The sequence below is a fragment of the Nuphar pumila genome, chromosome 5, assembly GCF_984573655.1.
Source record: "Nuphar pumila chromosome 5, dmNupPumi1.hap1.1, whole genome shotgun sequence".
NCBI lineage: Eukaryota > Viridiplantae > Streptophyta > Magnoliopsida > Nymphaeales > Nymphaeaceae > Nuphar > Nuphar pumila.
Genome location: NC_143253.1, coordinates 2,748,606 through 2,820,694, shown reverse-complemented (window position 1 = coordinate 2,820,694; position 72,089 = coordinate 2,748,606). Strand labels below are relative to the sequence as shown.

The 72,089-nt window shown below is 37.5% G+C and overlaps 3 protein-coding genes, 1 non-coding gene and 1 pseudogene across 6 annotated transcripts in view; 3 read left to right on the top strand and 2 right to left on the bottom strand.

Moving 5' to 3' along the window:
- Nucleotides 1-988, top strand: part of LOC149836476 (uncharacterized) — an 11,962-nt gene extending 10,974 nt beyond the window's left edge. The window contains exon 5 of the mRNA XM_090005374.1: nt 263-988. Coding sequence (XP_089861500.1) covers nt 263-728 — 466 coding nt within the window. The 3' untranslated portion in view covers nt 729-988. The remainder of the gene's footprint in view (nt 1-262) is intronic.
- A 26,237-nt stretch (nt 989-27,225) lies between these two features.
- On the bottom strand, nt 27,226-35,091 carry LOC149836475 (transcription factor TGA2.3-like). Its single transcript, XM_090007001.1, has 12 exons — nt 34,791-35,091; nt 34,463-34,635; nt 33,609-33,709; nt 33,161-33,234; nt 32,850-33,047; nt 32,622-32,699; nt 32,491-32,550; nt 29,962-30,039; nt 29,543-29,594; nt 28,610-28,881; nt 28,049-28,297; nt 27,226-27,633 (listed from the first exon to the last, which is right to left on the bottom strand). The coding sequence occupies exons 2-12, from the start codon at nt 34,501-34,503 to the stop codon at nt 27,487-27,489; spliced, it is 1,350 nt and encodes a 449-aa protein (XP_089863127.1). The 5' UTR covers nt 34,504-34,635; nt 34,791-35,091; the 3' UTR covers nt 27,226-27,486.
- Nucleotides 35,092-48,690: 13,599 nt separating this feature from the next.
- Nucleotides 48,691-53,591, top strand: LOC149836474 (zinc finger CCCH domain-containing protein 31-like). 3 transcript variants are annotated; one of them, XM_090005373.1, is made up of 4 exons: nt 48,691-48,973; nt 51,189-51,258; nt 51,745-52,240; nt 53,139-53,591. In XM_090005373.1, the coding sequence occupies exons 1-4, from the start codon at nt 48,904-48,906 to the stop codon at nt 53,148-53,150; spliced, it is 648 nt and encodes a 215-aa protein (XP_089861499.1). In that variant the 5' UTR covers nt 48,691-48,903; the 3' UTR covers nt 53,151-53,591. The 3 variants fall into 3 exon arrangements, with proteins under 3 accessions (XP_089861499.1, XP_089861498.1, XP_089861497.1); XM_090005372.1 differs by having other exon boundaries at nt 53,136-53,591; XM_090005371.1 differs by having other exon boundaries at nt 53,126-53,591.
- Nucleotides 53,592-56,108: 2,517 nt separating this feature from the next.
- On the bottom strand, nt 56,109-59,410 carry LOC149836473 (calcium-dependent protein kinase 17-like; annotated as a pseudogene).
- A 2,072-nt stretch (nt 59,411-61,482) lies between these two features.
- On the top strand, nt 61,483-61,555 carry TRNAA-CGC (transfer RNA alanine (anticodon CGC)). Its single transcript has one exon. It is a non-coding gene; the product is annotated as a tRNA-Ala (tRNA).
- Nucleotides 61,556-72,089: the final 10,534 nt, after the last annotated feature.

The following is a 72,089-nucleotide window of genomic DNA, read 5'->3' as shown; positions in this document are numbered from 1 at the left end:
TTTTTGGGAAATCCACTTTTGTTGTATGGATGGCATTAGATTGGGGCTTGATCTTAAGATGGTAATACACTTCACACCGAGCTTCTATTCGGAATGCTTGTGATTTGTGAGGCTAACATAATTGATGGTCCTGCTGGATGCCTTTCGAGTAATACTGCTATGCATTCAATGGGTTGTACCCATGATTTTAGCATTCGGGAGAGACAATTTGATCCAAATCTTTGCTTGAAATTGAATGGAACTGCTTGGGTCTTATGAACAGGTGGATCAATCTAAGGATTCCATTCCATGAAGTGTTTGGTGATGTCCGCTGTAACCTCAAGGAGGCAGTCCAGCTGGCTGGGTTAACTTGGGAAGGCCGTGCACACTGCGGCCTGGATGATGCTAGGAACACTGCCAAGTTGCTTGCCAATCTCATGGGGAGAGGGTTCAGGTTCTCAATAACAGACTCCCTGATGTGGCAAGCACCTGAACATTCCCTGCAATGGCAGTCCCCTGAGCACTCAAGCCTGGGCTACCAGAAGATGAGACAAACACCAGCTATCTTTCCGTTCCATCCTTCTGTTGACTTTGGCAAGGAGAAGCGCAAGTACTGCTACTGTGGTGTGAAGACCACTAAGCGCATCATCAGGAAGCCCGGACCGAAGCAAGGGAGTTTCTTCTTTGGGTGCGGGAACTGGACTGCTGCAAGAGGTGCTGCCTGTCCATACTTTGAGTGGGCTTCCTGAATATGATTAGTGGTGATTCTCTACATGTAAAAATTGCCTAGGAAGGGAAATCAGTCATGCAATAATTTAAGTGTAAGTGCTGCAGGATGCTTAGATTCCCTGCTTAAGCTATGGTAGGCTTGGTTTTCCTAGAGACTTCAGCTTCTAACCTGTAACTGACTTCTATTGACAGTTGAAGGTTAACAAACATGCTTAGACATTATATATTTATCTCAACTATGTGAGATTGGTACTTGTTATAATACTTCAATTGGACTCAAGTTTGTGTTTGCTCATTTACACGTGCACACACATATTTTTATATATGTGCATGGAATCAACTCGACAGCTAAACTAAGGGCAAATATGCAATTGTTAGAATATATATATATATATATATATATATATATATATATATATATATATATATATATATATATATATTCTTATTTACACAGTCTAAGGGTATTATGGTCTTTTGACCATTGTATAGGTGTAGCCTCTTGAGGAGTCAAGGGCATTCTTGTCATTGACAATTATAACATCTATATAATTGTTGGGAGCTCCCAATGGCTAGATTTCTAGCTGTTGGCCAACAACTATATCTTGGAGCTCCTCACTCTCTCCTGTGCATAAATATGGGTCTTTGACCCCTTTGTATTTAATGCATTTGGTATGCATTTTCAAGTGAATAAACATAATTTTTATATCGTTGTGTGTTCTTTTAAGCCCTTAGTGGCTATTGTGCTTTGCGTTCTTTGTGAGATTTATATTGGTCTTTTGTTTGAGGTGTGTGAAGAACACTTGATTTCATTACATGGTATCAGAGCTATTGTTTTTTTATCGTGATAGAAGCAAGCTCGTGTGGATGTGAGATCATTGACTCATATTGCCCAAAAGAATTCTGCTTTCATTCTCTTGTTTTTCGTTTTTATTTTTTTATCTTTCTCTCTTTTTCTCTTATACCTACGGAGGATGAACAAGAAGTGATCACCATCGTACCTTTGAGGCTTAATGACTCAAACTATGTGATGTGGGCATCTATGGTAAAACACAAGATTTGGGAAGAGGGCCTATGTGGTTTGGTGGATGTATTCGAGAAGGAACCAAACCTCGTTCTCACCAAGATTGAAAACAACAAAGAAATTGTACTTCAAGGAGACCAGATGAATAAAGTGACTATGAAAAAAGATAGGAGTGAAAGATGGATCATTCCAAAATCATGGGATGACTCATTAATAGATAAAGAAATGTTCTAGCTTTAAAAAAGTTTGAATTTGCTAGTGATGCTTGAAAATACCTCCAAGATATGTATTCTTTAAGAGATATACCTCATATATGTAATTTTAAAAAAAAAAGATCCATGTCACAAGAAGATATGAGCATAAGAGAATATTGCAATGCTCTATCTCTCTTTTGGGATGAATTGACTCTCTTAGAGCCTAAGTGGCATTGCTCACTTGACATTGAACTCTGAGAAAAATAAATCAACTCGAAACATTTGTATCATTTCATAAATGGGCTTAGGCCCTAATTTGAAGAAACTAAATTGATCCTTCTTCATAGAAGATGTGCTCCTTCCATAGTAGAAACTTTAGAAGAACTAATTATGAAAGAAAATAAATTAAAAAAAACTTTATCTATCAAAGAAAAAAATTAGTGCTTTCTATGTCAAGACCCGAAAATCATACAAAAGCATATAGGTCTCCTCACTTTGGAAAATGCCGAAATGACTATGAAAATAGTCCAAGTGAGTATGAGAAGAACTCAAATGATTATGAATGAATTTCTAGTGATTGAATACAAGAGTAGTAAGATAATATGCTACTTTTGTAAAGAATCAGACCACATCAAGTCATTTTTCTCAAAAAGGAGAAATGAAAAGAAGGTGACCTTTATGGGAGCATCAAGCGAAAAGAGTGGCGTAGATGAAGGTTCCAGGAATGTATTATTTGCTTAACTTATGAAAATCCTTCAACCACTAATCAAAGGTCAACCTTCCTCTCTTCCCGATATGGTCGTATCAACGTGTGTAGGCCCTGGTAAGAACTTTTGGATTCTTGATTTTAGTGCCTCTTTGTATATGACTCCAAATGAGTCCATACTATCCAAATATTTAATTAACTCAAATGATTCTTATGTTTCAACTGCCGATGAAACTTCTTTAAAAATTAAAAGTTTGGGTATTTTTTAAATATTTCTAAAAACAATAAAATTTTTTATGTTCCAAACATTTGAGTAGTACCCAAACTTAACTTAAATATCTTATCGGTTTCTCAAATTACCAACCATGTGAGGTTACATTTTTATCTAATGATTGCTTGGTAGAGAATCTTCAATCCAAGATGCTGATTGGGCGAGGTCATAGAGGAGGAGACCTCTACTACATGGACAACTTGGAACTATCAAATCAAATTTTTTATAGTTTTGTTGAAAATAAAAGTATTGAACATTGGCATAAGAGATTAGGACGTCCAAGTATGTCAAAAATGTATTTTTTCTTGAAAATTTTAATAAAAATGATGACTTATGAAGATTGCATACTTGAAAAAATACAATCTCCACCTTTTGAAAATAACCAATTTATATCTAAAAAACCTTTTGAGTTAATACATTCATATGTATGAGGACCGACGCTGATTATGTCCAAAGGAGGAGTTTCCTATTATGTAATTTTTTTATGATTATAGTAAGCACAGATGAATTTACTTTCTTAGACTCAAATCCGAAGTATTTGAATGTTTTCAAAAATTTTATAGTTATATTAAAAATCAATTCAAAACATCCATTAAAATATTTTGATCCAATTCCTGAGAAGAAATTTTGTCAAAAGATTTCAAAAGCTTTCTTGATCAACAAGGTATTACTCGTAAAAAATCTTGCCCTTGCACCCCACAATAAAATGGGTTAGCTGAAAGAAAGCATCGGCATATTATTAAAATCACTAGGACTCTTTTAACATCCAAAAAGGTTTTGGGCCGAAGCCGCTCTTATAACAATTTACTTAATCAATAGAATGCCTTTCACTATTCTGGGAAACATTTCTCCTATTGAAAAACTATTTAAAATTCCTTCCGATTATTCAAGATTAATAATCTTTAGGTATAAATATTTTGTTCTTTCAAACAAAAATGATAAACTTTTCCCTAAAGCCATTCATTGTGTTTTCTTAGGCTATGCCAAAAACAAAAAAGAATTTAGGTGTTATGATATTGAAAATGACAAGCTTTACGTCTCAAGAAATGTAACTTTTCTTGAAAATGAAAATGGTTTAAAAAATTAAGTCTAAAAAACCATGTGAGTACTCTTTTTTGTTCGATCTAATGAATGGGCATAATAATAATATTGATAAAAGTAATAATGTTGATATAAATGAAAGTAGTGATATTTATGATATGCATGAGAGTGTCGATGGTAACATTCATGATGATCATGAAGGTGATATGCCTATTGTTGAACCTCACAAAGATCTTCAAACATATTCTCATCATACACAAGGCCAACCATCATGCGCATTGGAAAGATATACCCAAAGTCAAGACTTAGATCAATATAGTCTTAGAAGATCTACAAGGATATCTCAAGCACCTAAAGGGTTTATATCTTATGAGTCGTTTGAACCCCATTATATAACTTATCTTATGGTCATACATTCTTACGTCGAGTCCTCTTACTATAATGAGGCAAAAAATCATCATAAATGAATTGAGGACATAAATAATGAATTAAAAGCCTTAGAAAAGGCCAAAACTTGAAAAATTCAATGATTACATATAAGAAAGAAAACCATAGGATGTAGATGAATTTTATAAAGTTAAAATCAAAAGTGATGAAATACTAGAAAGGTATAAAACTAGGCTATTTGCTAAATGGTATAGTCAAGAATATGAGATATAGTATGAAGAAATCTTTCTCAAGTAGCTAGGATGATCACAGTTTGAACTCTCGTCACCATAGCATCTATTAAAAAAACTAGTTTAGCTTTCAAATGAATATCAAAAATGCATTTTTAAATCGAACCCTTAATGAAGAAGTCTATATGAAACCTCCACCCAAGTAGGTTTTGCATATGAAAAAGTTCTTCGATTATGAAAAGCCTTGTGTGGTTTAAAGCAAGCTCCTAAAGCTTGGTATGATCGATTTTGTTATGTAATGGTTCAACTCGGTTTTAGATCTTGTTATACTGATACTACTTTGTTTGTTAAGTCTTCTGATGTAGATATAGTTATCTTACTCTTCTATATGGATGACATGATTATCATATGATGTGATAAATATAGAGTTAGTCATATCAAGGATGTTCTAAAAAAGAACTTTGATATGACAGATCTTGGTTTTATTCGATATTTTCTTTGGATAAAAGTTGCTTACTCACCTAAGAGTACTTTTTATCTAAAACTAAATATGCAGCCGAGATAGTTGAAAAGTCGGGCCTTACAAATGAAAAGAGGGTGGACACGCCCGAGGTCATCAATGTTAAGATGAAAATAGATGATGGAGAACCTCTGAAAGATCTCACTCCATATCGCCAAATGATTGGTGCCTTATCTTACATTTTTATTACTCGTCCTGATATTGTTCATGTTATTAATATTGTTAGTCAATTCCAACACTCGTATAATACATATGAGTGTTTGATGCAGTGCACGTCGGAGGAGGAGTGAAGACAGATGCCCACCGTGAATTGGTGTGGCTCAACTTTTATTAATCTCAACAAGTTTCAATATTCAGGGAAAAAAAACACAACTAACAAGGAAATAAAATGGTAAACAGAATGCAGGTAACCAAGAATAATCAAGAGCAAAAAAAGAATGACGGCTGAAAACTTTTTCTATCCCCATGCAACCCTAGGAGAGGGCCTTTTAAAGGCTATTACTGGACTCGGGTCGCGGGTCCAGGCTTGGACCCAAACCGTGATCCGGGTCAACTTCCATCTGTTGCTGGCTCTGTGATGTGCGAACTCCACCACGTCTGGAGTAGGTGCGCAGGTGTACCTCCCTACGTCGCGGCTCCGTACCTGCAAGGGGGTCATACACGTGAAGTCGGTCATCTGCTCTTTGTGGCGGATCGGGTGACACGATGGGTCCAATCGGGTCCTGCCCTGCATCAGTGTTGTAATGCAAATAGTTATATATGTTAAAAATACTATTAATCATGGTTTATTTTTGTCATCCTCATTTTCATTAGATGTTATTGCATATACTGACTCTGATTGGGGAGGAGATGTAAATGATCATCGCTCAACCACTGTTTTTTGTGTTTACGTAAGTGATTCATTGATATCTTCGATGTGCAAAACACAACAAAAGGTGTCCTTATTCTTCAAATATTGTGTCATGGCCACTACAACTTCCGAATTAGTGTGGTTGTGACAGTTACTCGAACATTTGAGAGTTTTTATATCCGCCTTCAAAGTTATGATATGATAACAAGAGCGACATTTATATCACAAACAATCATACATTTCATTAGCGAACAAAGCATATCGAAATCGATTGTCATTATATTTGTGAAGAGTTCCTGAAGAAGACTGTCACTTTACCATATGTGTTATCTGAGTATCAATTGACCGACTTCTTCACTAAGGCACTACCATCTTCCATATTTCAGTTTTTTCTTGGCAAACTCTTGGTTGTTGTTCCGTAAGTTTGAGGGAGGTTGTTAGTATATATATATATATATATATATATATATATATATATATATATATATATATATATATATATATATATATATATATATATATATATATATATAGTCTATCGGTATTTTGATTTTTTGACCATTGTATAAGTGTTGCTTCTTAGGGAGTCTTTTTTGCTTTTATTTTTCTCTTTTTGTGTACATTGTTGTATTGTCAAGGGCATTCTTGTCTTTGACAATTACAATAATATAGTTGTTGAGAGCTCCCAACGGCTAGATTTCTAGCTGATAGGGAGCCCTCAACAAATATATCTTGGAGCTTCACTCCCCCTTGTGTATAAATATGGGTCTTTGACCCCTTGTATTTAATGCATTTGGTATGCATTTTTAAGTGAATAAACATAATTTTTATACTGTTGTATGTTCTTCTAAGCTCCTAAGTGGCTGTTGTGTTTTGCCCTCTTTGTGGGATTTGTATTGGCCTTCTGTTTGAGGTGTGTGAAGAACACTTTATTTCATTATAAAATGCCCTGTGATTCTTGGATTTTCTCAGCTTCCCATGATTGCAAATCACAATTCGGGCACTTTCTCATGTTAACTGAAACATGATAAAGTGTTAGTTGTGATTCTGATTTGAGAATGCTTCTCCCTTTATTCCTGTGGAAGCGGGTGACAAGGCCAACTTTGTGACCAACAACATCCCACCTGTGATATAGCTTTTAGATTCTCTCCTGTGATTGCTCATCCCACCTGTGATCAAATCTGACGTGCTCTAGTTAACTAACCGCGCATATTGAGAGAAGATATTTGCATACGTACTTGTAGTGTATATCAATGATATATGGGATGTTGCAACTTGTGACTGTTATTGGTGTTCAGGCCCTCTTATGAAAAGTAGCGTTGGAAAAACATTCTTCTGGCATTATGAGAGGGAATTTTGGTTGTATGGAGTTGCATACTATTTGGTGTATTTGCAGTTGATGGAAAATGACAAGAAACTTATGTTGATGTACTTTTAGTTTAGAGCATTTAGATTTGCAAGTGATGCTGCAGCTATTAGTGGTGTATTTGAGAATTTATTTCATATATTTATTGTTTTAATATTAATTTTTTTTTTAAGAAGGGATAATGCATTAGCATGTTGGAAAAATTAAGTGTTACAAGGCAGCAACAAGCGATGAGATATCACTTGCTGTAACCGAAAAACAGAGAATAAAAGCAGATACAGTCTGATGATTTCGAATAGACTGCTGCAGAATCCAGCCACTGCAGAGAGAGAGAAAATGAAGCTTCCTATCAGTTCAGCTGAAGACAAAAAAAGCCCTAGGGACCGAGTGAAGCTATAGGGCACTATCAAAGAATACCCTGCAATCCCCAATCCATCTCAAGTCCTGCTTGGGCCATTTGCAACACTTTGTCAGCAACTACTCATCTTAGATTGGCAATGAAGTAGCAGACCTATTTACCCCTAGCCAATCAGCTTGGATGTTAGGCCGTTTACTAAGATCTTTCAATTCCCACTTAAGCTGCTAAAGAATGACTTCCAGATCCATTGCCATTCCCTTGAAAATCTGTTGGTTCCACTCAAGCCAAATAAGTGTTCAAGCCATCAATATCCAAGCACGCCATACAAAAAAGCCACTGAGAACCATTTGAGTGCATGTGATGTGCAATCAACACCTCACGCAGGAATGAGATGCTATCCCAATATGTAAAAATATCATGCCAAGTTCGATGTAGTAGGGTGCGAATGAAGATACATCTCCAAAATAAGTGATGAGTGGACTCTTCCTCGTACAAACGTAACAAACACCAACTAGCAAGATGAAAACCTTGCCTCTTAAGTCTAAAGTCGGTGTTGACGTTGTTGAGAACCAACCAGCTCATAAGGGAGCCATGATAAAGATGGTGAGCCAAAAAAACAATATAATGACGACGCCCAAAATAGTCCATTACTAGCGAGAGGCCACATCCTCTCTGCGAAATATGATAGTTTTGTAGCAAAGCCATAAGTTCAGTCTACCTTTGAAAAACCAAATATGCCAAGTTTCTTCTTAGGACTATATCCCACACCTCCTCTCTACTCAACCAAAATTCACATTCCTTTTCATATTTTGCTTGGGTTGCGGCATATAGGTTAGGAAAATTGTCTCTTAGCTTCACTTTCCTGCACCAAACGTCTTGCCAAAACAACGTTCTCAAGTCATTACCAACTTTGACTCGGGCCACCAAATTAAAATGGTTTAAAGACGCTACCCAACCTTTCCAAATCTTGGATCCCTTTTCTCATTTGTAATTTTCATGCCAACTTTATGACCAACTCGTCAAATCATATTTTTCAGAGAATATTAAACCAAGTAGTCCTTTTATAGAAATCCTCCATAGCCATTTAGCAAGGAGAACAATATTGAATCTCCCAAAATTATGAATTCCCAAGCCCCCATTTCTAAGAGGCCGAGAAATGAAGGACTAATTAAGAGGTGCTTTAGAGTTTTCCTCAATAGATCCTTTCCCAAAAAAAATCTTTGAAACAATGCATTTATGTGATTTTCAACTTTCTTAGGGATCTTGAAAACTTGTAGGAAGTGCAATGCTATGAAAGAGATATTGAACTGAATAAGGTTGATCCTTCCCACTCTATAGAGTAATTGAGAAGCACAAGATTGAAGCTTTTGGCAAATCTTGTCCTCAACTACACTCCAATGAAATTCCCTAAAAACCCTAAATGAAGAAGTAAACTGAGATATTTCGTAGGTAAAGTTTTAGAATCATAATTAAAAATAGATGAAGCCAATCTTTGTGAGACAATGAAGTGGTCATTAAGCACTAAAATTTGACACTTTTCTTCGTTCATATGAAGGCCGAATATTTCAAAAAAGCATTTTAGGACCACTCAAAGTGCCCACAAGTTTTTTTCGAAGCTTCACAAAACATAAGCAAGTCATTTGCAAAGAATAAGTGAGATATAGAGATCGATGCTGACACTTTGCACTCCTTGAAGGCTCCTCCCTCCTCCGCATGAGAAAGCATCACGGAAAGTGCCTTCATAGTCATGATAAAAATGAGAGGTGAAAAAGGGTCTCCTTGCCGCAACTCCCTTTTTTGTTTGAAAAGTCACCTCTTTCTCCATTTAGGGAAACCACTATCTAAGATGTGGAGAGTAACCCCTATCATTTGTAAGCAAGATAGAAAAAGCCTCCAATCTAATGAATTAAAAGCTTTTTCGAGATCGGTTTTAAGAATAAAAGATGGTGTACCTTGGGCCTTTATGGAATAGATTGGCTCATGTGCAATGACACACGCAACATGAATCTAATGAATGCACTTTAGCTATCGGAAATGAGATGTCCAATGACGCCCTTATTCTTTTTGCCAAAAAAATTTAGATGATTTTGTAAGTGGAGTTTAGTAAAGAAATAGGTCTAAACTGTCTAATATCATCGGCATGCGTATCTTTCAAAATAAGAATAATGGTAGAACGACCCATGACATTCGGAATTAGCCATTTGAATGAAACTCCACCATTATTTGAAGATCATCTTTAATAAATTTCCAAACATGCTTGAACTATTCGATAGGGAATCCATCAATACCCAAAGACTTGCTATTTGAAAGAGACCAAATAGCATTCTTGACCTCCTCCAAGTTAAAAGTGAAAGAGATGCATATCTTTCTCTCTTCGTTAATGGATTTGAAGCTCATACTAGAGATATCATAATCCACCTCCACCACCTTAGCGAACCATTTCTTGAAAAAATCGGTGGCACTTGAAAGGATAAGGGCCCCCTCTCTTCTAGTCTCATCAATCACCAATGATAGAATACCATTCACCTTTCGCCTTATAGAGGCATATAGGTGGAAGAAATGAGTGTTTATCTCTTCTGATTTGAGCCAATGGGCTTTTGGTCTTTGCTTCCATCTAATACACTCTCGCGCCCTCCATTCTCTAATACGCCCTACAAGTTTTTGTCTTTCAGTTTTTGAATTGGAAACCATTTCTATGTCACTAACTTCCTCTTCTCGCCTTTGAAGCACCTTTAATTGCTCCTCCCAATCATTTAGATCTTTAAATTGCACCAAGCATTTTGTTTTACTCCATTCTATAAGCTTACTACAAACAAACCCAAGCTTATCATGATTTCTTTTTGCAGCTCATCCACTACCATAAGAAGCCGAGTGCCATCATTCTCCCACAAGAGACAAAATCTGGCTCTCTTGACCACCAATTTTTCATTCAAGCTTTTTTGTCGTTTACCTTTCTCTCACCATGAAAGCTATATAGAAGAGTGATCTTATACCGAGATAGGATCTGCCCACACACACATTGTGTAATCTTTGGAGCATGTGTAGTGACAAAAAGTCTATCAAGCTTCCTCATTACCGGAGGGACCCTCTTGTTTGACAAAGTAAAATGTGCTCCTTGTCTTGGAAGTTTTGATAATTGTGCTACATCCGAGAATGTCGCAAACCTCTACATATTTCTAGAATATATTTGAGATCGATTGGAATCTTCCAAACTAAGAATAGAGTTAAAATCACCTCTGATACACCAATTGGATGACAACGAATGCCCAAAATCTTCTTTAATTTTATGTAATTCAGCCTAAAAATCTTTTTTAAGGATACTATTACATGGACCATAAACCATAGTGAGGAGAAAATCTGCTTCAGCATTAGCCATTGAAATGCATACCGATAAAGAAAACCTTTAGATATGGGTGACAATACCTTATAATCCATCCTTCTAAACCATTAGGATACCTCCAGATCTTCCTAATAACGAGCAAAAGGCAAAAGAACAACTCCTCCACAATCCTTCCATAAATTCGCGATCAATTTTTCTTTATTTTTGTCTCTTAAATGCATATGATAATCACCTTTTTTTTTTAGCTATGACGCTCGATATATAGAGTTGTTTATGTTGTCCGCACAACCCCTGTGCATTCGACATCAAGATCTTCATGAGAATTAATATTGTAGAACCCTGACACCCTTGAGAACTAGCCCATTTTAAGACATTGCAGAACCCTGATACCCTTGAGAACTAGCCCATTTTAAGACATAGGCCTTCCGAACATAGAGAGCAGACCCGCCTTCTTGCTTTCCTCGTGTCCATCAAAATTGACCAGCAAGAGGAATGCACCAATTTTAATTTAATTACATCAAGAATTTCTTTAAGAATGCTCTAGTCATCAAAACTTTCTTGATTAGCCATAACCTTCACTGAATCGGGAGATGGTGGCCCCACCCCACAATCATTGTCAAGGTTTTGGATATATACGGTAGATGATGACATCATCAAATCCATTCCACTTGATCCATTTATTGAATCCGAATCCAGACATCAGAGTGGGCCAAGATCGACCTAGAAATCTGATCTCATAATGACTGCAGGATCTGGATCCGGGCAGCAGTCGGCAAGACAAGTGATCTGTAATCAGGTCCACACGTTATGAAGGAAGAGATTGCCGTTTTTTTTTTCTCTTGAAAAAGTAGAAGAGTAAAAGTAGGAGAGGTACGAGTCAACACTCCACCCAAAAGGATAGCAGTGATTACAGTCTCAAAATTGCTAATAAGCTAATGCAGTTTATATGTCCCCTCCCCCCTCCCCCCCCCCCCCCCCTCGTTAACTACATCTCGTGTTCGGGGGTCTCAATGAGTGCCATGTATGTAAGCATGTGCAACTCGTATCCTCATGTTTGTCACCATCAGTTAACATCAGAGTCCAGTGTAATTGCAAAGACTTAAGTACCCTTTCCTCCATTGGTGTCATAAAATGACGATTCTAGAAAAAGAGCGATTGCAAAGACTTAAGTATCCCGAAGATGGTTATTTAAGACCCAGTCACTGTATTATTCGAGAAAGGAATCTTCCTTGAAGAAGGCCATGAACATCAACCCTCTTTCTCTCTCTCTGTGCACATCTAGCAGACGATCCTACGCTACTTCATCAAGCACTGACTGACCTGCACACTAACTGTAGCACAGTTCAACTTGATGAGTTATGGAGTCTGATTCAGAGTTTTTGCCCTTACATGAGGGGGGTCTGAAGGCTCCCCCTGACGCGAGTCCCGTTGCGCGGTTAGTGGGGGTCGGGGGGACCGCCCTTGGCGGGGTAGGGGGGGTCTCTAGAGGCAGCGCCCCCAAGAACAATTTTTTTTTGGAGCCTAGTATAAATTCTTTCTTTTCTTTTTCTCTTATAACTGCAAAAAAAAAAAAAACAATAAAGTGTTTTGCTTGATCGTGACACTCATATGTTTCCTTCGGTTGTTCCTTGCTCGAGGTTTTTGTAACATTCTTTCCCATAATTTTTTTATTTTTTTTCGCTACTCGATTTAATGATTTTTCATTTTTTTCTACTCAATTTATCGGTTTACGAAACTCGCATAGCGATTTGCCATTTATTTTCGCTACGAGATTTTCGTAAATCGCTACTCGATTTAGCGATTTATAAAAATCGCATAGCGATTTATAATTTTTTGCTACAAGATTTTCATAAATCGCTACTCGATATAACGATTTACGAAAATCGGATAGTGATTTGCCATTGATTTGGCAGGGAGGTGGGTCATGTCGAAGAGCACGACACCGAAGGTCGAGATGAGGACCTCGCGGTGCCAGAACCCGACGAATGCCCACCAAGACTTGAGGGTGCGAACGCCCGTGTTGAGCAGCGTCAGGGTGTCTTGAAAGGCATAACCCTGATCGAAAGTATTGTCGACGTGGAGATAAATGGATTGTGCTTTGAAAGACTTCGTTGTAGGTGTACTGGAGGAAGATTCTGTTATAGGTGTCTCTCGAAGGCGGCAGAGGGGCTGCCGCAATCAGTTGCTCGTTGGACGAGGGTAGCATTCTGACCACTGCTAGTAGAACGAGGACGACGATCACCATCGGATAGTTGGCTCTTTGCCTCCCTTAATACAGTGTTTCACGGAGAAGGAAAAAGAAGAAGATGACGATGAAAAGTTCAAACGAAAAAGAAAGAGAAAGCGTTTTTTGGACTTTGAAGAGTTAACATCATCCTCGACTTTATGAATGAAGGATATTTTTGTCCTTTTATTAAACCATCATTTCTTTTCTTTTTTTTAATGAAAGACATTTTTGTTATTTTTTTAGGACAGTCATTTCATAAAAAGAATAGCAAAAAAAAGGTATTTTAAGTCTTTGCAACTACATCAAACTCTAATGCTAATTGATGCTCACGAATATGGGGATACTAGCCCCCATTTGCTTGCATACCCCCAAACCCACACACGCGCTATGTAACTAACGGCCGTTGAGGAGAACACACACCACCCTCTCATGATAAAGAATCCCTTGAAAGAGGGGTTTTGAATATGAATGGTCCTAGAAAAAGAATTTAGGAAACCCTTTACCTTTTTGAAAGGCTTGCTCCAATTGTGGAGAGTTCCACCGCCCAAGGCAATGTGCATGGATCCTTCCACAAGAGAAATCTCTCCCAACTCCAGTACGGCGACCGTAAGAGTTTTCCGGCGATTGCTGCACTTACAACTTCCGGCGTGACATTGTAGGAGGCGACCCCCTTTAGAGCGACCTTGCAGATGTGCTGTAGGCAAAGTTGACGGTGCCATGCTACCGTGTTTCGTGTAGGAGGCTGAGGAAGTAGCGAACCGAGCATACCAGAAATGTAACGAATATAAGTCCACCGCCTGCCTCCGGTGTAGCTTCCACAGGGACTCCTGCAACCCGCATTTGTTCACTGCACCGTGCACGGGATCCTTGGATTCACAGCATGACCAAGGTTGGGCGGAATACCGCTCTCGTCACTCTCGGCGTGTAGAAAGGAGACCAGTACATGATTAAGGGTTGGCCGATACCCGAACCTGGTGACTGGTCTTGCACTAAGTGTGATTACTGCAACTTCCGGCGCTGCTCACGCTGCCGGCAGTGTGGCAGGATACCCCCCGCACGCAAGTCACAGAAACAGGCTTCATCAAGCGAGAGAGGCGCTGGAAAAACTCAGTCTCTTTGTTCGGTTCTGCCTAATGATGCCTCTATCGCCAAATGCTCGGGATGCCAATGGTCCAGAGCAAGGGGGAGATGAAGGCCACAACCTTCGCACCACCATCCCTGAAACCGAGGTCATAAATGTCGTGCCGATTTCATCAAGCGAAGCGTAGCTGCCTCCTCCTTCTCTTTTCGCTGTTGCGGGAGCACGTAGTTGACGCCCATTTCCGCAAATATTGGATTCACATCCCACCATTGAAGACCACCGGCCTGGACACATCGTACCATGGCCGGAACCCACTTGCTTGTGAATCCCCCCCCCCCCCCCCCCCGGCTCAGAGAGGATAAGTTTTTCCAGAGATCGTTAGTGGCGAGCAGGTTCACATCTCTGATTTGGCGCCAGTGCAGTCCACCTGCCCTTTTCTCAATCGCATTCGTGTTTTCGTGCCGAAAAGCCATAGTTGCAGCCGTTAACCTCCGGACTTCTCCCACCATACCAGCCTAGCACCTTCTTCGCGAACATTCCCCTGAGATTTTAACGTAGTCTTCACCGCAGCTTATGATCTGATATCCCTCCCTGCAGGTTCTTGGTCTCGTTCAGGCCTGATTGATAAATGCACTTTGATGGTCCCTTAGAGACAGGCTGAATCCAATTTCGTGTGTCCTGGTGTTCTTTGGTTTGCTTTCGGCATGCTCCAGGCAAACTGCCGAGCTCCGGCAGACTGACAGCGATACTATCTCTCACCGGTTCTCTTATGGCATCCCCGTGTGTAGGACTGTCACTAGGTCGGGTTTGTATCCTCTAGGGGATATTCAAAACACTACTACCATGAATATCGATAGGGAAAGTTTGCAAGGGGAGGGCTTGGTGGGTGATGGTGGTGACAGGACAGCCCCCACCCCTGATAAAACCAGGGAGGGTTGCACAACCTGCGTTTTCTTTGAGAACCAAGCTTGTTTTTGTGGCATCTAAATGGTCCAAACCGTTTAAAAACTTGATTAACGCTTCAGTGTCATCCAAACGATAACTTAGTTATCAGAGAGTGCACCTAGCTTTGGTCTTGCAGTAAAGGATACATACCTTGGGTTTTGAAATTATGATTTTCCTTTAGCTCGGCAATTGTTTCGAGTTATCCCTACCCCATGAGCGGAGCCCTCATGGGTTAAACACGAAATATTACTCTATCTACCAACGGGGGCTTTGCTTGTCTGGTTGGAGCAGCTAGTGTCACCTTGTATTGGGGCATTAATTGCAGGTTCAAAACCCAATGGTATAGTTGTATAACTGGTAAGGATCTGCCTAACCCAGCTTGCCTTTGAAAAAAAAGAAAAATATTACTCTATTCATTATTCCTCAAATTCAACAAATTGTGGCAATGATGGTTTTTTTTCTTCAGTGTGTAGTGGTTTATTTGTGATGTTGCTATGTAATGGATCTTCATCTAATTGTGTCAACGGTGGGTTTTTTCTTGAGTGTGTCAACAGTGGTTTGTTTGTGATGTTGATCTGTAATGGATTTTGATGAGTTCTAGTTTCAAACAGACCTGACCAAGGTCCGTTCTTATGCTCACCTGGTTCCGACATTTGTACACCGCCAAAAGCGAAAATTATATTTAGGGGCCAACCTTTTGATCCTAATTTCAAATATGGGTCTCACGTTTAGGAAATTGTAAGTACGGGTCACACTTTTTCTTAAACCGTATAACTTAAATAGGAACTAAGGTCAACATCTATGGTCTTGGAAAACGTGTTTCCTTTTTGGTTTTTTGTAGTGCCTCTTGAAAATTTAAAAGTGCTCATTAGTTCTCGTAGAAAAGAAAATGTAAATACTTTTGACTCTTAATAACGAAGGTTATTGTTATAATTTGATATTTGATTTAATCTGAGTTATAAGACTAATAAATGCAAGCTGTTGTTTGACAGTTTTCGAAAAAGGTTTGGCTATATTTAAAATTTCAGAAACATGAAGCCCATATTTAGAACTAGAAGAAAAAAGGTGGGCCTCTAAACGAAAATTTCTTTATTATAAACCCTCAAGACACATCAAATCAGAACCTCGAGTACCCGGGACAAAGATAGATTTCTCGGGTTTGCGTATATATAGTAAGTGGTAGCTGCAAAACCTACCTACGGGATCACCGTGTGATGGATGGACATAAAAAAAATACAAAAAAACCGCCCCTTCAGTGTTTTTTTATAACCCCTAAAGGCAGGGAATAGGGATGGCAGTGGGGGCGGGGCGAGGGACAAGGTACAAGGTCTCCACCCCCGCCTTGCCTCAAGATTAGAACCTTCATCCCTGCCTCCATCCCGGCCAGGATGGATTTTAACCTCCACCCTCGCCTTCATCCCCGTTTCATGTCCTCCATCCCCGATTCAAACCGGGATGAGGTGGGGCGGGGATGGGGCGGGGCGGGGAAAAGGTTACGCCCATCCCTGCCTCCATCTCTGAATGGGGATGGATTTTAACCATTGTCCCCGCCTCCATCCCCATTTCATACCCTTCATCCCCAATCCAAACAGGGCGAGGTGGGGCAGGGCCCCGCTTTACTAAAGAGTTTAAAATGCATAAAAAATGTGTTTTAGTATTTTTTATATTTTTTGCATTGGCGGTCCATCAAGTCTTGTGATGAACTGCCAGCGTGATCCCGTAGTTAATTGCGCACCTAAAGATTGTGCAGTTACCACTTTTTATATATATAATAATGATACAGTGCTCTGAGTACCTTCCCCCGTTATAGAAGTTTTAGATTGTCAAAAAACTTAGACTTTTTTAATTGTTCAGACTTTATAGATATGATCTATATAAGCATTATTTAGTAGAAAACAAGATTTGGATAACGTGAAACTTTTAAAAATCAACCTTACAATGTATCAAAATTTAATGACTTAAAGAATCCTACTTTTATATCCAAAAAACATGATCAAAAGGTTTAATTGATAAGATACAACCTACAACTATGATTTATAGTTCGTGGGAGTAGGCACGGGAGCATCTTAGCATTACTCATATATATATATAAAGAGTGAGAGAGAAAGAGAGAGGTTTTTGGGGTAGAGAGAGAAGGGGAGCCAGAGAGGGTGGTGATGGCGACGACAATCAGCCTACAGAAGGCCAACACTCTATTGGATCTGGATAAATGATCCAATGTGGCCATACGATCTCAAATTGAAATTCAAAGAGTCATACAATAGTGAATTTGTAACTCATATAATGTGTGAGTTAAAACTCCATGAATGAGATTAAAAACCTCATTCAAAGTTGGGATAACAGTTATCTAGGGGAGAATTATAAATCCCCAGTCCCTGAGAAGGAACCCCTAAGCAGGCCGTTAACCTCACCATTCACAACTCTTCTCTTCTGTCAGCGAAGTGCTCCCCTGCATTGCGCACACCCCAATCCAAAACCCAACATTGGTATTAGAGCTCAAGGGTTGTGCACAATTGCTGATGTCGGTCGATTGAATATGATTGTAACTTTGATAAAAGGCAGCGACACAAGGAGGTTGTACTCGACGGTGTTGCTGGAGAGAGGCAACCGCTGAGAGAAACCCTCCACCGAAAGGTTGTGCTCGCCAGACGATCATGCTTCGCCAGTCGCTTTGCAACCAACAGAGTTGCCGGTGAGGTGCGACAACTGAGGAAGAAGGTGAAAAAAATATCAAAAAAAAGAGAGGAAGAAGTGTCGATTCTCTGGGAGATCATTTCCCTCTTTTCTAGCCCTTCATAAATGTAATATCCAAAAAAAATTGTGATTATTTTAATATATATAAGCTCGAGGGATTTACTTGCCCAATATGGATCTTCGCTAATGGACTTGAAATAACTACGCAATCTATTATTATTGTTACTATTCTACAACATGAATTCCTTTTTAAAGAAGTATTTGAGCTTGGAACTTGATAGGGCATCCGGGAAAAACAACCTACAAGTAAACCAAGTTTGGGATATCCGCTTAAAACACATTCTGGATCCAGATAGAAGATCTGAACTCAAACATATCTGTATTATCTTACAAGAGTATGATCCACATTATTTGGATCTCTGAACAAGTTAGGTCAAGCCAGTTGGATTTAGGTAAGGTTTAGACCCAGATTAGGGTTTAAACTGGACTTAGAAGAAATTCCAAATGTATCCCACTAAAAAACATATATTTTGGATCCATTTAACAACTTAAATGGATCCAACTAAATAAGATGTATTGTGGATCCATTTGGAAACCTAAATGGATCTCACAAAATAAAGAGACAATTTGGATCAATTTAAAAACTCAAATGGATCCCGCTAAATAAAAAGTGTTGTAGATCCATTTAGAAACCCAAATGGATCCCATAAAATAAAAAGACAATTTGGATCAGTTTGAAAACTCAAATGGATCCTGCTAAATAAGAAGTGTCATGGATCCATTTGGACACCCAAATGGATCCCATAAAATAAAAAGATGAATAGGATCCATTTGAAAACTCAAATGGATCCCACTAAGAGGGATATATTGATGGACCAATTTTGGATACCCAAATGGATCCTACTAAAAGAGATAAGGTTTGGACCCATTTAAAAAATCCAAATGGAATCTACTAAAGAAATAAGAGAATGGATCCGTTCGAGCCTAAAATAGATTCCACAAATTTGGGGTCCGTTCAGAGCCCAAATAAATCCAATTTGGGTAGAATAATACATATACATATGTATACATCAGATTGGATTTGATGAGACCCAAATGGGTCTCACCAAATCCAAATATCTAACCCAAATTGAGAACACATTTAGGTTGGGTCCAAATAGGACCCAAACCCAAAACCGAACCCATTATGTTTTATTTCAAACCTTATAAAGCATAAGGTTTGATTTTTTTTTTAAGAATCCTCACTCGACGCAGGACTATCGCTGACCACCACCATGCCACCGGCACAGTGGTACCTCAGCAGGCCAACCACCACCTCCACCATCGTGTCGTTGGCATGTTTGAGGCAATCATTTCTCCTACGTAGTTGAGGAAACTGTAATAAAGAGAAACAAAGATTTTTACTCACATATTTATTGAAAATATGTATGCACCGTTATTTATATTTGAGAAATGTTATATTATTTTTTGTCAATTATTATTATATGTCTTGACAAAGTATCTTAGAATTGAATCATGTCTCGATGAACTCTGACATCTTGTATGAAAATAAATATTTTAATATTATATATTTACCTCAGATTGGGCGTATACCTATCAAGCTTTCATGAGTCTGACCTTTTAAAAGGATTTCAGGAGATTGACATGTTGAAAAGTGGATGACTAAATCCAAAAACAGCGTCGAGAACTTTTGAGGATCTATAGTTAGACTTAGAATATTATTTTATTTTGATACTAAGTACTTGTATAATCACTATTCTGTATGTTTCATCAATCTTGGGATACTTCTAGACATATAAATCATTTTGGTTTTTATTCATAAATAGTTCTCTGAGTTTTATGTTTGATTCGTACCTGTAACCTTCTCCAAAGACCTTTTAACACCCACACACGTTAAAAATATTGTTTTCCGTTGTTTAAAGTTTAAACAATTTTTTTTTTTAATTTCCCTAAATTTTCCAGTAAAGAAGATGCGGATATCTGCCATCATCGCCCAGATCCGATGGTGGTGTTCTGCATGGTCTGAAGTGTCGAGGGGTCAACCTAGAGGCCAACATTCAAGCAGTAATTGACAATCATCCATGGGAAGCATCAGAACCCTTGAAACCAAAATTCTAACGCCAACAACCTTCTCTCTTTTTTTGTTCACTGCCTGATCCTCTTCTCGTCAATGACACCAATTTTAAATTTTTTTATCGAATTTGTTACAAGAGAAATAGAAAAAAAGAAGGGGAGGAGGCGGTGGCCCCGTCGGCGGCGTGTAGAAGAATAGAGGCACAGGTAAGCATTCTCAAGTTGATGCCGGCAAAATTGGGCCTATCGGTGACTCATTTCACTTTGCTGTCATCCCTGGGTACCGTCGGCACCTCCGATTTCGACCACATCTAGAGACAACATTTCATCACATCTTGGTGACATCGTCGGACGTGCAGAAGTCTTCTGGCAGAGCGCGACGCTCGTAGAGGAGGACAACAACTCGATGGTGGAGGTCGGGACTCACAGGCAGAAGGGGGGAGGTTAGAATTGTCGGAGCGTGGTGGTTCATGATGGGGGTCGACGACATGGTGTTCATGTCGAAGAATGTGGGGGCGGCGTATGCTCGTGCTTAGGAGAGGAGGTGGTGGAGATCCCCTCCACCGGTCGGGCGATTGCGTCGGAACATGCGGTGGCAGAAGAAGAGTGCTGCAGGTGGCGATTGCCAAAAATTATGATGGCTACCAAAGGGGAAAACCCCAAAGGCCTCCCCTTTTTACGGGAGAGGGTGAAAAAGAAAGAAAACAAAAGGAAAAAGCAAAAAATATGAAAAGGGAAAGGAGTGGGCTGTTAGGGTTTGAAAACATGAGAAACCCTTTCTTTTATATTTCAAATTTCTTCATATTTAGTCTTAAATATTTATTAATATTATGTTTTGGGACTTCTTTTTTCTGAAAAATACCATAAAAAAATATGTTCTCTAAAAAATATCAGATATAGGGGTGCGGTTTCAGGATTTTCTCAAAACTGCTCTCAAACTTAACTCAAAAAGTTTTAAAATTTCTATTTTAGTATTTTAGTTTGTTATTTTTTGCTCAAAATTATATTTTTGACTTTTTTGATTTTGCAAAAAAGTGCTTCTGGTTTGCAAAATACCTCCTAGAGCTTTATCCAGACATGTTTAGATCAAGTTGGTACAAGTAGTTTCTTATAAACTTAGTTGGATCTGATAAAAATTTTTTGACCGAGTTATGATCTGCTTTTGATCTCTACCATGGTATGAGAGATGAATTTTTAGCATGCATATATTTTTGGATCCTGAAATATTATATGTAATTGCATAGTATTTTTGATATGCCATATATTTTTTTTATGTTTGAATCATATTATATATGGATTTAGATCTGGTATGACTTAGTATTAATCTATTTTTTATGATGAATCAAGTTTAATTTGGCTAGGATTAAGGATGGCAGTGGACCGGGGCGAAGGCGGGGGATACGGTCTCCACCCCCACCCTGTCTCAAAATCCAAACCTCCATCCCCGCACAGGGATGGATTTTAACCTCCACCCCCGCCTCCATCCCCGTTTCAAGTCCTCCATCCCCAGTCCAAACAGGGGTGAGGTGGGGCAAAACTCCATTTCTCCTCGATCTATAGTCATCCCTTGAAGGATTGGAGATAGGGCGGGGCAGGGCAAGGCGAGGATTGGGATGGGGACGGGGCGTGACAGGTGAAAGCGTAAGTCCATCCCCGCCTCCATCTCTGCACGGGGATAGATTTTAACCTTCATCCTCACGTTCATCCCCATTTAAATGTTTGGATCTAGTAAGGTGACATAAATCTGGTTGAACTTATATGGATCTAGATAGATCCAGTTGAATGAGTTTAGATCATGTTGTATTAGTTCCAAACAATGCTATTGGATTTTCTTGAACTTGAATGGATCTAAATATATCCAATTAGTAAGTTTTGGATCCAAGGAATGCCGTAGAACATGCTTGAACTATTATTATACCTAAATGGGTTATTTTATGAGTGTTTTGATGTTATTTGAATGTTGAACAAATAACCCAACATGGATCAAGTATTGAGACATAGTTTGAAATTGTTTTTGACTAAAAACTCATGGTATGATATAAACTCAATTATGGTTTGATGCATGAATAGTTTATTATTGGATGGATCCAGCTAAGTATAATTTCCGAATATAGGATATGGATTCAGATTTGGTATGTTAGATCCAGATAGTATAATGTTTGGATATGGGATATGGATTTAGATTTGATCCAAGTTTTATGATGGATTCAGAAAAGTATATTGCTCTAATATGACATATGGATCTAGATTTGATTCAGAGTTTATGGTGGATCTGAATAGTATCAAGCCAGATATTTGGACTTAATAATAGCATATTCTATATGTGTAACGCCCTAAAATGTATCCAAATTTTTAAGCAATTTTTTTTAACATACAGCAAAAATATTCAAAGCAAAGTTGATAAATCTTGAGCAATTACAGATAAATTTGCATTTGACAAAAGCACTGATATAAATATTATTCAACTAAAATTTAAAGAGTTATATCCCTGAAAGTAAAATTAAGTGAAAATGTTTGGAACAAACAAAACAAAATCCCAAATCAGTAAGAAAAGATGTAATCTTCGCAATTCTAGCCAATTCTCCTACAACAACTCCCATTGATTAGTGATCCTGATCTGTAGATTGTTAATATTGGGGGTTAGACTTAACAAGTCTGAGTAGATAATCTTTTTCCAAAGTACATAAGCAAAGTACTAGGCATATAAGATCACAATGAACTTAATAATTCAGTATTTCAAGACAGGTACAATTAATATCAAAACATGTCTTAAAACACATTTAAAGCAACCATAGTGCATCAAAATAATTTGTCACATGCACAAGCAACTAATTACAGAAAGATGAAGTTATACAATTAAAATTTATGTTTCACTTAATTAACTACCTATGGGTTCACGCAGTTTGAATACGTCGAGATATAAGAGACCATCGGTGGTTTATTTTGCATGAGTGTTTTAATACCCCGAATAACTATCTGAATCGGATTCCTATAAGAATGGTATAATGATTGAAAGATAACTCTTAAAGGCCAAGATAAACATGATCTATTCAACTTCTGCAAAAGTTACAGGACTTACTCAGCTAAGACAAAGATTGAGTAGTTCGAGTCTCCTAACTATGTGGACAGGGGACCATCGAGTCATTGCTGCTCAAAGCATAATAATAAATATTATATGTTTCAACAAAAACAATCTAACAAAGTTTATATCATCTACCCTCTCTAAGGTAGCCCAATGTTGGATGTGTATCCATTTTTTTTCTTTTTAATGTAATTCATTCAGGTTATCTATACCGGTCTCTCTTGGGCAAATCAGTGTTTCGAGAACCCGAATACCCCTTAAAGGTACACAATCATATCAACGCAAAATGTCAGAATGCATACTACACCAAAGGTGTAATCAAGAATATTGCATTTGTTTGTGGTACATTCAGATCACCCATCAAGTGAGCTCGTAGTGCATTTACCAACGAGTGCCAGAAGAATGCCCCAATATGTTTAAACCGACTAATCATTTTCTTAGGTTTGTGTGTATGTAATTATTTAATTGAATAACTTAAGCATACACTTTGTACTTTGTACTTTGTACTTTGTACTTTGTTGGTCTTGTTCAAGCATCTACCCAATTTCGGGCAACACACAAATTATCATGAGTGCTCATGTGGCATCCCAAAGGTTTTGCAGAACCCTAAGCTCATCTTTGGGTTTTAACGTGACCCTGCAAACATTTGTTGAAATACAACATATTTGTAATTCATACATTCAATAAGACATGGTTTCACTTAGTTTATGAAGCATTTATAGACGAAGCCATCATCACAATTATCATATTATGTGCTTCGCAAATCTTTCACATAAATAATGCATTCATTTTAGCATACATCAGTAACTGAGTCATGATTGTGAAATTATACCCGCATGCATATTTTCACATAAAATGATGGGCAAACTTATTCGATTTATGATTTTCTTTGGATTATTGTTCAATACAAACATTGAGGAATATTTAAGTAGTTGCCATTTACATATAACCAAAAAGATCTTTTTCTTTATTTTTCGCTCCTTGAGTCCTGTACAAATGTATATTATATTAATTTTTTTCTTTCACTTGATTCTTAATATATATACTTATATATTTTTTTCACAGAAATGTAAACATTTGACACATATGTAATATATATTTTTATTATATTTTCTTTTCTTTGTTGCACTGTTGAGGGTGCAACAGCACCATGCTGTCCTCCTGGGATGCAACAGACACTGATTTACACCTGAAATGGGCGGCTGGCTGGGCGCTGGTGACCCCAGCCAGTCAGACCGACACAGGTCCAGCCTGTCGGGCTGAACCCATAGGTGGGTCTGACACGTTGGCTAAGTGGTCAAAGAGAAAGGGACCAGGGACGCTCAGGACCTAGTCAGTTCCAAGCATATGACCCCAAATCTAATTTATATATATATATATATATTAAGAAAACAATATTATATGTGTGCGTAGGTAGGTGCGATTGAATATTAAGGATTTTTATTCATTTATCGCAGGCATCTGTAGATATGAATTTTTCCTCAAATAATGATTGAAAGAAAACACATATGTATGCGTACGATGCCTCTTCTCCCGAATGACAGAATTTATCAAGTATGAGGTCACGAAGAGAGATTATATACAAAAAATATATATTATGAGACCCTCATTCATACACTCGAATCACATAAGCATGATTCGGTTTCTGTACCTGACATGCCATCGGCTTCCTGTAACTATGCATATGAGGATGGAATCAGTATGAACTTACGTGCTGGTGCAATGCGTATATCCCTTGGTCTAATAACCCTACCTCGAAATCCCTTGGTCTAATAACCCTACCTCGAGTGTTGGTCGAACCGACAAACGATCGGACACGTATATGGTTTCCAACCTTCGGGCCCCAACGGAATCTCTTCAGCTCTTTGGAGATACAATGATAGAGAATTTAGAGAGGAGAGAGAGATGACGGATCACTTATGGACTCTTCTCATTTCAGTAATTTAATTTGACTTTGAAGCCCCTTCTCTATTTATTATAATCATTAAGTCTTATTTAATTATTTATATTTTATATGATATTTTTTTTTTCATTTCTTTTAATATCTTCAGAGGAGAGAGGGTCGAGCCACCCATCCCACTTACTCTCATTAATGCTCCCAAAACGTGTGCCAACCGTTATTTTTTGGGGTGGGCCCAGTGGAGACTGGGGAGGGTTGACCCATTATTTCTTTATTTCTTTCTTTGTTTATTGTTTTATCATTTAGCTAAGTTTTATCTATTTAATATCTTAGTTTAACTTTAGAAAAATAATTAAGATAGCTTGATAATTCTTGAGTAATATATTAAATCTTAAAATATTTAAAATTAAACCAAAATCTACATTTTTTTATTGGATCATGGATCCATATTGGATCCAATTCTATTTAGATCAAACTCATACCTTATTCAAATCTAAAGTAAATACTAACCCCAATTATTTTATTTAAATTCAAAATAGATTTTGGATCTTCTTAAGATTCAGATCCAAATACCAAACTCAATTATTTTCTTCAACGGATTTTAGATATTTTTAAGATTCATATCCAAATACTAGATCCAACCACCTTGGATAATGGATTATCGATCTATCTGAGATCCATATCCAAAAATCCAAAATCCAAAATCCAAATAGATTTTTAGTTGTGGACTTCAATTTCAAGTTTTAAATTCTTCAAAACCTTTAACTTCACTCGAATTGATATTTTTATTTGCTTTTTAATAAATTAAGTAACAATGACACTAAAAAATTAGGATAAATCCTTAATTATTTATTTAAATAATTAACAAAAATTTACAGGTCTTACAGTACGGGTCTTGGTTTGACCAGAATAGATCCAGATAAGAATAATGCTGGATGTTAGGTAGATTGTTATGGACTTTTTTGTGGCATGGAATGTAGATTGTTATGAATTCTACTCTTGGTTATGCAATTGGGTTTGAACTCAACTGTGTTCTCTTCTTCGTTTCCTTTCTTGGTTCACCTTTAGGATGTCTCTTCCCAACTGCTTTATCTTTATCCAGTTCTAGCATTTGCAACCCCTCAGTTATCCTGATCACCTGGAAATGTTGGTTATTGGGTAATGCGCTAGAGAAGCTTGGAGATGATGTTAGGGATTGTACCGTTTGTCTAGAGGTACAAGATCTCAATCTCATTTTAACTTTGTTCAACGTATGTTCTTGCTACTTGTCAAACTGAAACTGTTGGCATGTCAAAGGGTTAAGTCTGTTTCTGGATTAGTTCGAAAGAATTGTAATCCAGAAATATATGAACCTTCTTTTGAGTGGTAAGAAAGTAAATGGTTCCGATTCAGATAGGAGGTTTCCAACACCACATCTGATTAATGTTGGCTAAACAGACTCAAATTCAGATTCGGGTAGTGAAAAGCTCATAAGAGATCAGATATGTTTTTTTTCACATGTAAGCAGATTCGGATCTGTCAAATCTGGATATGTCAGTAGCAAAAAATCAAAAGCATATCTGAGTCCAATTATAATCGGATGTGGTTTTGGCTAAACAATTGCATCTAAATGGAATCGAACTTGTTCAGATGCTGGATAAAATCGGATTCATTGACATCCCTATTAATTGGTTAGCTTGTGGTCAGATGTGGACTCCTAATTGAAATTCTTATATGCACACGATATCTTGGTCAGACATCTGCATCAAGACTTGGAACACACATTTTCACATTTAGAGTTCAGGCACTTTACCATAGCACCAATGAATGGGACCCCTAATTGGTCCATATATCTTGGAGTGCATTTCTCGTTTAGTTGGCATGTACCATAGCACTGTTTGTAATTTTGTGCGCTTACCTACTTTCATATATTTTATGCTGTATGCGTGGATGGCTCAATCGAGCCTCTCGCTATAAGCTCAACTCATTTACGATCGGCTTGGACTTGCTTGTCTAAGCAAACCAGTCAAATTTGGGCACAAGACCAAGCTTGTTTAGTTAAATGAGTCAGTGTGAGCCCTTGTCAAGGCTCAGGCAGTGTGGGGTTATTTCCAGAGCAGGGGGTCCCTTGTTCTCCCCCCTTGTCACGACTGGCATGGAGACCAACTGGGCTCCAAGAGTTCGATTTCTCGCGCCACTTGAGTTCAGCTCATGACTAGCCATATATGTGTGCTGAGAGAGAGAGAGAGTTCATAAGCAATGTACTAATTTTTGCTACAATGCACCTGTCAGATTTCCCACAAGCCATGATACAGATGAATTCAGCCATACCAATTCCAGTACAAGCGGCTCTCAGCGAATGTGTGCAATTCTTGGCTGGACATGGTTAAGAAAACTGTGTGGTGTGTGATGCTTGCAACGAGTTGAAGTCACCACGTTCTCTACCATCATTTTGAGCCGAGTTTGGCAGGATTCTCATTGTTCTCTTGGCAGACTATGGCAGGATTCTGTTACTCCTTAGGCCGTGCTAGCCACAACGAACTGAGAGCACGTAGCCGTGAAAAATAATCACTGATGGCGAGCAAGGCTCGTGCAGCCTGACGGGTTGTTAGTATCCTGTGCATCTGCTGCAATGTTTGCTGCCGCAGATGGTCAGCCTGGCAATGGAAGAGTGAAATGGTACTTAAGTCACTACCACATAGACACTAAGGTTGTCTCATACTCAGGATGCACACTGCTGCTGGAACAAAGCAGCCCCCACGGCAGTGCCTCCTGCGTTTGATATGAGTGCCATGCAGTGTTCCGGATGGGACACTGTGTAATGAATGAGTGATGTGCTATAATGTGCCAGTGCAGGATGCACCAGGGTGCAACTGGTGAGTACCAGACAAATGCTGCATGTTCTGTCTGCATGGCGGTTTGTCGGGTGTATCAAACATGACCCAAGTTCTATATCCAATTCCAGCCCATGTCAGTTGGAATGAATAGATGTCTAGACTCAAACTGTCATCAGGTCAGCAGTTGCCTCACTCAGTCGGGAACACAGAACAAGCATAAGACCAATACATGTACCTGCCGGAGGAAATTCTCAAGCGTCCCCAGTTTGCCCATGGCTGTAGCCATTTGGCCCATGTAGTTAGCCACATTGCCTGATGAACCGGGTGGGCCAAGCGAACCTGAAGCAAGGGTTTCAGCTAGCGATTGTTGCAGAGCTTCCATCCCTTGAGACAAGGCATCTTCTGCTTGTTGAGATGACTGTTGTAGGTTGCATATACCCATCAACTGCTGCTCTGTTAGAGGCTCTAGGTGTGTCAAGAGAAGCTGAATGATACCACAGAAACATAATTATCAGGAATCACTTAAAAAACTAGGGACCTTGAAAATTCTTGGGGATTTTTTTTATGGAAGAGAAGATTTTATCATAACATTTGAAGTACGACTGACAAGAACTCACAGTAATGCAGAATGTGGAAAGTAACATATGCTAGTTACATAGTTTCAGTTCTGCTGAATCCAAAAATTCTTGGGCTGTTGGCTTCTGCAAATATAGCATTTTGGCTATCTTCTGAAGCCACTGTTCTCATGTAGAACATAGACATCTTGTACAGGAATAGAAAGTCTTTGGTTGCTCACCTTGAGAAGTTCAGATGAACGGAACCCGCCAAGCCACAGAAAGCATCTCTCTGCTGGAGTAGACCACATGCCTGACAGCATATGAAAGACATCAGCCTTAGCAGCAATACCCTTAAGCCGGAAAAGCTCATCATAATGAGCCATGATGCCATCAACGATGATCCGAAGCTCGTTATCACCCGCATGTGAGTTCACAGCACCCCTTAGCTCATTGATCTGACGATTATGCTCTTCCAACCATCGGGCATATTCAATGTCAAAAGCCAATGCACCTGTAGCGCATATGGTTCATGAGATAGAAGAACCACCAAATACACACACACACACACACACACACACTATATATATATATATATATATATATATATATATATATATATATATATATATATATATATATATATATATATATATATATATATATATATATATATATATATATATATATATATATATATATATATATATATATATATATTGAGAGACCAATACTATGTCAGTACCATGTATGCATATATACAAAGGGGTGTCAAAGAGGGAAAGCAGATTTTGGGGAGAAAAAAAAAAACACCACCTCTATCAAATGGAAGCAAACTTTTGTTGTTGCTGGGAAGTTTGCTGCCGGTCTTTCAAAGTTTCAAACACTACATGGCAGTAAGGTAATCATGCCACACACGCAAGCATTACATAATGACCAGTTCATGTATGAATATTCACATCTAGCAATGTTAAGTGGAGACACCAACGCAGTTATCTCAATTTTTTTGAACAGAAATTCAACAGCTCCAGACAAACTAACTCTTCAACAGTCATGAAAATATCTCATTTTAAGGGATATCAATTCTGTAAGGGGAGAAAATGCATGACAACAACATCCATTTACTATTCTTGGATGTCGTGTTGGAATGCCAGGGAATCAGAATGCAGCAGTACCATTTCCACTGGTTGAATGGCTTTGGTCTCCTGAGCTTGAAATGAATATTCCCTACAAAATGAGATCAAAATGTTTCAGATGCTACACATTCATATAATTAGGAAGACGAATGTGAAAACCTGCCTAAGCCAAAAATCATCAAAACTATCTGTTCAGATAAACTCAGAAAGGTCACAAGTTGGATTAATTTATTAATGGAATATGACTCAGAAATCCAAGAAGTCAGAAGACAATTAGAAGATGAAGGCTATATAAAACACTTTAGGCTTCTCCAAAGACATCTTTTTCTGGTCAGAAGACTCAGAACTAACACATGCCATAGTGCTTAGTTGAATTTTATTTTCTAATAATGGTTTGACTCAAGATACATGAGCTAGAGAATTAGAATATGAAAAAGAGCCCATCAAACAACCTTTACCTGTTGGCGAGCACGTTGGAGCTCCTGCTCAAGCTGTGTCAGCTTCAGCCTGCTACTCTCCAGTTGTTGAACATAAGCCTTTAAAAGGGAAAAAGATCAGTATCCAACTACATATGCTCCTATAAATAATGAAGTAAGAACAACCAATCAAATGGATGACAACTAAGATGAAGATAAAATCGAAATTAGCTAACAGAAGAGGTGCACTCCAGATGCAACACTATCTAAACCAGCAAAGCAAATGGAACATGTCCGAGTTTACTTTGCACTTTCATAATTAGTTGAGTGCATGGTTGTTCATCTAGATCTAGAAACTAGAAAAGAGCGAACGGTGAATGAATAAGACAAAAGATCATGCTAAACCGGTAAAGTAACACAAGCAGTACAAAAATGCCTAGCAACAAAGAATGAAAAGGAAGAAAAAACAAACAGGCGACAAATGCCACAAAGTGCTCTTTCATTTGTTTGCAGAACAAATTCCGAATATTAAAAAACAATGCACAGAATAAAGTCAACAGACAAATACTACATTATAAAGGACTCGTAAGTATTCACATATGACATACCAGCAGTTATTCTGTGAACTAATTATACCAACAGCACAAGGAATTATGCTTTCAGGGAAGATTGCTAAATTCACAAAGTTCCAACCACCAATCCTGTCCATGATTGAAGCAACATTTGATAACATAAAGGCCTATTCTAGTTTGAAACATCACTTTTTACCACAAAAAATACTCAGTGAAAGGTAATGAAGAAATGACCCAGATTCCAAACATCGGATAAGCAGCGATGATTATGTATTGTACTTTCTGCAAGTAGCGGTGCAAACATATGATGTTCCATTCCTTTTGCCATCTACCTGTCTTATAGGACCCCCAGCAATGACAAATCTGCACAAATCACCAACCTAGTGTATCACAGAAGCAGCATTGATATAATGCAGCCACAACTTCCAACTCAGAGAGACCTAGCCAAGTTTCCTGATGGGCCATGCTGTTTACATTTTTTGGTATATACATCATCAAGCCAACGTGCCACACATCATGGGATTCAGACAGTCACCTGGTCAAAGTATGCATAACTATGGTGATGTACATACATATTTAGAACGAGTCATCTGATCAACATATACAGTTGCCAACACCCTGGACCGAGTCCTGGTTTTCAAATTGTCAATCATCCCTTAGGAATGGACAAACCAAATTTCATAACAAAGAGAGACACCCAGGCTGGGACTATAAACTAACAGCATAAGTGGTGGCACTATTAAAACTAAACTAAGTCATGAAAAAAGTACTCCAATCAGGTTTACAAATAAGAGGCCTCAGTGGCTCCACAATCTGACCAGCATGGACAACTAAAGTACAACCTTAAGGTTTCCCATTCACAAACTTAAAAATTGCAAGGAGTATGGAAATTTCAAGATAGTCATCTATGGATGGCTATATCAACCAATGCACTGGATGCTTTTTCTTTTTCAAATTAATTAATGTAAGTATGAGATTTATATCAACTGCATTTTAATATCACAAGACCTCTTTTTTTTTCATTTCTTGGTCAAGAACAGCTCAACCTGCAAATGAAACCTGGCATAGCAGGATGAGAAAGGAGAAGAACGCTGTCCTCCTCCTAGAAACCAAGTCTTAAGTCGTAAGGCGACTTTGACTGAACAAGGAAATAGCAAAACTCCAAAAAGGATTCTAAACTTTAGTGAATATAATGGAAAATTAGATTGATTACATTTTAAATACTCCAAACTTCTAAACAATAAAACTATCCAATTATGAAAATTCTGACTACCCACATTTGAATGAAAAAATTATTAGTCCAATGAAAATAAGAAACATCCTAATTGAGCTAAACTTCTAGAATTTGAGCTCTTCCCCCTGAGCAAGACATTAAAAAACAACACTAATACTAAAAAAAATTCTGTTGATATTTTTTGTGATTATAACCATCATAAATGATCATTCTGATCTGATGGTTTGGGATATCATAATATCTAGAATAAGATTTTAGTGGATACTGATTTTTGATCTAATACCAGAATCAAATGTTATGCCTCTTTGGAGTTAACCTCCTAGTCTGATCATTTCTGACCTTAACGTGATGCTCCATGATGGCTAGGGCTACCTTTCTATTATGACATAGAATAACTAAGTTAAATGAACTGATATTGAGGCCAGTAACAAGTAGAATCAAGATAACTTTGATATCATCTTAACAAACATGTGCACCTCCAATCAACCTCTATACTAGCTTGATCTTCTTCTCACCAATGGATAGCCAAGTTAACTTCAGAGCAAAACATGATCAAGAGTACGATTAAAATGTCAAAACATAGCCGTGACCGTCCAGTTTAGAAGACATTGACAGCTTGATGAATGAAGATTAATGCCAGCAAAAACAAAGAAAAGCATCAACCAGGATACTGCTAGCATGAACAATGAAGATCGACATGTCAGCAGCTCCCAGGAAACACAGTCATTTGATCTAACAGACAGGAATGAACAATCAAAGCCTCACCTTTTTCCGCAACCGGCTTTTTCTTGCAGCTTCACGATTTTGAGCAAGTCTACGAAGTGTCTGCAAAGAATATTGAATTACAGCAATGTAAAAGGTGAAGAATACCAAAGTAGACAACATCATGGAGTTACCTTTTGATCCCCTGTTTTCTCCTTTGATCTATCACTGGAATCAGAAGGCACAATAGAAGCAGACTGGCCAGCTTCAAACTGTTTTACGAAAACAAAATCCATGAATGACAACATTGATTCCATTGGGAATATGAGAAAAGAAAAAAAACAAGAAACTATATAAGGAAAGCCCAACACCCCCACCCTTATCCTCACACACACAAAATAAACTGGATATAGTAACATCACCCTTTGATTCTTCTCATCTGGGTCACCATCGGTTGAAGTATCAGTTCGAGGACTAGCATCAGCCATTGTGGATTCTCCCCAATTGTCTAATTGCCCACTGGATACAGAACCAAGACTAGCTTGTCGTCCTTTTTCTGCAAACAAATGTTGAGATCCAACAGCAGCTGTCGAAGGAGGAATGTTGATTGAAGCAGATGTCTGATGTCATTAAATACAAAATTAACAAAGGCAGTGTAAGCTTTTCAAAAAGCAGGTAATCTAGTTTGCAAAAATTAAGAGCATATCTACTTTAAGGGAGTGATTCTGCAGACCTTGTTCGAACTTCCAAATGGGTAAGAATCAGAAGAAATACTATGGCTGCTTGACTTTGGATTAAAAATAGTGTCTGCAGCAGTGAAATGAAGAAAGGAAAACAAATAAATATAATAAGCAAACTGCTCTGTGTTTCTTTGGGTCATTCATTCTACAACCAATGCATGTCAAAAATAAGCATGGACTTCTGATAGCATGACTTGTCCATATATATACACAAAGAACATAACCCGCTTCCCAATTTTTGTCTCGCCCTGTACTTATTTTAAACCTTTTATGTACATTAGATATCATTCCAGCATAAGTGTGGTTTGCAAAAACTACAAAGAACAATATAAACATAACACAGTTTGTGTCCCATCACATTATTTGTTTTCTTTTTCTTCTTTACAGGATCCATCAAAGATGTGGCAAACTTAAAATCAGAAATGAGATTCAAATGCATACCTCTAGTTAGGTTAGCTACATCCTCATGACGAGATCCATTTGGTTGGTTGACAGTCACAACATCAGGAACTCGAGAGTGGCAATGGTTTCCCTCTGCACCACTGAGGCATGCAAATAGACTAAGTTAGCAAAGAATATGATATATGATCAAATTAATCAAGCATCTGAACTATAAACCAACATCAAGCTACTGAACTCAAATGTTTAACTGCTATAGCACTTGAAGTGATTTGAAAAGAGGGTAAAGTTCTCCTTGTGAAGTTAAATTTGATACACTTGAAGAAGTTCAATCCGCATGAACTTGCTCAAATATTGTGGAAAATAATAAAATGGCACACGTAGGAGGTGGCAGGTCTAAGAAGGGCTTTGTTAGAAAATGCACGAAGTAAAAACTGTCATTCATGTCCGTAGGAAGATCATACCATAACAGCCTTTAGTGGCGTAGCCCCATATCATTTGTAGAAATATATTCATACCAATTAAATGCATGCTTTATGACCAAGTGGAAGAGAATGCAATTAACAATTACCATCATGAAATCACCAATAAGACCAAGAATAGCACAGCAGTCAGATACTTAAAGACACAAACAGAAAAATCAAGAGAAAACCTTAATTTTCTACATTTTTTCTCGAAGTTTTTTCTGTTTTTTTAAATCATATCGATAAAGTCTGAAATAAATTCGAGCATTAACCACAATGTTACTAAAATCTTGGAGACCATCATGGAGAAGCAGCAGAATAATATACCAAAATCCAAAACTAGCAACAAAAGGGCAATCAAGATCATAGCTTTTTTCCCAAAAAATAAAACTAAAAATAAAAAATTAAAAGTTTGGTATGAGGGATAATTACAATGAATACACCGCGCCCAAAGAAGGAACGAATCTCTGCATTCCGAATGTCTCCTTTTTACCATCTTCAGCACTTACCTTTCCTCAACCACTACCCTTCCATCATCATCACCACCTCATAATAACATAACACCCACAGAAGAACTCAACCCCAAAGAACTCCAGAAACAAAATCTACCAACAGAAAAGAGATAAGAAATAATTCAAACCCGAAAAATAACAAGAACAAAATCACTTCAAAATCCAACTTTTAGGGCACTAAAGCCTCCAAAGAGAAGCCAAAAACCCAAAAAGATCACACCTTCACAAACACTAAAAAAATACCATACCCTCAAAGATCAACCCGATCCCATCATCACCATCACCACAGTCAGTAATGCTAAGCCCAATCAACCATACCATAACTGAAAACAAGGAACCCACTGGCGAAAAACTCTCTCTCGCTCTCATCCACACACAAAAAGATACACGGTTCCGTACAGAACACCGTTATGCTTGCAGGAACAACAACCAACCATCCTAAACTTGCCTAGAAAACCAAACCCCAACGTCCAGAGGCTTTCAGAAACCCTAACAGCAGCCCCTAAAATCCCACCTTTCCCCCACCATACTGTGAGCAACGCCTGATACGAGGGAGACCTTTTGACTATTCTTGTTTTTTTTTTTTTATTCTTTCTTTTTGTTTTCTTTAACCCGGCTTGTTTGATCATTTTCAGACAGTCTCATGAACGGAAATTTATTTACATATCCAGTAAAATGTGAAAAATATTTTATGTAAGACAGACGACGTACTGATCCTTCCAATCCATTTGTCTTTTTCCTTTTCTTTTCTTGTTTTTTCATCTCTCCTTTTCAGACATACATATTTTTTCAACAAGTATGTCCAATTACAATGATACTCTCCAACATTATCTAGCTTATTGCAGCAATAAGTTAAGTTGTCATTGATTTTCTTCCAAACAGATCCTATTTATTAAATTCGATCCTAAATGCAAACTCGGTATGAATTAGTTGATTTTATATTGTAGTTGAGTAGAATGTTCAGTTTATATTCAGCAGTGAACTGATAAAAAAAATCATAATATTTTAAGATATCACCAATATTTGTGAGATTGGTAGCATCAATTTATGCCTGAATATGGATCAACCCACTTATCCAACTACAAGAGGGTCCCACAAAGAACAGCTAATTCTAACCAGATCTGCACTTAAGATCCTAAACTTTTATATTTTTCACATTTCTATGTATACAAATATTTCCTGAGGCGTTCCCAAGAAAAAACAGATTTTTCAATATATCACAAGCTTAGTGGTATCTTTAGTTTTCAATATATAGCCAAATGTTACATTGTTTAGTGGTACCATTAGTTATAATCTATCATTGGAGGCCTCTCATCTTTCTTTGAACGTTGAAAAAAGTTTCAAAGTATACTATATTTATGGTAGGAAAGTACATATTTTTTTATAAAGTTTTGGTGATTGATTGCTTCTCACCAAAATCCTTTGAAAAGTGTTTAGTTTTATATCTAAAAGGGAGAAAATTTGATGGTGGTTTAAATAGAGTATTTTTTTCTTATATTTTGGAAACTCGTGTCGTAAGGTAACTTGCGGACATTGTCGCTCAACACGTAGGAACGAACACTGGTTGGGTACAGGTTCCCGTATCTGTAAAGGTGCTTTGATGGTGCACTTTGCACGCTTGCAAGGACATAAGGTGCATCTTGGATGCTAGATTTGTTTTGAATGTTTTAAGCCCACCTTGACTTTTGATTGAGTGACTTTTTATTTCTTGTTTTGTTTGGCTCATTTGAGCTTTTAAAGTGCATTTAAATGGTGTTTACAGGGCTTTGTGTCTGTTGAGAGATTTCATTGGTCAAAGGTAAGTGACCGTTCAGGATAATTTTTGTTTAATTTTTTAAATGTTAGATTTATAGCCTTTTAATTTCATTTATCACCCAAAAAAGTGTTGGCCTTCCTAAAAGTCTATAAAAACTTTTTATTTTTGCCTTCCTTCTTAATCATACTTTTGATCTTGTTTGGCTTGCAAATTCGCATGTGAGAGCGATCACCTGGTCTTGCAAAGTATTGATGATCTTGAGGTCCAAGCCTAGTTGTATTGTGGGATTTAGAGTATGAACAAACCCAATTCACATCTTCGAAAATCCTTAAGTGGAGTGATTGAAGTTCTAAACATAGTGATCTTAAGAACATGTCACTATGCTTGGGATCTTGATTTTCTAAATCCTATTTTTTGTCATCATTTGTTCTAAGAATTTTAGAACCTCAATATGGCCTCTGGTTTTTACATTCAACTACATCAACTTGCGGAGCCAGGGCTTTGAGAAACTTTATCATTTTGATGGGTCAAACTTTAAACAATAACAATTGAAGGTTTCTTTCTTGTTGTCCAAGTTGCACATCTACTATATCCTTAAGAAGCCTTATCTCACTATTACTGCTGGAGATATCAAGATAGAAGAACAGAAGAAAGATGAGAAGTAGCACACAAACAACTATCGATCTAAAGGCCACGTGTTGAACACTTTAGTTGATTCACTCTTTAATTTTCAATGTGCAGGAACGAACATGCACATGTGCATGTGTACGTAAGGGCACTTTGATGGCTCACTTTGCATGCTCTTAGCGGTGCAAGGTGCATCTGAGGTGCTTAGGTTTATTTTTTTCATTTTGAGCCCACCTTGACTTTTTATCGAGCTAAGTCTCTTGCTTTGTTTGGCCTCTTTGAGCTTTTAAAGTGCATTTAAATGGTTTTTATGGGGCTCTGTAACTGTTTGACGGTTTTGAAGGTTGTTGGGTTGGGTACCGGGTCCGCCCATGATGGGCGAGATTCGGACCCGTCCCACCATTTGAGAAGAGGGCGGTTTGGAAACCGCCCACCTTCCCATTTTTTGAGGACTCCCTCTGATATGCGTAAAGATAAGAGAGGCAAAAAGAGGCGAGTCCAGGACATGCACAAAAAAAAAGGGGGAAATACACAAAACAGAAAATAGAAAGAATTGGACTGTGTAGGAGTTCTTTTCTTTGAAGAAAGAAAGACTCCATCATCAAACAGGAGCAGTGTGCTCAGTGTATGCACAGTGTGAAAGAAGAAAAAGAGGGTGACGTTTAAGAATCAGAGGGCATTTGGACTTGTGGAATTATCTGAAATTCCACTAGAGGGGGGTGAATAGTGAAATACGATAAAGATCGATAAAATAAAATAATCAGGCAATAAGGCACAACACATAAAACACAGAATTTATACTGGTTCGGTCAATACCCAGACCTACATCCAGTCCCCAAGCAAACCACTTGAGCTTTCCACTATAACATCCGAGTCACCGGATAAATAGTACAACACCCTCTTCCTCAGAGGTCTTCTTCTCTCAACAGAGAATGAGGTCTTCTTCTCTCAACAGAGAAGGACAACACCCTCTTTCACAAAGGTCTTCTTCTCTCAACAGAGAAGGACAACACCCTCTTTCTGAGAGGTCTACTTCTTTCAACAAAGAAGGAATACAGTGAATAACAGAAAGTTACAATACTTCCTATAGAACATTCAGAATGATATGAATGCACGAATGAAGGATTCTCAGAATGTTCTGTTTGTCACTCAGAGGATACTCTTTGTCAAAGAGCTGGACTTGACTTTTTCTCTTTTCTTTCTTTTCTTTCTTTTCTTTTTCTCTTTCTTTTTCAAGGCTCTCTTTTCAAAGAATGAATAGAATTTTTCTCGTTGTAAGCTCACACGTCTATTTCATTCCATGTTGAATAGTTTATTTGAGTGTGTTTATATAGCTTTTAAAAAAGTAGTTGTTACATTTTGAAATCGTAGCCTTTTTGAAATGTGAAATGTTATGTCATTTCAAAAACATCTTTTAGAGAAATTTGAGAATGCCTTTTTCCATAAAAGTAAAATATAGGGTACACTAGTCGTTGTAATATTTTAGGTAATACATATTTTATATAAAAAGTCTATTTCTTACAATAGTACATTGAACGTTGGGTTGTAGTTTTGTCTTTATTCTAATTAATGATTTGAGGTACATAAGTACTTCTTTACTTTAAATGAGTGTAAGTACAATGAGTGCTTTGAGATATTTATTTGTACATAGTCATGTCAAGTGTTTTCTTTATGTTGTGTTTTTCAAAGTCTTCAGAGAGAATGAGGACTACAAGAAAGTCGACATTCTTGAGAAGGATATTTAACAAGGATTTCTTACAGGAGGTATTTAATGCTTGTACAAAGAGAATGATGACTTCAAGTAAGTCGACATTCTATGGGTTTGTAAAGAGGTAACTAAAGTCTTTATCAAAACATATTAGTTTTCTTTGTGTAGCCAATTTTCATGTTTTGTCTTTTACCCATATTTTAAAATTATTTCTTTAAAGATAACTAGAGTCTTTTCAAAAACATATTATATTTGTTTTTCTTTATGTAGCCGATTTCATGTTTTGTCTTTTATCCATATTTAAAAACATTTCTTTAAAGAAGGTAACTAGAGTCTTTTCAAAACATATTATATTTGTTTTCTTTATGTAGCCGATTTCATGTTTTGTCTTTTTCCTACATTTCTTTTCATGCTGTCTTGTATATGATGTAAGGTACAATTATTACATTTTGAAATCATGTCAAAATACCTTTTTCATAAATGGTTGTAAGGAGGTACAATTATTAGTTTTCAAAAAGGAGCTTTTTGAAACTATCGTATACTTTTATAATATAGTTTTTATGAAAAAGTATGTAATATGCAATATGCATGTTCCTGAAGGTTCTGTTACATATGACTCTAAAGAAGAAAAAAATCTTCATCTTGAGGTAGCCGATCTCTTCAGTTGATCTTTAGGAATGCATGGCTTATCAAGCTTTTTCTTCAAGGAGTATGATTGCACTAGTTGTACTTGAACAGGAAGTCTCCATCCTTTTTTGGTGCGATATCCTTGCATCAAATACTCGTTAGATTTATGGCAAAACATATTCAGTCATAATATAACATTTTTCAAGAGGACATATTATCATATTATATAAAATCAAATACGACAGTGTATCATATTATGTGACATCAAAACAGAGTTTCTCAACATCATCATTCTCTCCAAGTGAGAGCACGAACCCGTTGAGCAAAGCAAGCATCAAAGATCCTTATTTTCGCTTCCGCAATAACGATAACAAGGTATGTATCGTTATCCTACATTGGTATCAGAGCTAAGTTTTTTTTTATGTTTTTTTTGCTTGCGATTATATCTCATTATTGATTCATGGCTGGAACAAAAGAGGTTCATGGTGGACGCATGCTATGGGGGCTTGTCTACATCCCTAGTGCCGAGGGCAACCCAATGGGCCAAGCCTACTTGGCTTGCCATGGGACGGGTTAGGGCTAACATTTTTAGGCCAGGGCGTGGGCTGGGCATGAGCCAGCCTGGCATGATGGGTCTGACCTGCAGCTAGAAGGGCTGCCAAAACTTAGGCCCGGTTTTGGACCAAATGTTGCGGCACAGGCCGCAGGCCTGCCCAGGACCTGCGACGGCAATGGCCACAAATTTTTTTGCTCCCAGCCTGCGGCATAAGCCGCAGACTCAGTCCGGTTTGACCCGATTATGCGGCTCGAGCCGCAGGCTTGTTTGCTCCCGGCCTTGCGGCATAGGCCGCAGGCCCTGGCCTGACCGGCCTTGCGGCACAGGCCGCAGGCCGAGTTCTTGGAACTGCGACGTGAGCTGGAAAAAAAAATTTGAACCCTGGAAGGGCCAGGGTCCATGTGGGTTGAGGCATTTTAGCTAATGGTTGGAGCCACGGATGAGTCGGGCATTCACGAATCTGTTTTATTATATATTTTATTCATGAATGTGTATGAATATGATATAATCATCTTAGGGAAAGTGAGAAATGATTGTGAACATAGTGATCTTTCGATTCCACGCCCTGTGAAAAATTATATGTTATCTAATCGTGTGATTATGACTGCATATAGATGTGCTAATGATTAGATCATAACGTGCTTGAATAACATTTTTGCGCATTGCTTTACTCTTATTTTTATAAGGACATGGATGTACCAAGTAAATCAATAATGGACTTGACACAAATTGAAAAATTGAATGGTGATAACTATGATATATGGCATAGAAAGATTCAGTTTATACTGAAAGAGGCTGAGGCCTTGGAGGCTCTCAACCATACTATGGATCGACCTGAAATTGATAATGGGGCACAATCTCGTAGGGACATAGAGACCTATGAGAAATGGAAGCTCATGAATACTGTTGCGCATGTCACCATGCTATGTTCTATGTAGGATGACATTATGTGCCAATTTGAGCATTATAAGACTTCTCAACAGATATGGATGACCCTTAAAGATAAGTTTGGGGAAACATCAATCATAAAGCTACGAAGGCTGACTATCAGGTTCGATTCATACAGAAAGTCCCCTCAGCACACTATGAGCCAACATCTCAGGAAGATGGCAAACATGATTAGAGAGCTTAATAGTACAGGGCATACCCTTATAGATGAACAACAGGTCCAGGTTGTGATTCGATCTCTGCCACATAGTTGGGAGCATATGAAAATTAATATGACTCATAACGAAAGTATTAAGACTTTTGATGATATCGCCCATCATATAGAGCTGAAAAATGATCGCCTTGAGGTGAATCAATCATCTAGCATGAGGGCATATATGGTAGAAAGCTTTAAAAGGCCAATTTATTTTAAGAAGAAATTTTATGGACTAAGGAGGTTCAAGAAGGGTCACAAGACAAAGAGAAAGAAAAGAAGCCTTATCAGCACTCTGGGAAGCGTGGAAGCAAGAAAAATAAGGCAAATATGAACTGCTTTAAGTGTGGCAATTTGGGTCATTATGCTCGTGAATGTCATGAGCAGGAGAAGGTACATTTTCTTATGACTCCTGTTTTATGTGCAAATATTTGTAGTTGTGCACTAATTATTGAATCTAATCCTATGTGGATTGTAGACTCATGAGCCACTGATCATGTGACTAAAGACCACACAAACTTCGTCGAATATAGGAAGATGTCATCTGGTTCGAAGTGGTTGTTCTTGGAGAACAATACTAGAGCAGAAGTCAAAGGGATCGGGACTTGCAAATTGGATTTGCGAGGAGGACGATCTTTATTATTATATGATGTTCTGCATGTTCCAGAGATTCAACGAAATTTGATTTCAGTTTCTGTTTTGTCTATGTTAAACTATAAACTTGTGTTTGGGGATGTCAATGTTGACATCATTTGTGGATAAACTTTAGTTGCTTATGGTTTCTTGATGAATGGTTTCTATGTGTTGGACACAGAACTTATAAGTTTAAATGTTAATGATGAATGTTTTTCACTTGTTTCAACTGCTAATAATATGGATGCAGATGTATCTGTATGACATGCTCGACTTGGACATATAGGGCAAAAGAGAATGGATAGGCTCGCACGAGAGGATCTTTTGGGATCCCTTGCGAAGATTGAAATGCCTATATGTGAGCATTGCCTTGCTGGAAAGACAACTTGATTGCCTTTTGGAAAGGCAATTAGAGCAATCTATCTTCTTCAATTAATTCATTCAGATATATGTGGGCCAATGAATGTGGCAACGAGGCATGAAGCTTCTTATTTCATCACTTTTATTGATGATTATACACGATTTAGCCATGTGTATTTAATTTCACATAAATCTGAAGCATTGAATTGCTTTAGATCCTTTATGAATATGATGGAGAATCAACTTAATCGTAGGATCAAGGCCTTGAGAACAGATCATGGACGTGAATATCTATCCGAACAATTCAAGGAATTATGTGATGATAAAGGGATAGATAGACAATTAACTACTCCTCGAACTCTGCAACAAAATGGTGTTGTAGAAAGGCGGAATAGGACCCTCTTAGAGATGGTCAGGTCCATGATGGCGCGGGCACATTTACCTATTTTTTTGAGAGGTGATTGCTTGTTGACTGTCGCTCATGTATTAAATTGTGTACCATCTAAATCTATTTCTTTAACTGCCTATGAATTGTGGAAAGTCAGAAAGTCAGATTTGACTTATCTCAAACCCTGGGGGTCTGCTGTATATGTCCATAATCTTTCCCATCAATATGAAAAATTGGGTCCTAGGGAAAAGAAGTGTATCTTTATAAGATACTGTGGACATTCAAAAGGATATGTGTTCTTAGAAGAGAATACTGATGGGAGTGTTTCTAAAATAGATTCTTGAGATGCCACATTTATTGAAAGTGACTTTCCTAAAAGAGGAGAGATAGAGCATCACTTTCAGTTCTATGAATTGGATGAAGAAGATCAATCTAAAGAGATTGATCATCATGTTTTAGAGACACAAGAGGATGTGTCTATACCACTATTAGATAGTGGGAGTAACACTCAAGTGAATATTGATTTTGATGAAGATCTGGCAACTCGAAAGAGTTTGAGGAAGAGAATTCCTCGTCGAAGATTCCAAATCGAAGGGGAAGCCTTTGTGGTTTTGCCCCAAGATGATAAGATACTTAAGAGTGTTAGAGATGCTCTATCTTGTTCTAAAAGGGATGAATGGTGCAAGACAATGAAAGAGGAAATGAAATCCATGGCATTCAATGAGGTTTGTGATCTTGTTAATCTTCCAAAAGGAAGAAAACCTATTGGGAGCAAATGGGTTCTCAATATTAAGAGGAATGACGATGGATCTATCGAGCGATATAAAGTCTGTTTGGTTGCTAAAGGATACACTCAGATGGCAGGGATAGACTATGATGAAACATTCTCACCTGTGGTCAAATTAACCTCTATTCGCCTTTTGTTAGACATAGTGTCACATATGGATTTAGAATTACATTAGATGGGCGTTAAGAGTGCATTTCTTAATGGAAAACTGGATGAAGAAATATATATGGAACAACCCGAGGGGTTTGTTACTGCTGGCTTTGAGCGCAAAGTGTGCAAACTCAAATGATTCATTTATGGATTAAAGCAGTCATCCAGACAGTGGTATTTAAGGTTTCATGAGACCATCATTAGCAACGACTTTGCTATAATTGATGATGACCACTGTGTTTATCTTAAGCGTAAAGGTTCAAAATTTGTGATTCTAACTCTATATATGGATGATATTTTATTGGCTAATAATCATTTAGAGTTTCTAAAAACCATTAAAGAATGATTGTCTATTCATTTTGAAATGAAAGACATGGGTGAAACATGCTTTATGTTGGGCATAGAGATTAAAAGAGATCGTTCAAAAAGACTTTTTTCTCTTTCACAAGAGTCATATATAAAGAAGGTCTTAGAACGATTTCATATGCAAGATTGTAAACCCATAGATACTCCTGTTGCAAAAGGGAATGATTTAAGTCTTAAGATGTGTCCAAAGGAATCTAAAGAAGTAGAAGCTATGTCCAAAGTCCCTTACTCCAGTGTAGTAGGCAGCCTTATGTACCTTATGATGTGCACCCGACCTGACATATGTTATGCAATAGGGTTGGTGAGTAGATATCAAGCTAATCCAGAACAAGCCCATTGGAAGGCTGTCAAGAGGATTATGAGATATCTTAAAGGCACATCGGATTTAGTTCTTTTTTACCATAGTGGTAACATGTGTGTGGTAGGCTATACTGACGCAGATTGGGGCGGAGACCCTGATGAGCGTAAGTCTACGTCAGGCTATATGTTCTTGATGAACAATTATGCTATATCTTGGTGTAGCAAGAATCAGACGTGTGTAGCCTTGTCTACAATGGAAGTTGAATTTATTATAGGCTCGTTCGCAGTGTAAGAATGTGTTTGGTTAAGAAGATTCATCAAACATTTGAGACTCTCTTCTGAAGCAAAACTGCCAGTGACTTTATTCTGTGATAATCAAGCTGCAATTGCGTTTGCTAAGCATCCCAAGTTTCACAATAGAACCAAACATATTGATACGAGATGCAATTATATGTGCGATATTGTATCTAAAGGCAAGGTTGCCTTGGCATATGTTAATACCCAAGATATGGTGGTAGATCTCTTTACTAAGTCAATCAATATGGATTCTTATGTTGAATATGTAAAATCTATGGGTATTTGTAAGATTTGATATGCTAATGTTATTCCTATTTCTTTCTATGATCATTGTATAGCATGTTGCACATCTATATGAGTATGCTACCAGGTTTGAGATAAATCTTCTCACACAGATTTATCACCTCAGATGCTGCTTGTGGGCGGGCTGAGATGAGATGTAACAAAATCCATGGTTGCTGAATTAAGAAGCGTGTCAGATTTTGGAGATATCATGTGATAATAACTCAAAAGAGTGGGAGTACAATGAGTTATGATATCCTCCATATATACGTATATGGGATACATCGCCCTAACTGGGTTAAGATGAGGTCTTGTGTATATTTAACTATATGGAGAGACCGACCTTGCTATCTAAATGTCAAGGGTAACCTGGTTGACTAGATTTGAGGACTTGGATAGACATTGCATGGGAATGTGCATCCTGAAGGACTCAAGTTAGTTTCTTGGGGAGGAATTGAATTAGTAAAGATCTGTACGATAAAGAATTAATAGTGTATGCATACACTCACTGGAGTGAGAAAGTCTTGCCATAATGCGTGAGTCATACCACGTATGTCGCACCATAACTTTAAGTCGACCACAAAAGGAAAATGAAGAATGATCCCTACTTCTTCATTGTGTGAGTCATTGATATATATTGGTGTCCTTATTGACTTTTGACCTTATTTTAAGGAGAAAGATGAGTGTTGCTACTTTAGCATGTTGCTTAAGGTCATGTATGATTCGGTCTAAAAGAACATGTCTGAGGAAACAACTTATCTTGATTCAAAGAATAAGAATTGGAAAGGAAGATCATTTGACACTTTCTGATTATGCACATGTTAAAAGCTAGCTTATTTTTTTACATCCTGAGGATGTTTGAGTTTATGATAAAACATGTGACATAATGGAAGGCCTTGTCTAGCATAGCTTAACACTATGATATGTGCAGAGGGATTCAATATGCTAGAATGTGAAAAATGTATTTGATCTAGGACACAGTGAGCTTCTTACCTGGCTTGTGCAGGTATACTTTGTGTCATCTTATTGTTTGCAGGTTTAGGCTATTATGTTACACTAACCGGTACATAATATGCCTCCACTCCCTAAGATCACGGGTCGCACGGTCCATTTGCCAGTATGGATACTCGATCTTATTCACCATATGAACACGTTTAGTGTTCCTTCTTCTGAGATCTCTTCCCATCATGTGCGAGTGGGAGAATGTTGGGTTGGGTACCGGGTCTGCCTATGATGGGCGAGATCCGGACCCGTCCCACCATTTGAGGAGAGGGCGGTTTGGAAACCGCCCACCTTCCTATTTTTTGAGGACTCCCTCTGATATGCGTAAAAATAAGAGAGGCAAAAAGAGGTGTGTCCATGATATGCACAAAAAAAAAAGAAAAAGAAAAAAGGGGGAAATACACATAACAGAAAATAGAAAGAACTGGACTGTGTAAGAGTTCTTTTCTTTGAAGAAAGAAAGACTCCATCATCAAACATGAGTGTGTGCTCAGTGTGAAAGAAGAAAAAGAGGGTGACAAGAATCGGAGGGCATTTGGACTTGTGGAATCATCGTTCTCTCCAAGTGAGAGCACGAACCCGTTGAGCAAAGCAAGCATCAAAGATCCTTATTTCCGCTTCTGCAATAACGATAACAAGGTATGTATCGTTATCCTACAAAGGTCATTGACCGTTGGTCAAAGGTGAGTGACTGTTCAGTGTTACTTTCGTTAAATTTTTTATATGTTAGATTTATGGCCTTTTAATTTTATTTATTATCCAAAAAATGTGTTGGCCCTCTTAAAGTCTATACAAATTTTTTATTTTCGGCCTTTTGTATCTGTCATATTTTTTTTTTATTCTCAAGCTTTTATATCTTTCTATAATTTTTCTCTAATTTGGCTTGCAAGTTTGTGTGAGAGGTCACCTGGTTTAACGAAGTAGCCACACTCTTAAGGTATAAGCTTAATTGTATCTTGAGAACTCAATTGTCTTAGAATTGCAGGAACAACAACCAACCATCCTCAACTTGCCTAGAAAACCAAACCCCAATGTCCCAAAGCTTTCAGAAACCCTAACGGCAGCCCCAAAAATCCCACCTTTTCCAACACCATACTGTGAGCAACACCTGATATGAGAGAGACCTTTTTTACTATTCTTGATTTTTTATTTTTTTATTCGTTCATTTTATTTTTTTATCCCGCCTTGTTTGATCATTTTCAGGCAGTCTCATGAAGGAAAATTTATTTACTCATCTAGTAAAATGTGAAAATGTTTTATGTAAGACTAAGACGACGTACAGACCCTTCCAATCTATTTGTCTTTTTTCTTTTCACTTTTCTTATTTTTCATCTCTCCTTTTCAGGCATACATATTTTTTCAATAAGTAGATCCAATTACAATGATACTCTCCAACATTATATAGCTTATTGCAGCAATAAGTAATCTAAGTTGTCACGGATTTCATTAAAAACAGATGGGATTTATTACATTGGATCTTAAATGCAAACCCAGTATGAATTAGTTGGTTTTATGTTGTAGTTGGGTAGATTGCTCTGTCTACATTCAGTAGTGAACTGATAAAAAAAGCAACAATATTTTAAGACATCACCAATATTTGTGAGATTGGTTGCATCAATTTATGATTGGATATGGATCAATCCACTTATCCAATTATAAGAGGGTCCAACATAAAACCAGCTAATTTTTATCAGATCTGCACTTAAGATCATATACATACATATATATATATATATATATACTCTATGGTACACACATCTATACAATGCCCTAAGTCCGATTCAAATACATACTGAGATTTTAATTTTATAAAAATAATAATTTAGATTCAAATTATATAGGTAATTATAAATAAAATGCATGCACCCTTCTCCTAGTGTATTGTCGGGCAAGCTAATTAGTCGTTATTCTAAGTGCAAGCTGATATTGTGATTTTACTGTTATCTTTTCAACGATGAATATATCATAGAAGAAAGTGCAAGTTTTAAAATATTATTTTTTTTAAATGTCATATTTTCAATGCATTCTAAATTTTTACCAAATATGTGCTTTGATATGAGCACTCACACATATAACAACCTTTTTAATAATTTTAATATTACTTCAATATAAATATATTTGTAAAATTAAAATACCAACATTTGTTTTTTATTGATTACTAAATTAAAACATCTCATGTCCTAATAAAAAAATCAAACTTGCATGTTGAAACTGTGTCATATGTGCTCACATTTGTGTATTTTTGTGACATAGATTATAAAACATGATGCAAAATTTCTTTTAACATATCTTTCATGTTTTTTGTAGTTTGATATATGTTTCTAATATTTTTTTATTTCATATGTGCCCATATTATCTTGAGAATGAAAGTGTTTACTTTCTTACAACATTTTCATGGATGGAATATCTTGAATAACATAATTTTCTATATCACTGTGGCATTACTACTTAATATTAGGGTCCTTGTCTAAGAGGACATGATTCAGACATCCAATGCCATAATTTTAATAAATTATAATTATATTTATAAAATACATTTTTTTCAAAGATGAGAGCTGGGGTTAGGCAGACTCCTACATGTTTATTAGATAACTAATTACAAATGAACAAATTACATAGAAGGAACCAAACCTCAGTCCAGATTATACCAAAATTGGTCTTCATTTTGTTGCACAGGAGTGTCCCTAGATGGAACTAAGTGAACTACCTTCCCTTCAGTCACTGAAGGGAATGGCTCACAATTAGGAACGGTGGTTGATAAAGAATGATGAGGCTTAGAAGAACTAAATACGACAAGAACATTGTTTGAACTCCTGAGATATAGGATTACTATGAGTTTGCAAATATTTAACTAACTTAACATTACGTGGACATTGGGGTGAAGGCATGGACTGAAATTCAAACACAAGAGGTAGACTGGTCAACAAGGACACATGACATTAGAGGGTGTGATTTCATCATTGTAGAACAGGGACACATGCCATGGTATTAGCTGCATGATAGAAATATTAATAAAGGTTCTAATGTAACAAGGACACTAAAGTCTTATGTTAAATTCCCGATATTTTACAAAAAATCGGCGATCTTTTTTACTTCCATTTGGATGTCAGATTTAGTATAATCCTGCCCTTACCCGACCCATTTGCACATTATCCTCTCTCTCTCTCTCTCTCTCTGTTGAATGGTGAATGTTCTCTCTCTCTCTCTCCTGCCTGCGAATGCAAACCCTAATTTCGCGAAGCGAATTCTAAAGCTTTCCTCTTCGTCGATGGCAATCGTGATCTCAGAAGCCATAATTTCTCCTCCTTCATAGGTCTTCATCGTGAATTCCTAGATCAGAACGGCGTAAAATTTCGATCCGTCGCCGAGGGATTCCGGTGGATGGAGCCCATCTCGAAGAGAGCCCGTCCTGAGAATGACGGGTGGGGAGCAAATCGACACGTTTCTAACGGTAGTGGATCCCATCTATTTTTTTTTCAATTCGAGTTTTTTTTGACGGATTTTGGTTGTGTCGTCGATTGCTTGATTTGAGTTCGAATTCGGCCTCGTTCTTTTTTGTTGCCCGGAGTTGCGGCGGGTGAACCGTGTTGTGGACTTCTTTCCTCTCTTTTTTCTTTTTCTTTTTATATAAATTTTTGTGATATCGATTTAGTTGTGCTTGATCTGGAATTCGATACGTGAAAATCGCTACTGGTTCTAATTTGAGTTTTTGGGTTTGGTATTGGTTTTGATTAAGTTTCTCTTGTTGGCACCGTGCTGTGTTATGGAGCTCAATATTGTTTTACTGAATTTCCAGACCCTGATTAGTTTTTTTTTCTTGTTGGTACTGTGTTATGCTATGAAACGAATATTGTTTTGCATTGTTGATTGATTTTACAAAAGAGAGAGAGAGAGAGAGAGAGAGATTGTTTTGCATCGCTTATTGAGAGTGGTTGTTGCCCGACCGATCAGATAGTTGTTGCCTTCATGCGATGAGGATGAATGAAAATGGGTAAGATGGTGAGAGATAATTGATGATGTGGTCGGGGAAATGGCGGAGAGGAAGGCAGAAGAGGGGTAGAGGGATCTTGACAGAAAAATAACTACCGTAGAATAAACCATCCCCTGATTTTGGGACTGTTCATATTTATTCTTATCTAGGCTTTACTAAACATAAACATAAATAACATGAAAACACTGCCACATGAAAATGTAATTGTGAATGATGTAAAGGAAATGATTTTGACAGAGTTTAGACATCCAATTTCAGTGTATCATGAGCGGTCATATGTTCATATCTTCCTATTTCTTGACAAATTCTAATAACTTTACAATTCGAGAATGATCTTTGACAGAAGTAATGTCTGTTAGTGTAGGTCACTATAGTAAACACTCTGCTCGTTGAAGAAGTAAAGATAGGTAAATTTCCATTTGACATGGATCTTGAAGATGTTGAAATTGTCATTCGTTTTTGAACTTGATTTTTTCTAGGTGGTAAGGTAGTTATGGTTCAAAAATTGGCAAAGATTATGCCTATATCAAATGAATGATGATTAGAAGCACATTCATTCTTTTCTATTACAAATCCTTGGGAATAAGAGAATTGAGGGCTTGTGTGAATTCTACCTCTGCACTGACACATATTCAACTTGTGAAAGAAACTAACAATTGAAGGATGTGGGTTTGGCATCACAAGGAATTTGATTGGATGGAATAAAATGAAAGAAAATCAGTACCCTGACAATTTTGGCGGCACTAAAATTATAAAGTAGTGACCGACTTTTAAGGGGAATGATCTGTTAGATGCTGCTTTCTGCGTACTTGGTGTAACGTATTGCATGCTAAGTAAATGACCTTGGACCTTTGAGATAAATGGTGCATGTGTTAGATTTATACTTTTAGCATAACCTGTAGGCATGGATCATTATTCCCACCAAGATATGCATACATCACCTATTGTTGAAACAGATGGTAGATTGCCAACATGCACAGATCATTGTCCATGTTTGGAAAAACAGTCTTTTAACAAAAGAGATGTTTTTAGTACAGTGGTACAAGTCCTAACACTTATATTTCTGCCATTCTTGATTATTATTATTATTAAATATCTTTTGCAAGTTGTTTGATACTTAGTCTTGGATTTTCTTTTTTTGTCCTGAAAATACTTTATACCATAGTCACCGATATCATTTATATTTTGAGAATAGTGTGATATTAAACTTTTTACAGCAGAAAAATGTGAAAATATCACGATAGTTTCAAAATATTGCCATAACACATATATCACAATATTGTCATGATATGTATTACAATATTTTAAAAATTCTTATTTTATATATTTTTCAGTTTAGATTTTCTATTTTATCTTTTATATTTTATAAACTTTTCTAACTATTTATTTATATTTTCAAAACAAAAATCCTACTAAATCCTATTATTACTTATCTTTTTTATTTTTGTTTACATTTTCTTCAACTTTCAATACTCCCAAGATTTTTCAGAGAAAAATCACTTTTTGAAAACAATACTTCCGAGAAAAACCTTACTGACATATTGCCAAGGGCTATACTGGTGACTGTGCTTTATACTTATTATGACTAATGTATACTTTATTCTTGGACCTTGTTGCAAGTAAGTCACTCTTGTTTGAAGGTCAATGGCTTTTTAATGCTTTTGGCATCTTGCAGATGTCAGGGAAACAAGTCAGCATAGTAGCTCTTCTGGAGGCAAGCCAAAGCCATGCGTGAAGTTCTTCAGGTTTTCTCCATAACCATGTTCTCTGTCTCTAATAAAAACAAATGATAGATTGCACTGTCAGATGTGATGAAAAAAATTGGCCAGAAGAAAAGGTATCCAAGCTTTAAAGTGCTTGAACCAGACCAGTATTTTGTCTTTCAGGTGTAGCACATCTGTGAAGCCAGCAGTTTCACTCTCAGATCAGCTCAGTGACTTGAAGTGAAAATTTGCTGTGACTGTGAGTGGTCAGGTACTGCTTTTATAGTGGAAAGGATCTTTAAAGGAATATTTGATGGAAACCAAAGGAAAACAACACAACTTACTTTTTTATCAGTTTTATCTGGGTCGATGTAGCAACTATGAATCTCATTATTTATGTGCCAAAAATGAACTGACCTGATGAATAAATAACTAATAGATGGAGCTTTAATTCACTGAAGTTCTCCACATTTATTTAGGTCATTTGTTGCTTGTACATTATTTTGATTAATTTTTTCTCTTGGGCAGTACTTCAGGCTGCCCATTTGGAGAATCTTGCCACTTTCTGCATTATGTGCCTGGTGGTCTCAGTGCTTTGGGCTTATCCCCTGTTGTTTCTTTGCCTGCTCCTGCTGCTTATGCCACACTTAAGAAGCCCACAGGATCACTTGGAGATTCAAACATTACTGTGAACGGCTATAAAACAAAGCTATGCAACCGGTTCAACACTCCAGAGGGATGCCGATTTGGTGACAGGTGCCATTTTGCACATGGAGAGAGTGACTTGAGATCCCCATCAAATCATTCACAGGGAAGCAACTTCAGAATTCCCATGGAAGGTCTTCGCGAGTCTGCCCCTCCTGGATTTGGTGACATTGGTGGTTCCACATATTCAAATCTAGTGTCTCATGGGAGTGCCCCAAATATCAATTCACAAGGTTATGGTGAGCCCAAACCACCTGGTGTCACAGCTAATGATGACCCTGCAAATTATTCTGCTGGCTCCATTGGCACAAATGTACAGGTATTTTAGTAACATGGATCTGAGACATAAATTAACAGAAAGGATGCCCGTGATGATCAAAAGTGCAACAATCTTAAAAGTCCTGTAAGCGGATCATGGGCTACGATGTCTGGTTTTTGGGATATGGAATTCTCTTCACATAAATTTTCTTTGTGTTACTCTGAACCTGTCTGTTAAATGATATGGACAAACAACTTTACAGTTTTTCTGGCTATGTACACAACTTGGCTCTAAGTTGTTGATTGCAGTCCATGTTTATGGACAACTTTTTTGTATTATTCTGCTAAAGATTTAATTACAAATTCAAGTAATGGAATAATCAATCTGAGCTGTTTTAACTGTATTTTCTTGTACATAATGTCTTGCATTCTATAACTAATCAAGTACTTCTTGTTTCAGTATAGTTCAAACGTCCTCTGTCCTAATTGCATAAATAGTTTTACAGTGTGGTATTATTATGTGACATATTTTTCATTTATGTAATATCGAGATGAACATCAACGATAATGTAAGGGTATCCCTCTTGCAATTCTGCTTGTAACAGTGAAGTTTTTTCTTAATGCCCAAACACATGATTATATGGAGAAGTGGGTGGGCTTAAAACTCATCATAGATGCTTCGATAGGGTTTCCCCTCAAAATTAATCTCAACAAGTGCATCCTCAATCAGATTGGTAAACATTGATATAAAAAATAGATGCAAGAGTATCTATGTGTATGAGTTTCGAAAGTTTGTTCTTCATGTCTGATGTTTATCTCTTAAATTGCTTGCATGTTGTAGAATATCTATTTGGAAGGTTTAGAAGTTGGTTCTCTTTGAAGTAATGTCTTCTTGATTAAGTTGGTTTATGAGAAATCTTCCTATTTCCCATTTGTTGATGTTTAGACTTTTATAGAAGGTGGCTGCTTGAAGATGCATGTGGTGATTCCCGTGGTTTGGAGCAGAGGATGGTTATGGAGCTTGGTTGGATATTTCGCAAAAACTACACAGGGAGGAGACTTGGAGATCAGAATGTCAATTTGATGTGATTTTTTTCTAACTGCATTTAGAGATTATACTTTTGTAATGGTAATTGGTTTAGGGGAACCTGTTGAGGTAGGTGTAGGGCTTTACCAAGCTGAACTCTAGCTGTTTGAGTTCTGCTTGAGTTTGTCTTGGTTAAGATTGTTAAGAGTTTATGACCAATGAATATTTGTGTGTGTGCATGTGTGCGCATCCGTATGAATCCATGACACTCCATAGGCTGCAATTCACTACAGCCATGATGGAGTGCATTTTTGCGAAAAGATATAACAAAACATGTGTAGTACATGTGTGAATTAACCTTTTAAATGAGATTATTTCAATCTTACCAAACTCTTTTAAAAATTGCAGTTCGGTTCATTTAATAAATGCAAAAACTTGAATAAGGCTCTTCCAAGGCAAACATTAGTTCAGAACAGTGTTGTGAAAAGCGTTGAGGCGTAGCGAGGCGCTCCACCAAAATCTGAGGCGAGGCGTAAGCCTCAAGGCGCAAAGCGTAAGCCTCAAAAAAGAAATTTAAAACTTAAAAAAACTATAAAAATTATCTAAAATTATAAATAAATAAGAAATGCTTTATTGATGAAGCACCAACCAACACGAAATAAAAAATCTCAAATAAATACGGAAAAAATATGAGATTAACATGTAAAAGTAACATTAATGTAAGTAATGCAAATGTATTTAATTCTAATATCTTTCATGTAGAAAAGCGCCACTGACTGGCCTGAAGTAAGGTCATTCAAAATGTGGCCATTGAACCACCAACTCAATAAGGGTGTACCCACAAACGAAAGAGTTTGAGATGGGAGTTTGTAAAATTTTTGAAACATAGCACATGAGAACACCAATTTTTTTGACTTTTTAATCAATACACAAGAATAATTTTGTGATATTTTACTGCATCTTTTATACATTTCTATTGAAATAATTCAAAATATATATTAAAAGCTACTTTTTGTATTCTTACGCAGAGAAACCGTCCCCAAACTTTTGCTCCCCAACATTTCCTATGGAAAAAAAAGATTAGTGCAACTTTACCATCCAGCTATCTCATTCACCCCGCTGTTAGGGATTGTAAGCGAACAGAGCAGCTCACTGCTCGGCTCAGTTGTCTCGCACAAAGCTCATTCAGACTTGAGCTCAGTGAGCTGAGCAATAAGCAAAAAGCAGTTCGTGCAATATAAGTGAAACGAGCACGATTAGGTTTATCATATGCCAACAAACATAAGAGTAAATGAATTGGTTATGCAGATATGATAAAAACAATGAGGTCACTGGTTCATTTTTGTTGTGGCTTCTTGTAAAAAAAAACTATTTCTGCTTAACGAGCCAACTCAGTTTTGGCTAACTCGAGCTTGTGCAAGCTCATGTTCAGCTAGGCTGTAATCAAACCGAGCCCGAACAAGCCTTTCAGTTTGGTTCGTTTACCCACTGCTCTTCTCTATAAACATTGGTACAACGCCACTGACTAACCTTGGTCTCAAGGTCTACGAAGGGGGTCGGGCCTACCGGAATAAGTCGCACGACAGGGGTCGTGCCCCTGCCTGCTACAGATTCAAGAGAGGGAGGCAGACACGAAGGAAAAATAATGAAGGGGGTCGGGTTACCTGGGGTATGGCTGCTTCCGGCGTCGCAGCTGCTTTCGGTGTCGCAGCAGCTTCCGGCATCGCAGCGGCTTCCGGCGAGAAGGAGGAGGCCGATAAGGGAGAGACGCTAGAGAGGGACTGCGAGAGACTGTGAGAGAGAAGGAGAGGGGCTGTGAGAAAGAGAGAGAGGGAGAGGGGCTGCGCGAGAGAGGGAGAGATTGTGAGAGACGAGAAAGAGAGGGGTTGCGAGACATTAGGGCCCCCGACCCTTGTTAGGGTCGGGGGCAAGAATTTAATTATGGTCAAATGAGGACTTTGACCCTCATTTGACCATAATCACGAGGCGTGCGTGCCTCACCGTGAGGCGTGCCTCGCCTCGAGGCGTACGCCTCAAGGCCTATGAGGCGTACGCCTCTAAGTATTTGCGCTTCAAGCCTGCGCCTCAAGGCACAAAGGCCCTCGCCTTGAGGCGAGGCGCGCTTTTTGCGCCTTGATGCGCGTTTTTAATAACACTGGTTCAGAAGCTGCTCAGTTTGTTGCACACAGTTAGGTAGGGGTTCCAGCCAATTTGGTTGTTTGTCATGGTTGTTGATTACTCAGATTCACACAGGTGGGAGATACATTTTTGCACCCATTCCCGGGGGAATGTTTAACAGGGTTCACGAGTTTGTAGACATGCCAAGTATGATAATTTTTTGTTTTTGCTTCATTACCATCATCATGGTCAATAACCACCAAGTGTCACACTGTAAAAGAGTGTATGTGGGTGGGGTCATAATGGGACGGGATAGTTTTTGTTAGAAAGGTTAGGCATAAAGTTCTGTGAAATTCTGTTCAATGCGTATTGTGTAATAGCGTGATATCTTAGCAATAACATGATATCTTAGCAGGCATTTATTTTGTTAAATGGTATAGCTTGAATATAGGTTGGTTTATCTAGAAAGGAAAAGAGGTGAAGAGAAATCTTCATGAAATAAAAATCAAAGCACCTACAAGCCTTAGAACTACAAATCTTCCTCTTAAATCTCTCTTTTCTTCTGCTCTACTAATTTCCCCCTTCCACACACTTGGTCTCCCATGAAAAGCTGTATGCATCGTTTACATGAAGCAAGACCAAAATGATGATGAATTTCTTTGCAGGCAGCATCTTTGATCACCCCTCTATACACAACAGTGACAACACCATCTGGGACCAGTCTTCTGTACACTGGCAGCACCTCCATGAATTGTGAATTATTCTGTTGTGTTCCTCATGGCACTCAGACGAACTCGTGGCGCTTCTTTGGGACTGCTTCTGGATTTCCTTTCCTCATCATGGCTACAAATTCATCATAGTTGATCCTTCCATCCTGTTCATATTAAACTGTATTATAAATTCTGTTCTTACACGTGTCTACTGGAAGAGATGGTGATCGAAGTTTCTTTTATGTGTGTGTGTGTGTGTGTGTGTGTGTGTGTGTGTGTGTGTGTGTGTGTGTGTGCGCGCACATTTCTCTTGAAATTCAGTCTCCTTTTGTCATCTAAAATTGGATATAAGTGATGTGTTCTGTTAAAAAAGAAAGAGGGAACAAAATAAAGTATTTTGGCTTTCATTATCAGCATCAACTTCTGCTATAATGTCCTTAAGGTCCCTCCCATCATGCATCCCATACTCTTTTAGAGCTTGCTCCAACTCTTCTGTGGTGATATATCTGACAAGGGAGGAAAGATCCATGATGAGCTTATCTGAGTTCTGGTAACTATAATAGCTCTAATGTTCATTGTATACATATCCAGTATTGTCTTTATCGAAGTACTGGAATGCAGTATATAGATGATCTTCCCTGTCCATGCTGTTCATGTGCATTGTGGCTGTGATGAATTCATCATAATCAATTGTTCTGTTGCCATCAGCATCTGCCTGTAATCGTTTTAATAGCTTCATCAAGAGGTTGGACCATAATAACATGCTTATTATTTTTAACTATTTGGCCCCAAGTGGCTCTCCCCTTCAAACATGCATGAAGTGGCTTGGACAGGCTTCAATTTACACATGCAGAAGCACAGGACAAGCATGACAGGCCCACATGCTCAGGGATGAAAGGGAATGTGCATGGTAAAGTTGATGATTGTGTAGAAGACTTGCAGCTTCCAACAACTGTTTAACTTCTACTTCAGAAAGCTTTGTTCCTTGTTTGGCTAACCCCTGTTTCAATTCTTCCATAGTGATGGTGCCACTATTATCAGTATCCATGCTCTTGAACATCTCCTTCAATCCCATGATCTCTTCTTCTGATAAACAACCAGCTATCACCTAAACCCAAAATGTAAGCCGTCCCTTCATCAGAATAAAACAACTTTATTTGCAATTTTACATGGAAGCAATAAAAGAATTTAGATATTCTTCAGTTTGCAAGTTTCAGTGAAAACTCACTGTAAGCCATGTATTATTTTGACAAATTAATGCAAGAAATCAGCATTCTAAGAACTCGTAAATTTTCTATCAAGAATCTAGAACTGTTTTTTTTTTTAATAATTATTGCTGTGACTAAAGAACCTGGGATTTCACTTCATTAGCAACTGTCTCGACCACTATCCTATGCAGAACTGGTTAACCTATTTCTGTTTCATTTTGCAATGCTTGAAGTAGTCTGCAATTCAATTTTTTTTAAAGGGTCTGGAATTACAATGCAAACTCTTGGAAAGATCTGGCATTTATGCTTAGACAGCTTACAAAAAATAATGATGAATGAATTGTCAAGTGACTAGTTTTGGGAAAGATTAATTCCTACAAGTTGGTGAATCTAAGGGGGAAAAAATGAGAAATTTTACCCTAAGAGCAACTTTCTTGAACTTGTTCATTGCTCTGAATTGCTCAAGTCTGTTGAACACTGCATTGTCGAGTGGTTTGTCAGGTGCTTCACCGTCCTCTTTTATCCATGGATGATCTGTAAACGCATGAATAATCAATTGCTGAACAATTTATATTTTCTCTTAAATACTCTGGATTATTAGAAAGGTTTATTTAGTCCTTGGGCAAGAACGTTTTGAACTGCTGGCATACTTACTGAGAACTTAGAATGCTGTGAGTCTCTGCTTTGGATCAGAAATTAGCATCTTTCTGACTAGATCTTTTGCACCAGGTGATATTGATGGCCATGGATCACTGGTGAAGTCGATATGCCCTCGTAAAATTGCGTTGAAAATTCCATGTTCTGATTCTGTATTGCCATGCACAAAATTATATATTTTCTGAATGTGGTTCTGTCTTGTACACACTGACAAGAAACATGCACACACACACATGCAGATGCATTTATCTGCTTTATGAGATTATGAATGAACATAACATCTATATGTACAGAAACATAATGCTAATGAGTTGCAGTATAATTCATCTTTAATATGCTTTGTTATGTGTTCTTCAAGTTTACATTGACAAACATAGGAAAAACAAACAGTTGGATTATTAATGTGTTTCGTTGAAGTTTGGTTCTACTTCATGTTGTGCAAGCCTGAACATATGTATATACATATATAGGAAATTAAATAAATTAATTTTTATATTCTGTACAGTCCAGTTTTTTAGATTAATTTTGCTTCAGGAAAGTTTATTTTGATATGTATACAAACATTTTACCACAAGTATGTGATGCATGCTGTTCTACATACATGTTGAATTGTGTATGAAGAAAATTACCAGCCCAAAAGGGAGGTACTCCACTGAGAAGTATATACAACACTACTCCAATGCTCCAAATGTCAACCTCAGGTCCATATCATCTCTTCAAGACTTCCGGTGCAATGTAGTATGCACTGCCAACAATGTCTCTAAGCACTTATGTTAAAAAATCAGAGTTCTTGAGGAACATGGAATTGTTTCTTTTCATCATTTCTTTTCTTGGAAAAGGATTGAATACCTTGCTTGAAGAAGACGAGAGCCGAAATCGGTAGCCTTGAGTGGTGCATTCTCATCCTTACTGAGCAGCAAGAAGTTCTCAGGTTTGAGGTCGCGATGAACAACCCCCATGGAATGACAAGTATGAACAATCTGCACAATGGTGCGGAGGAGGGTGGCTGCAGCCTTCTCTGTGTAGTGTCCCTTTGCGATGATCCGATCGAAGAGCTCCCCGCCGGCACATAGTTCCATCACCAAGTGAATGGAATGCTTATCTTCATATGCATCCTTCAGTTCAACAATATTAGGCTGCCCCACAAGATGGTGCATGATCTGAACTTCCCGGCGAACATCCTGGACATCCTCCTTATTGATGAGTTTCCGCTTTGCGATCGTCTTGCATGCAAATTGTTCACCAGTAACTTTGTGGGTACACAAATGGGTCACTCCAAATTGGCCTCATCCGAGTTCCTTTCCTAAATTATATGTGGCACGGACATCTTCCATGGGCCGACCGAGGACAGGGCCTATCAGCACTGGTTTTGGTGGTGGTCTAGTCGTGCTCTTAGGCGGATTGGCTGGACCAGTTGGTGGCGTAGCAGCAGCGGCCCGGCTGTTGCCAGTATTCTGGTCAGGCTTTGGAGGATCCTGGGACTGGTCTCCATGGGAGCAACAGTTTCCCATGGTGAAGATGGTAAAATGTGTGAAAATTTTGGGGGTGAAAAAGGGCGGTAAAATCAAAGGCATGTATAAAAAGGAAGGGAAAGCCAGAAAGAAGAGGACTTTTACAGGGTGGATTTGGAAGGAGAAACAAAAGAGGAGAGGGGGCAGGATTGGTTGGAGGGTTTTGAGGGGAAAGTAATAGTTTGAAAAGTCGTTAGGGAGGGTGAAAAGAGGCAAGTTGGAAATGTAGGTTGGATTTTCCAAGTTTACTCTGGTAACCAACGGCTAGTTTTGTCAAGAGTCTAACCGTTGTGGACCAATCACTGGAAAATGACCAAAACAACCTTGTCTTCCTTCAGCCTGGCACAAATGCACCCTTTGAATCCGACAAGCTCCTTAGTTTCAACTTTCATAGATAGATGGATGGATGGATGGATGACAACATCCATGAACTGGCAACATCATCTTGATGGTTTCCTCAACAGAAAAAAAAAATCATTATCTTGATGATCACCATCATGAATTCTTTCCATCATAGCAGCACTTGGCAGTTAGCAAAACTCTTTAAAATACATTTTCCTCTATAAAGCTTTGAAAAAAAGAAGTTCCACCCTTTTTGGAATGCTAACAAAAACTTGTTTCTTTTGACAGAAGCATTTGAAGCACAGAAAACACATTTAGAAAAGAGTATCTTTTTAAAAACTCTAATATGGATCGTCTTAAGATCGAAGTCTTGGATCTTAATCATGAAGTTCCTATACCCTGACTTGGTGTTCAAGATGAAAACACAAATATATGGTTGTTTCTTTGGCCTTGTTTTATAAAATTTAAACCGAATCAAACATGCCATTTTTTTTTCTGCGACTCATTCTTTTATGTGGGTTTTTTTCACCCGTCCTTTTGAATTCCAAACATTTCAGTTATATTTGCATTCTTTAATGAATTTTTGCAACTTCAAGCATTGCTAGGGATGTGACCAATACCAGATTCGACTAATCAGATGCTGACTAAATGCATTCGGTCTCAGATTCAAATTCTGATGGTGAAAAGCTCATACAAAATAATGTTATTTTTACATGCAACAGGTTTCGGATATCCATCATATCTGTCAGACGGACTGGGTATCAAAAAATCAAAACCATATCTGCATCCGATCATGCGAAAGGGACCTTTTGAAAATAAAAGCGAGCATGAAACAAACGACCCCAAAGTGTTTGGGCTGTCAGTGTAGAGACATGCACAGGTTCGAGTCCTGAGGATATCCACTTCTTGAAGAAAAGTAGAAGATTAGAACAGACCTTGATATGCCCCTCCCAAGCACTCTGGATTATGGGACCTAGCACTGGGTCAAGTTTGTGTTTGGATTACAAAGACTACTTAGTTTGAAGAATATTTCTATAGACTGAACAGTTTAAGTTGAGTCCAATTTTTTATGTGAGAACGTAAGATGAGAACTGAGCTAACTAAGATTGAGTCACCAGTAGACATAAAGAGTAGCCCAAGTCAAAACCGAACCTGATAAAATCTTGATCAAAGTCTTCACCTATAGTCTACAGACTACACCCTCCAATGCAAGATACCCGTTATAATTAGCTAAGCTCAACATGGATCCATCCTAAGGGTAGGGATGCAAACGTGTCGGATTCAGAATTGCTAAATGCATGGGGAGTTGGATCCGAAACAGCCAAAAATTGCAAAACGTCCATCCTGGACCCGACCCATTTGCATCCCTACCTAATGGTGTGAATGGGTCAGAACTGGCCTGGGATCCAAGCATGTCCAGACCTAGATTTGGCTTTGAGGAAGGGAACTTAGGCAGGATGAGATCCAGGTCTGTGTGGGATAACAAATTTGCAGGCCTCCTCTTGTGAATTAACGAGCTGACCCCGGCTCATCCCATTAATGGCCTGGTCATGCCTGGCCAGAAACTGGGCGGGGCCAGACTAACTGGAACAAGCCTGTAATGTAGGCTCGTGAACCAGTAGGACCAGGGCAGGGCCAGGTGGATCCACGTACTGATCAAACCTAGGCTCTAGTGTTATGGTTGGGAAAGATTTAAGTGAAGTAACTAAACTTGATGAATTAGCTTAACTGGGGGTGTAGCTCATATGGTAGAGCGCTCGCTTCGCATGCGAGAGGCACGGGGTTCGATTCCCCGCACCTCCATTTTCTTCGTGCTTCATTTTACTTATTGTTTTTTTTTTCCCAAAGAGTAGGATGATCCCAAAATCCACACTCTGGGTGACGGAATTTTGGCATCGTCAAATGACGCTTTTGGCCATTATGAAGGGATGAATTTGGAAAAAGCAATAAAAAAAGACGATTTTTTGAAAAAGCATTGAAAATGAACGGTTTTTTGAGTTGTACTTTCTGTCAAATAAAAAATCTGCCCTTATCCATTACATTTTCACCTTTACTAGATAGAGGTCACCTGAGTGGTTGCGAAAGGTGTTGAGTTGAAGACCTTGGATTAAACCCTGGTCCGTAGGCCACCTAAGGCAAGGTGGTCATCCCAAGAGCTCACTCACATTAGACCAATTTTCTTGACTTGTGGAAAGGTTTTATTTGTTTTATATGGGTCATCTCAAGAGCTCACTCACACTAGCCCTTTGATGACTTGGATCCCATTAAGGCTCTGTTTGGGAACCCATGTTGGAGGAGGGAGTTTGAAAGAGTTGAGGGAAGTACAACTATTGGATTTGAAAAAAATGGATTTCAAAGGAGTTATGGACTCCCTTTTTTGTTTGGAAGCATCAACAACTCTTTCAAGGATTCAAACTTTCAACTAGTGATTCCTCACATTGTTTGGGAACCCGTAATATGGTATTTGAGTAGCAAAGAATGTAGAAAAAATATATATTATATTTAATTACATAATTGACATTTGATTTTTTTGACAAACAAGTTATATTTAAATCATTATCTTGTGTGAAAAACAATTTTACATATAATATAAATAACAATTGGATTGAATTTCATGCACAAAAAAATTAGTCATACTTTTAAAGCTATAAAGTTTTCACCCAATAAATGATGCATTCAGTTTTAATAAAAGTAAACTAACTAAAAAAATGCAAACTAAAAGCATAAGTGCCATTAAAAAATAAAAAAAGATTGCATATCGTTTCAATCAACTATCTAATTTGTTAGGCTCACCCAAGTATCAACCTCAAGTTTCTTAATAATAATAGCCAAAAAACCTCCATCTACAAACAAGCAATTGATGAATAGGATTAGATCCAAATCCGACCATATATCTAATTCTAAACAATGATTTAATAAAAAATACTTTGAATATGTAAATCTAAATCAATATAAAAAACAAAGCTTAGGTCCAGACCAAAGATTTAAACAAATCCAATTCACTTTTTACCATATTACTAAGAACCTAAAAAATTTAGATATGGGTTAGATATCCAATTGAATATGGTAAGTCCATTCGGTTAGATTTGACAAAAAACAAAACATCCGATTGCCAAAGAATTTAGATATGGGTCAAATATCAAATTGCATATGAATCCATTCAGTTAGATTTGACAAAAAAATCTGATTAATATTCAACCTAAATATGGATTTTATATAGAGATTCTATGTTAAGATACGACTCCAAATCCAAACAGGATGCATCAATGTTATGGAGTCAATTGTTTCTTATCCAAATTCAATGTATGACCATTGTGTGGAATTTAGGTTACCTAGATCTAGATGAATATGAAACCAATAACATGAGAGAAAAAGAGAGGCGAATGCCTTTTGGTAACTGCTCATCATATTTCCTTCAAAATAAGTTGTAAATACCTCTTCACTGTCAAAGGAGTTGAAAGAGGGTAAAAGTCAGGATTTGTAACCTCCTAAATCCCAGCCTAAATTCACGATTCCCTATATTCCTTCTCTCAATATCTTCCAATTTTTTTTTTGAAGTAGTCCAACTCACGCGGGCACCCTCCTCCCAAACACAAAGTAAATGTATATAGGATGTGGAACCAATGAAGTTCCATTTGTAACATACCATTCCTCTCTCTTTCTGACTGAAGAAAAATACAAGTTCAAATATGTTCAGATCATTATTATAGCTTCCATCTGAAAACCCTAGATGACTATTATCCATTATCTACTCTTGCACATGTACAAGTTTAAATGTACATATCCCCGTTCTTTTTTTTTTCTGGTCTCAGCCACCGAGGCATTTCGTCAAACAGGTTTCCTATGAATAGAGTTTCCAGTAAGAAAAAGAAAATGTTGCGAAAGTCTCTTATTTATTAAGATCTTAGCCCACAAAGCAGGGATGGAATACGAAAAAAACTCTTAATTTATTTTTTGAGGCTTTTAATGGTCGGAAGGTCTTATTGACCAGTGAAACATCTTATATCTGCCATGCCCTTTTTAATAGATTTTGTATTTTATTTCTTGCACAATATTTTATCCACAATAAATAAGACAAATTTAAATAAATTAAAAGCTATGCCCAAGAAAAACACAAGAAAGTCAATAGAAAATTTCTTGCTAGTACAAACGGAAATGTCACAATTGGCTGCAAAATTTGTGATGTATTCAATATATCATGATTTTGTCAGTGTTTTAAAGTTATATAAAAATATCTTTTTTTTTAAAGATGTTTGTCAAGGTTTCAAACATTGTTTAGGCACATGCACTTTATTGCTTTATTATTTATTTTGGAGCTTTTAACAGTCCGAAGGTCGTATTGATTGGTAAAAAACATCTTATATCCGCCATGCCTTTTCAATAGATTTTGTATTTTATTTCTTGCATATTTTATCCACAATTAATAAATCGAACAAAATTAAATAAATTGAAAGCTATGCCCAAGGAAAACACAAAAAAGTCGAGAGAGTTTCTTGCTAGTAAAAACGGAAATGTCACATTTAGCAGCTAAATTCATGATATTTTCCAATATATCATAATTTTGTCAGTGTTTTAAAGTACCCTTCATGGAAGCCACCAACTCATGCACCATTGAGATACTCTCTTGAATATTACGACCCTTCAAGAAAGATCGTTGGTTCTGACATATCAGGCACTGAAGACTGGGAGTCATCCTGGCGACCATTATTTTGGTAATAATTTTATACAAAACCCCTTCTTCTTTAGGAATCAAAATGATATGGGACGAGTTAATGCTGGAGAGGAGCTTCCCTTTGCAAAAGAAATCACTAATGGCCGTACAAATATCTTTGATTATAGTGGACCAAAAAATGGTAAAAAAGCTACTTGGGAAGCCGTTAAATTGGTCCGGGAGCACTTTCGCCGTCAAGACTAAAAACTGCTTTGGTGATTTCATCCTCTGACACGACCCTCCACAAGGATGCATTCTCCTCCATATTCACCGGTGGTTCAAGACACCTTTCCAAAGTGGATGGATGAATATGGTGTTGGATGTAAGAAGAGAAAAATATATAATTCAAAGAAGAAAGCAATTTGAGGACCACTCACTTTATGGAGTACTTTTTGAACTTTGATAATGTGGAATAGTCCCATATTGAAGAATTACAAAATGATGATGGGGTTTATATCTCACTTGGTGATTCAATCACGTGTTTCAAAGAACAAGGGGATGGAATGATTACCACACACACGCGCTTGCCCGTCGTGTCGTGCCGGGTTTGGGTAATTGGCTCTTTAGGGCTATATCCATTATTTAAGTCCAATGTTTTTTGCCCCGCTTTAATTATTTTATTTTAAATTTTTTGGATTAAATAAAGGGGATTGTTCTGTTACAGAGTCGCGTCTGTTTAGAACCGGTGACTCATCAGAGTCCTGTTACTGAGTTACGTCTATTCATAACGGGCAACCCATCTAGAGTCATGTTTGTTCGAACGGTTCTCTTCCACGTCTTTTCAAAGACTATAAAACGTGGTTAGAGGGGTTCAAATGAAAAGACAGTCCTAAAGTGAATGTTCTCCCTTCTTCTCTCTTTGCTTTTCTGTTAACGGGAGTTCTGCAACATTTGTTCACATAAGTTGTTTTCGAAGGGCGATTTATTATCGGAGTACACTGATCCAGATCGCCGAGGTTGTTGTATCCTGAGGGAAGGACGCCAAACCCTTTTTGTACCGTATGTGGGGGAGAATCTTCTCTAATACGAGTATTTTTATACGCCTTAGCCTATTGCAGAATATTAACATGTTTTTATTATTGTTCTTATTTTGTTTTATGCTTCTGTTTGATTTGTTGCTTTCGTCTGAATTTTGGTTTAAAATGAAACATGGCATGCTTGATCCCTGTTACGGTTTGAATCAATTGTTTTACATGAATATCATGTTGCATTATAATCTGATTTGCATTATGATATTGTATTTTGTTCTAACAGTCTTAGAGAAGATTCTAAGCATGTCAATCTCATCTAGTTTTATATCGAAAGTAGATATGTTCGATATGCTTGAAAAATTTGCTGGTCAAAATTTCAAGCGCTGGCAACAACGCATGAAAATTTGGTTCACGACTATAGGCTTGATTTTTGTTCTAGAGTTTGAATGCCCTTCGGTTTCTGAGACTGATCCTGCAACTGTAGAGTGGAAAGTGAAGGATGGTATATGTCATAGTTGCATTCTGTTGGCTTTGTCCAATACTTTGTTCGACGTATACAGTTTCTCATCTACCACTGCTAAATCCCTATGGGATCAACTTGACAAAAAGTACAATACTGAAGACCAAGATCTTGAGAAGTACTCTGTTGCCAAATTTCTAAAGTATCAAATGGTTGAAGGCAAGTCGGTTATTGAATAAGCACATGAGTTTCTGCTATTGCTTCATAGTTTGGCTGAGGTAGATATGATGAAACCTCCTGAGAAGTTTCAAGTTATGACCATCGTGGAAAATTTTCGTAAGTCTTGAGTAGACTTTGTCATGTCTCTCAAGCACTGTAGTGGAAAGATTTTTCTGGATGATCTTATGGTAGCCATAGCCATTGATGAAGAGCATAAGAGTCAGAAACAAGTTGTGATACCAACTGAACAACCTAAAGTCAATATGATGATCAGATCTTTTAAAGGCAAGAGCCAAAAAGCTAAACCTGCAATGAAAAACCAATTCAAACCCAAGGCCAAAATTTTAAAAAAAGATAAAGAATAAACCTTACTAGAACTGTGAACAGGTTGGGCACTGAGCCAAAGAATGTCCTTCCAAAAAGGCCAAAGCTCATGGGACCAAACATGGTACTCCTTAAGTCAACATGGTGACTAAGGACGTTGGGATCAACATTGGGTATGTTTCTGTTAACCCTCAAATCTATCATGTTTATGAGTCAACTGAGTGGTTGGTTGACACTAGGGCTAATATGCACGTTTATGCTGATAAGTATGTCTTTGTCTATTACTAGGTTATTGCAGGTAGATCCATGACTATGGGCAACTCCATGGCTGCAAAGGTATTGAAAATTGGATGCATGGACCTGAAGTTTCCTTCAGGACGAGTTCTATCTCTACACAGAGTGCACCATGCGCCTGTACTTAGAAGGAACATTTTAATTGGTTCATGTCTAGTTAGAGAGGGTTATGAGTTTAACTTTAAATGTAATAAAGTTGTTATTTTACATTCTCAAACATTTATTGGCAAAGGGTATTTCGATGATGGTTTGTTTAAACTTCGAGTTGAACATGTTTGCACTAATAAATTAGAGAATGATATTTCTTTCGATTCATTGTCTAATGTTGCTTACAATATAGAATCAAATATAGAATCATCTGATTTGTGGCATAATAGATTGGATCATGTGAATTTCAAATCTATAAAACACATGCTGAACTTGAAGATGATTCCTGAACATTCTATAGATAAAACTAAAAAGTGTGAAATTTGTGTGCAAGCCAAACAATGTAGGAAACCATTCATATGATTGTTAGAGATTTAGAAATATTGGACTTGGTGCACACAAATATCTGTAAGTTTAATGAAGTGTTAACTAGAAATCATAAAAAGTATTTTATCACTTTTATAGATGATGACACTAAATACTATTATGTGTATCTGTTAAAATCAAAAGATGAAACTTTTGATAAGTTTCTTATTTTTAAGAACGAAGCAAAAATACAAACAGGTAGAAAACTTAAAAGATTGAGGTTTGATAGATGAGGAGAATATATGTCTAACAAACTTGATGAATATTGCTAATCCGTTGGTATAGTTCATGAGTTTACCGCTCTATATTTTCCTCAATCTAATGAGATTGTAGAAAGAAAGAATAGAATCCTAACTGACATGATAAATGCTCTACTTGGAAGTTCTGGATTACCTACCTATATATGGGGGGATGCTCTGAATACGGCTTGCCATATTCTGAATAGAGTTTCCAGAAGCATAAGGATAGTAGCCCATTTGAACTCTGGAGAAATATGAAATCTAGCTTAAAATACCTCAAAGTATGGAGGTGCCTTGCAAAGGTACTTATCCTAGAGCACAACATGAAGAAGCTGGGTCCTAAAATTATAGATGTTATCTTTTTGGGGTTATGTAGAGAACAATTATACTTATAAGTTCTTAGTAATTAAGTCTAAAATATCTGGCATAGATGTAAACTCTATTGTTGAGCTTCGAGAAGATACATTATTTGAGCATGTATTTCCCATAAAAGTTGGTGTACCTTAGAATATTTTTTCTTTAGATGTACCTTCAACTTCTGGTTTCATTTCTGAACATGTGAAAAGAATAACAGATGTGTGGGTTGAGTCATCTTGTTCCCACTCTAGACCAAATGAGTCTGAGAAAGTGGTTGAACCAAGAAGGAGCAAGAGACCACGAATTACCATGGATTTGAGAAGTGATTATATCACTTACCTTATCGAGGATGATTCTCCCACTTTCTGAGATGCAATGGCTTCACCTGAAACAAGGCATTGGAAAAAAGCCATAAAGAGTTGAATGGACTCCATTGTCTCTAATGACACTTGAGAACTGGTTGACCTCCCTCGTGGTAGCTCTACTATTGAGTGCAAATAGATTTTTAAGAAGAAGTTAAAACCAGATGGATCCATTGATAAGTACAAGGCTAAACTGGTTGCTAAGGGGTTTAAACAAAAATAAATAAATAAATTATTTTGATACATATTCTTCGGTTACACGGATGACCATAATTAGAGTGCTAATTGTACTGACTTCTATTTATGATATCTTCGTCCATCAAATGGATGTGAAGACCACCTTTTTGTATGACGATCTTAAAGAAGAGATCTATATGCATCAACTTGAGGGTTTTGTGGCTCTTGGTAATGAAAAAAAAGTTTGTAGACTTGTTAAGTCATTATATGGACTAAAACAAGTCTCTAAACAATGGCATGAGAAATTTGATAAAGTTATTTTATCATTTAGCTTTGTTGTCAATGAATCTGATAAATGTGTTTATTACAAAGTTAAAGGTGATACATATATCATTTTATGCTTGTATGTAGATGACATTCTACTGTTTGGATCCAATATGAGAATTGTGAATGAGACAAAGTCATTTTTTAGTAGTAAATTTGATATGAAGGATATGAGTATTGCAAATATGATCTTAGGCTTAAAGGTGACTTGTTCAGTTGATGAAATAACTATTTCTCAATCTTATTATATTGAGAAAGTACTTAAAAAATTTGGCTATAACAAAGGAAGATCTGTAGCAACTCCATATGACCCTTATACTCCTCTTTATAAGAATACGAGTGATGTCCTTGTGTCTCAATTAAGGTATTCTCAGATTATTGGAAGTTTGATGTATCTTGCAAATTGCACGAGACCGGATATTTCGTTCTCCGTGACAAAATTAAGTAGATACACAAGTTGTCCAAATCACACTCATTGGAAGGCATTGGACAATGTACTTAGGTACTTGAAAGGAACTATTTTCTTGAGTTTGTATTACAAGAGATTCTCTGCCGTACTTGAAGGATATAGTGATGCGAGCATGATAGCCATGAACTCTGGGAGTTATGGCGTAATAGGGTATGTATTTACCTTGGGTGGTAGCGCAGTCACCTGGAGGTCAGTAAAGCAGACCATCTTATCACGGTCTACTTTTGAGGTTGAACTATATGCTTTAGATATCACAGGAATGGAAGCTGAATAGTTAAAAAGACTTCTAGAGGAACTTTTTTTAATGAGCAAACCAATTTCTGCAATATCTGTGCATTGTGACAACATGACCATAATTACAAAGATTAAAAGCATAAAATATAATAAAAAATAGAGAAGACACATCCAAGTCAGAATAAAATATGTAAGAGAACTGGTGTCTTAGTTGGTGGTTGTTGTGGACTATGTTGGATCCAAAGAAAACACAGTTGATCCATTAACGAAAGGACTAGATAAGTCATTAGTCCTGAAATCCAGAGAGAGGATGAGACTGAAACCCATCAGTAGTTCATCTACAGTGGCAACCCAACCCATATGAGTGGAGATCCCATAAAGTAGGTTCAATGTGGTAATAACAAGTTGTAGGGTAAACTAAATAGCACATTCTTAATGTGATACTATGTATATGTGTCTTTTCTCCTGATTACTTTGGAAAGGTGTTGTAGCTGCAAGTAAAGGAAGAGTGAAAACTCTGAATGAGTTCAAAGCCTCATAGGCAAGATGTTAGCAATGCATCTCTGGAGAAGCCCACCTATGTGAGTGTTACTGTGTGGCCGCAGTTTAACGAATTAGGTTATTCTTGAAGTCACTAATGAAACATGATTCAGGCGCATGGCCTTTAATGCGCCGCCCCTAAAAGATTACAACCAGAACCTTTATTATGTTGTTGCTAATGGATACTCCAACACCAAAGATTCAAGTTCAAAACCTTAGTTCACTTTGTTCCTGTGGAGGTAAAGTTAGCCAACTAAGGTAGTGGTTCAAACCGAAAGGTACCATTACTGAAAGTATGATATGTCCTGCTTCAGATTACTCCATCTTGCATTTTTTGTATACTCCTATTTTCATGCTTTGAATTTGTAGGAGAATGTTGGATATAAGAAGAGAAGAGTATATAATTCAAAGAAGAAAGCAGTTTGGGGACCACTCCCTTTATAGAGTACTTTTTAGACTTTGATGATGTGGAATAGTCCCATATTGAAGAATCACAAAATGATGGTGGGATTTATATCTCACTTGGTGATTCATTCACTTGTTCCAAAGAATAAGGGGATGAAATGGTTACCACACACACGTGCACGAACGTCTGTCCGTCGCGTCGTGCCGAGCCAGGCCGGGCTCGGGTAATTGGCCCTTTAGGGCCATATCCATTATCTAAGTCTAATGTTTTTTTGTCCCACTTTAATTGTTTTATTTTTAATTCTTTGGATTAAATAAAGGGGATTGTTCCGTTAGAGAGTCGTGTCCGTTCAGAATGGGTGACTCATGAGAGTCCCGTTACTGAGTTACATCTATTCATAATGAGCAACTCATCTAGAATCATGTCTTATCGAACGATTCTCTTTCACGTCTTTTCAGAGACTATAAAACGTGGTAAGAGGGGTTCAAATGAAAAGACAGTCCTAAAGTGAATGTTCTCTCTTCTTCTCTCTTTGCTTTCCTGTAAACGGAAGTTCTGCAACATTTGTTCATTGAGGTTGTTTTCAAAGAGCGATCTACTATCTGAGTGCACCAATCCAGATCGTCGAGGCTATTGTATCCTGAGGAAAGGACGTCAAACCCTTTTTGCAGTGTATGTGGGGGCAAATCTTCTCTAAGGAAAGTATTTTTATACGCCTTAGCCTATTGTAGAATATTAACATGTTTTTATTGTTGTTCTTATTCTGTTCTATGCATCTGTTTGATTTGTTGCCTTCGTCTGGATTTTGGTTTAAAATGGAGCATAACATGCTTGAACCCTGTTACAGTTTGAATCAATTGTTTTACATGAATATCATGTTGTATTGTAATATGTTTTTCATTGTGATACTGTATTTGAATCTAACATATGGACCTCGGAGAATAAATTGGAAAAGAATTCTATAGCTTCTTAAAGAATGTGATCCATGCTCACTACACTGAAGCCATCTTCTTTTTTAATCCAGTGAATTTGATGATGCTGAATATTATGATTGACCATGAGATGAAAAAATTTGCCATTCTAGTCCCCACAGACAACCATTGACATCTACATTTTTGTTTCCAGTCTTATTCCTCTAACTTGAGAATACAGATCAGCTCATCATGGAGGTGGATCTCTCTAGCAAGTGCTGAGGGAAGTGCTTGGTCAACCTGAGTTTGAATCTCCTTTAGTTCAACTCCAATAATATCCTTTCGAGCCTTCAACCCACCAATAACTGGCATTTTCCATTCCCGAAGTGGCGACACACATTGCCCAGCTTAGTGACAACCTGATGCATGGGGCATCCAGATACACAGATAGACCAAGCTCTGCATACCACTTCATGACATTTAGAGTGATGGGCCCAAGAAGAAAAATACTTAAAAGGTCTTGACACCTTAATCAGTTGGCAAACAGACATCAGCAGAGCCTTATGAACCAAAATAGATCTAGGCAGAATAGAGGGAGTAGTGGGGAAACTGTTCACCCAAAAGTCGTTCATGAAGCACCTATCGATCCGACTAGCTCAAAAATTGGCACCACCTTGCTTATTGTTTCAAGTAAATTGAGAGGATCTATCCTCAATTTCCATTGGACCTGCAGACTCCAAAAAATAATTAAACTCATAAGTGCCCAAATGGTAGTTCATGGAACCCCATCGTTCGTAAGGATGTCTGGTGACATTCCAGTCACCAA

Coding starts and splice junctions, on each gene's coding strand:
- LOC149836475 (XM_090007001.1), bottom strand. CDS start 34,503: ATGCAGAGATTCGTTCCTTCTTTGGGCGCGGTGTATTCATT. Junction 33,235..33,608: donor TGTAGCTAACCTAACTAGAG/GTATGCATTTGA, acceptor TCACTGCTGCAG/ACACTATTTTTAATCCAAAG. Junction 30,040..32,490: donor AAAGCCGGTTGCGGAAAAAG/GTGAGGCTTTGA, acceptor TCCCTTTTAAAG/GCTTATGTTCAACAACTGGA.
- LOC149836474 (XM_090005371.1), top strand. CDS start 48,904: ATGGAGCCCATCTCGAAGAGAGCCCGTCCTGAGAATGACGGGTGGGGA. Junction 48,974..51,188: donor AAATCGACACGTTTCTAACG/GTAGTGGATCCC, acceptor GGCATCTTGCAG/ATGTCAGGGAAACAAGTCAG. Junction 51,259..51,744: donor CCATGCGTGAAGTTCTTCAG/GTTTTCTCCATA, acceptor TCTCTTGGGCAG/TACTTCAGGCTGCCCATTTG.